Genomic DNA, 68,301 nt, shown 5'->3' with positions numbered 1-68,301 from the left:
GAGGAGAGGCTGAGGGAACTGGGATTGTTTAGTCTGCAGAAGAGAAGAGTGAGGGGGGATTTGATAGTAGCCTTCAACTACTTTTAGGGGTCTCCAAAGAGGATGGATCTAGACTGTTCTCAGTGGTGGCAGATGACAGAACAAGGAGCAATGGTCTCAAGTTGCAGTGGGGGAGGTTTAGGTTGGATATTAGGAAACGCTATTTCACTAGGAGGGGGTGAAGCACTGGAATGGGTTACCTGGGGAGGTGGTGGAATCGCCTTCCTTAGAGGTTTTTAAAGCCTGGCTTGACAAAGCCCCACCTGGAGGGTGGCTCAAGCTTTTTTGCCACCCCAAGCACGGCAATCAGGCAGCCTTTGGCGGTGTGCCTGTGGGAGGTCCGCCAGTCCCACGGCTTTGGCGTACCCGCCACCAAATTCCACCGAATCCACAGGACCAGCGGACCTTCTGCAGGCAAGCTGCCGAAGGCTGCCTGACTGCCGCCCTCCCAGGGACGCGCTTGGAGTGCTGGTGCCTGGAGCCACCACTGCTGGCTGGGATGATTTAGTTTGGTTTGGTCCTGCTTTGAGCAGGGGGTTGGACTAGATACCTCCTGAGGTCCCTTCCAACCCCGATATTCTATGATTCTATGACTCTTTTTCATCACACTGGCTAACAAGAAGTCATAAAAGCAGTTTCCTCAGACATTCCCGTCCTTGTATTACCACCAAAACCACTAGACTTAAGAGATGAGCGGTTCTTTAAAACCAGTCTCCAAATAAAAGGTTCTTCTGATCCCAAAGGACCAGCCGCATCCCCAGGTCAATATACAACTCAGATCTTACCAAAAAATCACACTGTTGCCAATCCTAAAATCTAATGGTTTATTTGAAAGAAAGAAAGAAAGAAAGAAAGAAAAAATTTGTTAAAGGAATCAAATATATACAATAAATGCAAAGTTCTTGGTTCAGGCTGTGATGTTACAGCCCATAATTCTTTATGGAAATATGCTTACGAATGTATATGTGACATAACTGGCATATGTTTTATATGTTTACATATCTCTGCAAAGGTTATGATCTACTGGATATATTTATCCTCTTTGAATGCACGTACCATTTTTGTATTCGAAGCTGTGAATATTGGCTGGGTACTTGTTTGATTCTAAGTAGGCTGTGGTGAAGCAGTTGGTCGGGTTCCTGTGAAAGGACTATTCTCCGTAAGTGCCCAGTCAAGAAACACTGAAGCCAACAATGAACTTGGGGATGCCAATCCACATCTGGGCTTTCCCAGGAATGTGGCCTGGCTGGTAAGGAGCTCAGTCATGATCGTCCAGAGGTGTGAGCAGGAAAGAGGCTGGAGCAGGATAGAGGCACAGTGCAGATGTTTCCAGCACCTTTTAGAGCTTCTGCCATGAAGTAATTAGCCACATCTTGGAGGGACTGTTCAAACTGAGTGGCCCATCGAAAGGCCACAACTCACAATGGACCATGGGAGACGCCCCATCTACACTGAGTGGACTGTCCTGTGGACGTGCTGTCGGGAGTGTAGGTAATGGCTTCCTGCAATGACTGAGGGAAATTGGGCATGGACAGGTGACTTGCCCATGTGACTCCAAACCCCGCCTTTCACCTGTGATTTTCCACTCGCTGTGCTGAGGACTTCGTTTGAAAGGATTTAAGTGGTTCCACATCTTGTACAAGATTTGTTTCAAATATATAACAGTGGTTGCAACAATGATCTATATGGTCATATTTTAATCAGATAACATCAAATGGACGTCTTGTGCCAGCGCATGGCCCAGCCCTGCCCGGGCCCCAGGCAGCAGCTGTTTCCTGTAGCGAACCCTGGCTGCCGGGCACGGCTCACTCACAGGTGGGGGGACCCTGGCAGACCAGGTGCCAGCTCTTGCCAAGGCTTTAGGCCTCAGCTGAGCACTGACAAAGTCATTGCTGGAAACCAGCCTGTGAGTTAGCCTGGTTCTGTGGGCATGGGCCGTCTAACAATGTGTTTAGTGGTTATGAAATGCTTGTAGGTGGCTGCCGGCGTCAATCTCCCGGAGAATAGCTGTACCACAGGCTGTAAGGGGAGAGTGAAGGTTTGTTTTATGACTGTCATTGATATTTGCTTTGAAACTGTGAACCCAGCCGGGAGGGGTCGTCTCCTGCTCAAAGCTCAATGGGCCGTTGTGGGACAGCAGGAGGGAACAACCTGTAACCCCCACGGAGATGACCGAGATTCCTGGGCTCTGTCTGCTGGCAGCTCAGGGAGCGGGAGCCAAGGCAAACTCAGAGTCTGCCCGGCAACCAACAGGGAGCTCAGGAAAGGAGAGAAGCCATTTTGGAGTCAGTCTGGAGCCAGCCAGGGCCAGGGCAGGACTGGCTGTGTGGGGAGCTGGGGAGTCCCAGGCCTGCAGGCAGGGTCCCCCTTATAATTGGCCTCTAAGAACCGGACTGCAGATCCCTCAGCTGGATTTTTCCCTCTCCAGTGATGGTTCCCAGTTTGTAGAGTTTTGCTGGGAAACTTCCCCAGCCAGGCTGGGTTCACCCCCAGCTCCCTAGGTGAGACCCGTCCCAACCTGGTCAGCTCTGCTCTGGCTGCTGGTCCTGGGCTGCTGCCTGCTGGGGCTGTGTCTGGAGGCTGGGCTAGGAGGCGACAGTTTGGAGTTTAGTGTAGTTGTGTAACCTGCACCGTGAGCCCTGCGCCCCTTGGTGGGGAGGGGAAATCCTGGGACCGACGCAGCCTGATTCCTGCCTGAGGAGGATCCCGGCCAGCAGAGACCAGCCCCTCTGCAGTGACCGAGGGTCCAGAGTCAGCTCTGACCCTGAGGATCGTCCATGGAGTTTGTGAGGGCACCATCCTTTAGTTAGTCAGTCAGGGAATTTGTCTGGAGAACCCCCTGCTCCCTGAACGGTGTCCTCAAGCCGGGGAGTGAGGGTCTGGGGATCTTAGAACTGGCTGCATATTAAAGCTGTGGAGGGTCTCACCACCTCCTCCCACTTCTGAGTCCTTTGGGCTGTACTGAACCCAGCCAGCCACACGGCTAAGCCGCTGCAGAGACGATATCGTGGCCACGGGTCATCAGCGGCCCCAACAAAGTACGGTACCGACGGGAACTGATCTTACATTTCATACATCAGGGCACGTGACTGGGGAAAGTCATGAGTATTACCAGCGGGGGCACCAGTGACCCTAACAATAGTGTTTTACCCTGTTGTGTTGTATTTGTCTCCTGTTTAATATAATGATTGTGTGGAATACGTTGTATGTGTTTGTGTTATTTCTTGGGAGTCTCCAACGATCTGCAAGTAAGTGGGGGTTCCCTTGTGGTAAGAATTTTCCACCCAAGCTGCCAGGAAGGAGCGAGGGGGGTGGAGGCACCGCTGAATGAATTCATAGGGAAACATAGAAGATTCACTCTGCTGTGGGGGTGGCGGGATCCAGAAGAACCCAGCCCTGCCCATCAACCCCTGTCAGCAGATTGGCATTAAAGAAGGTGGAGTGGGGGCGGTGCACACCCTTGATGAGGCTGCACGAAAAGGCTCCTCCCACAGCTTGAATCCTGGAGGAAGGGGGAGGATTTGGCCCGAGCCCAGAGGAAGCAGAAGGTCTGGTACGACCGCACGGCGCGGGCCCGCGCCTTTGCCACCGGGGATCAAGTGATGGTTCTCATCCCCGTGAGAAAGAACAAACTCCCGGCTGCCTGGGAAGGGCCCTTCAAGGTTGTCAAGCAACTAAATGAGGTAAACTATGTAGTGGAGCTGTCGAACCGGGCGCACCACCGCCGGGTCTACCATGTGAATATGATGAAGCCATACTGTGACCGGGGGAATATGGTGTTGGCCGTGTGTGGGCACTGGGAAGAGCCGGGGGATGACCCTTTAGTGGATCTATTCCCAGGGACAAAGGCTGGTTCCCCCCTGGAGGTGATTCCCCTCTCTGATCAGCTGACCCCGGCCCAGCACACTGAGATCAGAGGGGTGCTGCATCTGTACCGACAGCTGTTTTCCAACCAGCCTGGACGCACTAATTTGACTGTCCACCGGGTGAAAACCGGGTCACACACCCCTATACGATGCTCCCCTTTTTGGGTCACCGGGAAAATTGCCCAGGACCTGGAAAGAGAGGTCAGGGACATGCTGGCTTTGGGGGTGATCCAGCCGTCCGCCAGCCCTTGGGCCTCGCCGGTGGTGCTGGTTCCCAAGACGGACGGGTCGATCCGGTTCTGTGTGGACTATCGAAAGCTCAATGCCATCACTGTATCTGATGCCTACCCCATGCCCAGGCCTGACGAGCTCCTAGACAAGCTGGGAGGCGCTCGGTACCTCACCACCATGGATCTTACCAAGGGCTACTGGCAAGTGCCGCTGGACGCAGATGCCAGGCTGAAATCGGCCTTTATCACCCCTCTGGGGCTCTACGAGTTTCTGACCCTGCCCTTCAGCCTCAAGGGAGCGCCGGCCACCTTCCAGCGCCTGGTGGATCAGCTACTGAGGGGGATGGAGAGTTTTGCTGTGGCGTATATTGACGACATCTGCGTCTTCAGCCAGACCTGGGAGGACCACATGTCCCAGGTTAGACAAGTGCTGGACCGACTCCGGGAGGCTGGACTGACCGTAAAGGCTGAGAAGTGCAAGGTGGGGATGGCTGAAGTATCTTACCTGGGCCATCGGGTGGGGAGTGGCTGCCTAAAGCCGGAACCAGCCACGGTGGAGGTGATCAGAGACTGGCCCGCTCCCCAGACCAAAAAGCAGGTCCAGGCCTTTATCGGGATGGCGGGGTACTATCCTGGGGCACCACCAGGAGCCTGACACCCCTCCACACCCCGGGCAGGGGCTGCTCTCCCGATGCGGGGGGGGGCAGGGGGATCTCTCCCACAGAGCTGGAGCCGGCTGCCCCGGGGTGGAGCGTGGGGCAGGGACCGGGCAGGGAGCTGCTGGCTCTGGGTGGGAGCGGCTGCAGCAGCAGGCTGCCTGTACATGGGGCAGGGCCCTGATGGGCACTGGGGCATCGGCCTCCCCCTCGCCCCGTGCTCTGTGGGTGAATGGATCACACACACCCCGGTGCCAGTAGCAAAGCTAGTGGGGTGCAGGGGAAGCAGCTGCTTCCCCTCGGCACATTTTCCAAAAAGCGGCGCCTTAGGTGGGGTTACCATGGCGCCAGGAGCGGGGCCCACGCTCCGCTCTGAAGCTGGGCCTGCCCGGCTTCCCCCAGCCTGCTGCACACCCCGCCCCTGCCGACCAGCTGTGTCTCCCAGCCAGGGGGGAGACAGCTGATCCCGCGGCAGGGAGGGGAGGGGAGGGGAGGAGAAGAACTGAGCTCCAGCAAGCTGGGCTCCTGCAGGCAGGCTCTGCCGGCTTCCCCTAGTGTGCTGCATAAACCCTGCCCCCAGGGCCGGTGCAACCATTTAGGCGACCTAGGCGGTCGCCGAGGGCACTGGGATTTGGGGGGCGCCATTTTCTTCGGCAGCGACCATGGCAGCCGGATCTTCGGCCGCCCTAGTCGCCGCCGGCATTTAGGCGGAGGGAGCTGGGGCAGGGGAGCGCGGGGAGGGCCGCCTGCAGCAAGTAAGGGGGCAGGGTGGCACGCAGGGGAACTCCCCGCCCCAGCTCACCCCTGCCCCACCCCCTCCCCGAGCACGCCGTGGCTGCTTCACTTCTCCCGCCTCCCAGGCTTGTGGTGCCTAAGGTGATTGGCTCCGCAAGCCTGGGAGGCAGGAGAAGTGAAGCAGCGACGGCGGTTCGGGGAGGAGGTGGAGCAGGGGTGAGCTGGGGTGAAGGGGGGGGGGCTCAGGTTGGGGGGTGGGGAGCTGCAGCAAAGGGAGCACCTCAGGGTGGGGGCGGCGGGGAGGGCACAAGGTGGAAGTTTCACCTAGGGCATGAAACATCCTTGCACCAGCCCTGCCTGCCCCCTCCCTGCGTCGCGGATGAGCTGTCTCCCAGCAGGAGCGGGACAGACAGCTCAGTGAGGGGAGGGGGAAGCACTGAGCTCCAGCAAGCCGGGCTCCTGGGGAGGAGGAGAGGCTGGGGCCTTGGGGAAGAAGGGGGTCAGTTGGGGCATGCCCCTATGGGGAGCAGGGGCACCCACCCACCCACCAGTCAACTGTTTATGGGGCCCGTGGGCAGTGATGAGCTGCCAAAATCATAACAACCGGTTCCCTCCTCACCCCAGGAGGGGTCATGGCCCCCCCCAAAACTCCTGCCCCATCCAACCCCCCGCGTTCCTTGATGCTCGACCAACCCCAGGGACTCCTGCCCCATCCACCCCCCTTCCCTGTACCCTGACTGCCTCCCCCCACCCCAGCCAACCCCTGATCCTTTCTGACTGCCCCACCAGGACCCTTGCCCCTATTCAATCCCCCAGTTCCCTGCCCTCTGACCCCCCCAACCCCTATCCACTCCCCACCCCCGAACTCCGCTACCCTCTCTCCAACACCCCCTCCCTGCCCCCTTACTGCGCTGCCTGGACGTGGCTGGCAGCACTACAGTCCGGCCACTGCTGGAGCTGGGTGCCCGAGGACGCGGGGCCGGGGCAGGAGTCGCGCGGCCGGAGCTGGAGGATGTGGCGGGAGCCGGGAGGCCGGAGCCAGGGAGGGCCGTGGCCAGAGCCATGCAGCCAGAGCTGGAGCCGAGCAGCCGGGGCCGCCGCCATGCCCGGACCCGCGCTGCCGGAGCCCGGCCGTGTGGCAAAACTGCAGGAGCCGGGCGGCTGGAGCCACGGGGCCAGGCTGGGCCGGAGGTGGCGGGCCGTGTCCGGGCCGGGCATCCGGGTAGGTGAGGTCACGGCCGCCGCGTGCCGGACCCGCACTACCGGAGCCGGGCGGCAGGGGATGCGGGGCTGGGTCAGGTCGCGGCCGGGGCCGGGCGGGGCTGGGGAGGGTCACGGCCGGGGCCGGCCGGGGCAGGTGCTTTCTCAGGCTCTGCAGCAGCAGCTCCTACCCTCTCACCCACCTGAAGGCAGCCAGTAGCAGCAACTGGTAAGTGTATTTCCAAGGGGGTCTTTCCTGTGGTGAGGGTGGCTTGGGGGGGACTGGAACCCCCCCAGGTGGCTGTGAGAGCCAGCACCTGGCTGCTGGTGGGACGGCCGTCTGCATGGTGGGGAGCATGGTCTGCTCAGCCAGAGGCATCTCCAAAAACATCCCCTGCACCGGGCAGCTGGACCAGGACAGGCATGGGGGGGGGGGAGGCGCATCTCCTGGTCTCCTGTGGGGTGGGGTGTCCCTGCTTCCCCTCCCTGCCCAGGCAGAGACGCCTCCTCACCTCTCAGAGCCAGTGACCATGTAGTGCGCTTGGTTCCCCCTCCCTGGCATCTGGGTGACTGCCTCTTGGGGGGTGAGGGGGGGAAGGGAAGAGGCAGTGGGGAAGGGACAGGGGTGGGGGTAGGAGAGGAAAACTGAGACTATCAGGGAAATCTTCCTAGCAGGACAATCTCTGCCTTGGGGTGTGGATGGAATTGTCTCCCCAGGGAAGGCTGGAACGAACTAGCTGCTGTTGTAGTGTTTAGTTTCGTCCTGTGCTCTGGCAAACACAAGTCCAGGCACCATGTTGAGGGCAGGGAGAGGCAGTGGTGAACTGCAGCCGGTTCGCACCGGTTTGCGGGAACCGGTTGTTAAATTTAGAAGCCCTTTTAGAACTGGTTGTTCCCCCTGGGACAAACTGGTTCTAAAAGGGCATTTAAATTTAACAAACGCTCCCTCCCTGCTGCGGCCCAGCTCACCTCAGCTCTGCCTCCACCTCCTGCCACGAACGCTCCTCTGGCTTCTCCTCCCCCTGCCTCCCGCGAATCAGCTCTTCGCGCGGGAAGCCTGGGAGGGCCGAGAAGCAAGCGGGCTTCCTGCTCAGGCCCAGGAAGATGACACTGAGGTAGGGCACGAGGGGGGCCGTGTGCCCCGGCCGGTCTCCAGCCACGGCCCGTCCCCGGCCGCCTGGCCCCGCGTCCCCGACCCTCCCCGGCCCCGCATCCCCGGCCCTGCGTCCCTGACTATCCCCTGCCACCTGGCTCCGGCCGCGTCCCCCCCAGGCCCCGCGTCCCCGGCCGCCCGGCCCCACGTCTCCAACCCTCCCCAGCCACATGGCCCACGCCCCGACCCTCCCCAGCCCTGCGTTCCCGGCCGTGACCCTCCCGGCCCCGCCCCTCCCCAGCCCCGTGTCCCCGACCCTCCCCGGCCCCGCATCCCCAGCCGCCCGGCCCTGCGTCCCCGACCCTCCCCGGCCCCGCGTCCCCGGCCGCTTGGCTCCGGCTAGTGCGGGTCCGGGCACGGCAGTGGCCGCAACCCCACCTACCCGGATGCCCGGCTCTGGACACAGCCCCCCAGCTCCGGCCCGGCCTGGCCCCGTGGCTCCAGCCGCCCGGCTCCGGCGGTTTTGCCACGGGGCCGGGCTCTGGCAGCGCGGGTCTGGGCGTGGAGGCGGCCCCGGCTGCCTGGTTCCAGCTCTGGCTGCGGCCCTCCCTGGCTCCGCCCGGCCAGCCGCCTGGCTCTGGCCACGCGACTCCTGTCCCGGCCCCGCGTCCCCGGGCTCACGGCTCCAGCAGCGGCCGGACCGTAGCGCCGCCAGCCACGTCCAGGCAGCGCGGTAAGGGGGCAGGGAGGGGGTGTTGGAGAGAGGGTAGGGGAGTTTGGGGGTGGGGGGTCAGAGGGCTGGGAACAGGGGTATTGACCGGGGGCCTGGGTCCTGATGGGGCTGTCAGTACGGATCTGGGTTGGGTTGGGGCGGTGGGAGGCAGTCAGGGGCAGGGGTTCCAGGGGCAGTCAGGGGACAGAGAGAACGGGGTTGGATGGGGCAGGGGTCCTGGGGGCCATCAGGAATGAGAGGAGGTTGGATGGGGCGGTGGGGGCACTCAGGGTACAGGGAAGGGGTGGATGGGGCAGGGGTCCCTGGGGTGGGGGGGCATCAAGGAACGCGGGGGGTTGGATGGGGCAGGAGTCCCGGGGGGGGGGCATGATCCCTCCTGGGGTGAGGAGGGAACCAGTTGTTATGATTTTGGCAGCTCATCACTGGGGAGAGGTAGCCTGATTTTCCCTCTCCTATCAGGGGAAACCTGAATTGTCTCCTAAGGGAAGGGCTTGTGATCATGTTGGGAAGAGGCATTGCATTAAGTTACTAATTGTCATTCACTTGCTGCACACAATGGCTGGTGATGGTTGTTTAACATCCACCCAGCCATTTGGTCAATGCCTTGTTTGTTGGGAGTTGCCTTCTGTAACTTCTCTAATTTCATCCCACTCTCCTGTGAGTACAAATTCTGGTTCTAAAGACCCGGTGCCTGGATCCCATATTGCCTTGCACTGGGATTGGGAATCAGTGCCCTGACGTGCAACTCCTCCTATTGTGCCAGTGCAGATCCTGCTGTTAGTACAGCTCTTTGCAGGTGCCCTTGTGTTTAGCTGAAACGTTGGACTTAGTTTAGTGGGGATGGACTCAGAGGCTGAGAGCTAAACTGACCCTACTATCCTGCTGTGTGGATCCCAGTGCGCTTGTACTGTGCATTTTTGACGTGCACATGTGGCTGTATGTATCTCATTGAGCCAATAGTGCTACTTCCTTGGTGTGATGATGACATTATGCTAAGATGAATCATGAAAATAGTGTCCTGATGTGATGGTCACTCTGTGCTGTTCATGTGAATCCTGCATTTTTGTAGGCTGGGTTGGTGTAGCCCTGTTGTTCCCAGGAAATTAGAGCCACAAGGTGGGTGAGGTAATAGCTTTTATTGGAGCAACTTTTGTTGGGGAGAGAGAGAGAGAGAGAGAGACACACACACACACACACACACACACACACACACACACACACACACACACACACACACACACACACACACACACACACACACACACACACACACACACACACACACACACACACACACACACACACACACACACACACACTTTGGAGCTTTCATGGAGTTCTTTCTTCTTCCTGAAGACGAGTTCTGTGAAAGCTCAAAGCTTGTCTCACCAACAGAAGCTGGTCCAATTAAATATATTACCTCACCCACCTTGATATATATTACCCCTCCCCCCCCCCCCCATATTACCTCACCCAGCTTTCCAGGGGTGAGTTTTCATGATGACATGGGAAGTGCTCTGACTGGTCCTGACTTCTCTGTATCAGCCCCTCTGGCTTGCACTGCAGCCCAGTACCGGGGGGCTGGGGGCCTGCAGCCTGAGACTCTGCAAGATCAGGGACTCACAGACCCAGCTGGGAGGGGATGGACACTCCTCCCTCGGCCTCCCTCTCTTGCTGCCTCCTTTTCCCGAGTGCCTCATGATGCACAGAGCCAGCGTGGCCAGGTGCTGCATTGGGGAGTCTCCCAGCGCAGCCCCCCACCCCCTCTCCCCTGCGCGACCCCCCAACAGACCCTGCCCACCTCTGTCCAATTGTCTCTCTCATGCAGGGGACTGTGCCCTCCCCCCCAGCTCCTGTGTGCTGCCTGCTTCCAGGGGCCAGATCGCAGAGCAGCCCCCTCAGGAGAGACGAGGGGCTGTCCCACCGGGTGCGTGCGCAGCCCCCCGGAGCGTTATAGCCGAATTCGTGTTCGATCGGGTCGCGTTAGATCGAGGTCGAGGGGTAATTTGATATGGCAGCGGGTGGCGCCTTTTTTAATGTGTTCGCTCCCCCGATGTTAGAACCTGGCTAGGCCACTGCCCGGTGCCGTCGGGGCGCTGCCCTCACGGCCACCCAGCTCCGCGGCAGGACACCACGCGGCGCGCCCGGCTCGGGTCTACTTGTGCCTCTTTATTACGGAGAAGTTTGTACACTTATAAAACGGGAACTCACGTCTCTGACATTCAGCAGAACAATGGGGTGACTGCGCCCCTCCCCCGGGACATCGCCCCTCGCGGCTCCAGGGTCGTGTGCGTCTGTCTGTCCATCCCCCCCAGGGACCATGTGTGCGTCTGTCTATGCATCCTCCTCAGACCTCATGGCGACATGTGTCTGTCAGTCCATCTCCCCCAGGGACTGTATGGCCATGCATGTGTGTCTGCCTGTTCCCCAGGGACTGCGTGGCCGTGCGCACACTGGGGCTGTCCCAGGGGGGTGCTCACTCCTCCCCGTGTGCCGGCTTGTTGTTTCCATGGGGGGGGGTCTGTCCCCTGCACCCAGACACCCCCTTGCCAGGCCTGTGCCCAGCTCAGCTCTGACACAGCCAAACGTGAGAGCGCTGGGTGCAGCCAGGCGCACAACTCAGGCAGCCTGTGGCTGCGGGTCCCTGGGGCGTGGGCCGGCCGGGTGCCCACTCGGGCGTGTGGCTGTGGCTGAGTGCGCACCCCCCCCCCATGGGCGCGCCTGTGAGGCCGTTCCCAGGGCGCCCTGGGGCACATTCCCTGAGCCCTGGGACTGCGCCGTGTGCAGGTTCATGGCACCGTGGGCCCACGAATCCAGGCCTCGTGCAGGTCTGTCAGCGCGGCCCTCGCACAGCCGGGTGCACAGCGCTGTGTGCGCGTCCCGGGGTGCCCGTCGCCCTGTGTCTGTGCAGCTCCACAAGGAGAGCATGGCCGTGTGTGTCTGTCTGTCCAGCCCCCCCCCCACACACAGGGAGCACGTGGCCATGTGTGTCTCTCTGTCCATCCCCCCGGGGGGGCACGTGGCCGTGTGTGTCTGCCTGTCCAGCCCCCCACACACACACACAGGGAGCACGTGGCCGTGTGCGTCTGTCTGTCCAGCCCCCCCGGGGAGCACATGGCCGTGTGTGTCTGTCTGTCCAGCCCTCCCCACACAGGGAGCACATGGCCGTGTGCGTCTCTCTGTCCAGCCCCCCGGGGGGCACGTGGCCGTGTCTGTCTGTCTGTCCAGCCCCCCCACACACCCACACAGGGAGCACGGGGCCGTGTGCGTCTCTCTGTCCAGCCCCCCGGGGGGCACGTGGCCGTGTGTGTCTGCCTGTCCAGCCCCCCCCCCACACACACAGGGAGCACGTGGCCGTGTGTGTCTGTCTGTCCAGCCCCCCGGGGAGCACCTGGCCGTGCAGACGCCAGGACGCGGCCTGGGGGCTCGGGACGCTCCCAGGAGCTCAGTCTGTGCCCAGCCCGTGGGCTGCTCTGAGCTCTGCGCTCACGGGGGGGCAGGAGTCTGCTCGGGGGGGCCCTTCCCCCATCACCGCCCCACTCCCTGCAGCTGGGGGTGGGGGAGGGAACACAGGCTGGGCCCAGGGCTGAACACGAAGGGGCCGGAGGGCTAAGAGCCCCTGCAGGGTAGGGAGAGGGCGTCCCTCCCTTGCCCGATGCTCACACAGGGACACCCCCCACCCCCCACCCCCGTCCTGCTGCCGGCCCGTTACCCCGGGAGCAGAGGCTGTAGCTACAGCCCAAGGTGCTGTGTCTCTGCCCCCCCGGCCAGGACCCTGCTGCCGTGGTGACCCCTCGTGGCTGGGTGCTGCCCCCCCACACCAGGTGCCCCAAGGGGCTGTGCCCCGCCCCACCCCACCCACCCAGCAGCACCCCAGGGCCCCGCCCGGCCGGCGCAGGCAGTGGGAGCTCCCTGGGGTGAGGGGGGGTTTGTCGGGTGGCACAGGCAGCGGCTGGCAGTGCGGAGACCTGAGCTCAGGCCCTGCAGTCTGGGATCTCCCGCCTCCGGTCGCTGCGCGGGAGGGAGGGAGGGAGGGGGGACACGCCAGGCTCGGGGCACAAACACACAGTGTGAGGTGGGGGCAGCGGGCGCTCAGCACCCAGGGATGGGGCGGGGGGGAGCTCGGGCGGGGCTGCACCAGGGTGGGGAGCTCTGGGGGGGGCTGCACTGGGGTGGGGGGGTGCAGGACGGTGCATGCGTGGGGGTAGTTTGGGGCGGGGGGGCCTATGCAGTCGGCTGGTGCAGCCGGGGCAGGCGGCGCTTGCTGGGGGTGAGGCTCTAGGGCGGCGCGAGGCTGTTCTGGGTGAGGCCCCTTCCCTGCTGGGTGGGAGCGACTGGGCTGCAGTTCCCCCCCCCCCCGGGGGTGTGTGTGGTTGGGGGGGGGGGGGTTCACCCACACTGGGGGGGGTTCGCCTCCACAGCCGAATGCAGCATTCACACAGGGTCCCTGCCCCCCAGTCCCCGGGCTGTTCTCCGGCCGGTGCCGCGTCTGTCCAGGCTGCGGCTCGGCTCTGCGCCGTGTGCTTCGTGCTGGGCGTGGGGCTGCCGGGCTGGGCCGGTCCTGGGGCCGGGCGTGGCTGACGGGCTGAGGGGGCGGCTGGGGAGGGGAGGGGCCTGGTGCCCCCCGTGCTCTCCCTGCAGCGCGTGGGGCCCGCGGTGCAGAGCCCGGCCTAGCAGGCGAAGTCCTCGAAGACGCCCTGGTGGCCGTAGCGGTGGCGGTGGTTGGGCAGGATGCTGGTGCTGTAGGCGCCCTCAGCGTGTCGGCCCAGCGTCCCGCAGGGGCTCTGCAGGGGGAGGCAAAGTCACTGCGGCAGCCAGGCCCCCCCCCGCCCCCCAGGGAGCCAGGCCTGGTGCCCCCTCACCCCCCGCGAGACCCCTCCCCGCCCACGAGGCCCATGGGCCGGCCCTGCTGGGCTGTACGGTTCCCCTGCCCCAGCCGACACCCGCCACCCCAGGGAGCCAGGCCTGGTGCCGCCCCCAGCCCCCCGCGAGACCCCTCCCCGCCCGCTCCGGCCTAGCGCCGCTAACGCACCCCAAACGCAGCTGTGGGGCCGACGCCGTGGGCCTGTCTCGGGGCCACAGGGCCCCCTTGTGACGAGCAGAGACCTCGGCCAGCACTACCGGGCCCCTGGCCAGACAGCCGGGCGATGGCAGCGGCACAGGGCGGCCGGTGGAGCCCCCACCCGGGAGGGTCTGAGGAAGGGTTGGGCCAAGCCCCTGCCGGGGACAGGCTGGGGTTACTTGGGCCCGGCCCGGTGCCGGGGCAGGACTAGCTGGGCCCTTCCAGCCCGAAACCACTGTGGTCTGAGACAGGGTGAAACCCGGCGTGTCTGGGGAGCAGGAGGCGCTGAACCACCTGCCAGGCCCAGCCTGACGGGGCCCCGGGGGGGTGCAGGGGCCATGCCCAGCCTGACGGGCCCCCAGGGGGGGTATGCACCCAGCCTGACGGAGGGGGCCAGGGGCCGTGCCCAGTCTGACGGGCCCCGGGTGGGGTGCACCCAGCCTGACGGGGGCCTGGGGCAGTGCCCAGCCTGACAGGTCCCTGGGGGGGGGGGCACCCAGCCTGGTGGGGGGCCAGGGGCCGTGCCCAGCCTGACAGGTCCCTGGGGGGGGGGGTGCACCCAGCCTGACGGGGGGGGTGCAGGGGCCGGGCCCAGCCTGACGGGCCCCCGGGGGGGGTGTGCACCCAGCCTGACGGGGGGCGGGGCCTGGGGCCGTGCCCAGCCTGGCAAGGAGCCTTCTCCGTGCAGGGACCCAGCAGCGCTGATCTCAGCCCCGCGGTGCAGGGACGAGGGTGAGACCCGTCAGCGCCGCACTAACAAAATCCCCCCCTTGTGCTTAGACCCCCACCCCCGCCCCAGGCGTCTCACTGGCCAAGCCCCTTCTCTGCCCCCCCAGGACCCCCCTGCCTCACCCACCCTCCTCCCACCCAGGCGTCGCCGGCCGGGCCCGGTTCACCACGCCCAGGGGCCGAGTACCTGATCCTTGAGCTCCTCCAGCCCCAGCGTGGCGATGCTGCCCGACGGCTTCCTCAGGGGCGGCTTGGCACGGCCCAGAGCCCGGCTCGCCTTGTCCCGGATCACCTGGGCAGGCGAGCGTGTGAGGGGGGGCTGCTCAGAGCACACGTGTACACACGCCCAGACACACGTGTACAGACACGCCCAGACACACGTGTACCCGCGCCCAGACACACGTGTGCACACACCGAGACACACGTGTACACACGCCCAGACACACGTGTACACACGCCGACACACGTGTACAGACACGCCCAGACACACGTGTACCCGCGCCCAGACACACGTGTGCACACACCGAGACACACATGTACACACGCCCAGACACGCGTGTGCACACACCCAGACACCCGTGTACACACGCCCAGACACCTGTGTGCACACGCCCAGACACCCGTGTGCACACGCCCAGACACACGTGTACACACGCCCAGACACACGTGTGCACACACCGAGACACACGTGTACCCGCGCCCAGACACACGTGTACAGACACGCCCAGACACACGTGTACCCGCGCCCAGACACACGTGTGCACACACCGAGACACACGTGTACACACGCCCAGACACACGTGTGCACACACCCAGACACACGTGTACAGACACGCCCAGACACACGTGTACACACGCCCAGACACACGTGTGCACACACCGAGACACACGTGTACACACGCCCAGACACACGTGTGCACACACCCAGACACCCGTGTACACACGCCCAGACACCCGTGTGCACACGCCCAGACACACGTGTGCACACGCCCAGACACACGTGTACACACGCCGAGACACACGTGTGCACACGCCCAGACACACGTGTACACGCGCCCAGACACACGTGTACACACACCCAGACACACACTCACACAGACTTACTCAGGGTGGCGGGTGGGCCCCTCCTCTGCCCATCTCGGAGCTCACGCACCCCCCACTCCACCCTCGCAGGGCGTGACGGGGCGGGGGGGAGGTGAGCCCTGGGGAGATCAGGCCACCCCCACCCCGGCTGGCAGAACGCCAGGGGCCTGCAGGGGGCGGCGTGGAGCCGACACGCCAGGCCAAGCCGTCTGGCCCCCCGGTGCCCAGCGCGGACACTCAGCCCCGAACCGCAATGGGGGGCGAGAGACGGGTGCCCAGGCTCTGTGTGCCCCCCCCGCCCCACACACAGGCCTGGGAGCAGCCCGCGCTGGCGCTCACCTCATAGACGTAGTCCAGGATCTCCAGGATGGTCAGGACACTGGCGCCAATGAACAGCCCCATCTGCCCCCCGATGTCCCCTGGCAGCAGAGAGGGACCTGGTCACGGGGGATTGGGGGGCACAGGGGGAAGGGGCTGCCGGAGCCAGCCTGGCTCAGCCCTCTGCGCCCATTGGCCTGGACAGGGAGTGCCCGGGGGTGCAAGGGGATGGGGCAGGGGCACCCCGGGTGGGTGGGGTGGCGCAGGGGGTGCCCAGGGGTGGGAGGAGGATGGGGATGGGACGGGGCACCGGATGGGCGGGGTGGCGCAGGGGTGCCCAGGGACAGGGGTACAAGGGGCGGGGAATGGGGCAGGCACCCCAGATGGGCGGGGGCGCAGGGGTGTCCAGGGGCGGGGGCGAGGATGGGGATGGGACAGGCACCCCGGATGGGTGGGGTGGCGCAGGGGTGTCCAGGGGCAGGGGCGAGGGATGGGGAATGGGGCGGGGCACCCCGGATGGGCGGGGTGGTGCTGGGGGTGTCCTGGGGCTGGGGGGGATGGGACAGGGGCACCCCGGATGGGCGGGGTGGTGCAGGGGTGTCCAGGGGCAGGGGCGAGGATGGGGAATGGGGCGGGGCACGCCGGATGGGCGGGGTGGTGCAGGGGTGTCCAGGGGTGGGGCGAGGATGGGGATGGGGCAGGGTCACCCCGGATGGGCGGGTGGCGCAGGGGTGCCCAGGGACAGGGGGTACAAGGGGCGGGGAATGGGGCAGGGGCACCCCAGATGGGCGGGTGGCGCAGGGGTTCCCGGGCGGGAGCGAGGGCTCCAGCGACTCACCCAGCAGCCCCGCCAGCTCGTAGGCCTTCTTCTGCTCGATGGCCTCGTAGTTCAGCGCCTCGAAGAAAATGTCCAGCACCAGGAAGTTCTCTCTGTGGGCGGGACACACGGGAACAGGGGCTCGGCGCGGGCACAGCGGTGGGGGCTCGGCGTGGGCACAGCGAGGGGGCTCGGCATGGGCACAGCGCTGGGGGCAGTGGGAACTGGAGGCAGGGGCAGGAGGTGCCGGGGGCCAGGAAAGGGGGCTGGGGTAGGGGCACTGTGGGGCAGGGAAAGAGGAGCAGGGGCACTGGGAGGGGGTGGGCGCTCACCAGATGTAGGTCTCGTTGCGGTGGTACTTGCTGGCGAGGAAGCAGGGGCAGTGGCAGGGGCGCTGTGGGGCAGGGGATGCTGTGGAGCACAGGGGCGCCGGGGGCACTCACCGGATGTAGGTCTCGTTGCAGTGGTACTTGCGGGCGAGGAAGCGGGGGGCAGTGGCAGGGGGATGCTGTGGGGCAGGGGCAGGGGATGCTGTGGAGCACAGGGGCGCCGGGGGCACTCACTGGATGTAGGTCTCGTTGCGGTGGTACTTGCGGGTGAGGAAGCAGGGGCAGTGGCAGGGGCAGGGGATGCTGTGGGGCAGGGGCTGGGGCGCTGTGGGGCAGGGGATGCTGTGGAGCACAGGGGCGCTGGGTGCTCACCGGATGTAGGTCTCATTGCGGTGGTACTTGTGGGCGAGGTAGCGGGGGCAGTGGCAGGGGATGCTGTGGGGCAGGGGGCGCTGTGGGGCAGGGGGATGCTGGGGGGCAGGGGCAGGGGCTCTGTGGGGCAGGGGGATGCTGGGGGGCACAGGGGGGTGCCAGGGGCACTCACCGGATGTAGGTCTCGTTGTGGTGGTACTTGCGGGCGAGGTAGCGGGGGCAGTGGCAGGGGCAGGGGCGCTGTGGGGCAGGGGATGCTGTGGGGCACAGAGGGGTGCTGGGGGGCGCTCACCGGATGTAGGTCTCGTTGCGGTGGTACTTGCGGGCGAGGAAGCGGGGGGCAGTGGCAGGGGATGCTGGGGGGCAGGGGGGCACTCACCGGATGTAGGTCTCGTTGCGGTGGTACTTGCGGGCGAGGTAGCGGGGGGCAGTGGCAGGGGGATGCTGTGGGGCAGAGGCGCAGGGGGCGCTGTGGGGCAGGGGGATGCTGTGGGGCACCGGGGGCGCTCACCGGATGTAGGTCTCGTTGCGGTGGTACTTGCGGGCGAGGTAGCGGGGGGGCAGTGGCAGGGGGATGCTGTGGGGCAGGGGCAAAGTGGGGCAGGGGATGCTGGGGGCAGGGGCAGGGGATGCTGTGGGGCAGGGGATGCTGGGGGGCAGGGGGCGCTCACCGGATGTAGGTCTCGTTGCGGTGGTACTTGCGGGCGAGGAGGCGGGGGGCAGTGGCAGGGGGATGCTGTGGGGCAGGGGCACAGTGGGGCAGGGGGATGCTGGGGGGCAGGGGGGCAGGGGGATGCTGTGGGGCAGGGGGATGCTGGGGGGCACCGGGGGCGCTCACCGGATGTAGGTCTCGTTGCGGTGGTACTTGCGGGCGAGGTAGCGGGCCGAGCCCTTGCTGGGGATGCGCACCATGGAGATCTCCTTGCTGTAGCGCGTCAGGTTGCAGGGTGTGGGGCAGCTGCAGCGCTCCTGGGAGTCCTCCACCGCCGCGTCTGCCCGGCACACGGCAGGGAATGGGCCTCGGGCCCCAATCCCTGCCCCGGCCCCACTGCAGGGCACACGGGGGGGCCTAGCCGCCCCCTCCTGCAGCCCCAAAGCGCCCAGCACGCCTGGCAGAGTGGGCCCCATAGCCCCGCGCGGGGGGTGTTCTCCCCACCAGCCCCTCCCCCTCCCCACGGTGCCAGCCGCCCCTCCCCCCCCCACGGTGCCAGCCCCCCCCCCCTCCCGGCGGTGCCTGTCCCCCTCCCCCCGCCGTTCCCTGCTGACCCTGGTGGTCCCTGGGGGGCACGATGCCCGGCGGCACCTACCGAGCGTCCGGTCGGCGCATTCGATGTAGACGTTGGGCGAGCAGATGGACTCGTTCCCTGGGAGGAGGAACCCGGTTAGAGATGCTCGCGGATCCCTGCCAGCCCCGGTCTGTCCCAGAGCCGCTGCCAACCGCGGGTGCCTGGCTGCCCCCCCTACAGGGCACCCGTCTTGGCCCCCCAGGGCACCTGTTGGCCCCACAGCATCCCCTCCCCCCAGGCTGCCTCCCTTGGGCCCACGGTGCCCCCTCCCCCTGGGGTGCCCTGCTCAGCCTTGGGGTGCCCCCTCCTGCGAGGGCAAAAACCCCTCTTCCCCCCAGCACCCTCCATCATCTCACTTCCGTGGGACGTGGCTGTCACGGACCCCCAGGATCGGGGCCACGGCCCCAGCGTGGGGCCAGGCTCTGGGAGGCCCTGTCAGTGGGCCAGGCCCCCGAGGGGTCTCGCTCTCCCTCCAGGGGAAGCCACGCGGCTTCATCACCTCCTGGGGCTGGACCCCTGGGCCTGCAGCCCCCCTGCCCCCCCCCCGTGAGCCCCAGGCAGCGAGTCCCCCGGAGACAGACCCCGAGGGAGACTTGTACCATCTTGGGGAGCAGCGCCCCCTACACCAGCGTCTGCAGGGACCCGCAGCCAGCGCGGGCGGGCAGCAGCGGGAGGCTGAACGCAGCAGCAGCATTTCACAGTATGTGACACGCAGCAGCAGGACGAGGGGAGTGACAGGAAACAGCGAGAAAACGGGGCGAAGCCGCCGCCCGGAGCAGGACTCGCAGCCCTGGGCCCGGAGGGGGGATACGCGTGGGGAAGCTCAACGAGGCGCATCTCACTGTGACGGGGGGGGGGGGGGGGGTTCTTAGTGTTTTCCATGAATCCTGTGTGTGCCTCAGTTTCCCTGTGTGCTGCATGTGTAACAAGGGGTGCGAGGATCAGGTGTGACCTCGCCCAGCAGCCTGGCCCCGGGTAACAGCCTGGAGCTGGGGGACCCGGTGACTGGTGTCCAGGGGGCCCAGCCCAGCTTGGCAGCCAGCAGGTTCTGGCCAGTGGGAGGCCAATGGGCTGGGGAGAGAGGGGCCCGGTTCCAGCCAGGGGTGGGAACAAAGGAGGGGAGAGAGGGGCCCGGTGACCTGACCAGCCGGGTCCAGCCGGGGAGGGAAGAGAGGAGCCCAGGTGACCTGTTCACCTGGGGCTGCAGACAATGGACAGGGGAGGAGCCGTAGGGGGAGATGATTTCGGGTGATCGGCTGCAGGAGGGGGCGGCTGGACTGGGGAGGGAGCTGCCAGAGCCCCCTGGATGCAGCAGAGACCTGTGTGAGCAGGGTCAGGCTGAGCTCTGCCCTGACACCTGGCGGTGAATGGTGGCGAGTGTGGAAAAGAACTTCAGGGGCTGATCTTGCCATCAACTAAGCAGCACTCGCTAGACAAGGGACATGGCTCCAAAACCCAGTGAACGGAGAGAGGTTGGGGATGGGTATTTGTATCTCACAGTGGGGGTGGGTGTCTGTCCCTGTCCCTGTCCCTTTTGAGGGATTGAAACACCAGCCACACCTTTTCCTTCCTTCCTTCCGTCACTGTGCAATATCAGAGCTCGTTTTAATTCTCTTAGGAGTCTAAGTACAGGCTGCTGGGCTGACTTTGCTTTAGGCCAGTGGTGCCCCAGCAGTGAGGCTCCCCTCCTGAGTGCTGCGTTAACTATGGGGGAGCCTGAAGATCTATTGCTAAGCGGCTGGCAGAGCGGAGCAGTTTGTGGGATGGTCGGAGCGGCCCATGGGACGGGGAGCGGAGCGGAGAGGAGCTGAGCAGTTTGCGGGACGGTGAGTGGAGTGAAGCGGTGCAGAGCGGAGCAGTTTGTGGGATGGTCGGAGCGGCCCATGGGACGGGGAGCGGAGTGGAGCGGAGCAGTTTGCGGGACGGTGAGTGGAGTGAAGCGGTGCAGAGCGGAGCAGTTTGTGGGGCGGCTGGTGGAGTGGAGCGGTGCAGAGCGGAGCAGTTTGTGGGAGGGTTGGAGCGGCCCATGGGACGGGGAGTGGAGTGGAGAGGAGCTGAGCAGTTTGCGGGACGGTGAGTGGAGTGAAGCGGTGCAGAGCAGAGCAGTTTGTGGGATGGTTGGAGCGGCCCATGGGACGGGGAGTGGAGCGGAGAGGAGCTGAGCAGTTTGCGGGACGGTGAGTGGAGTGAAGCGGTGCAGAGCGGAGCAGTTTGTGGGATGGTCGGAGCGGCCCATGGGACGGGGAGCGGAGTGGAGCGGAGCAGTTTGCGGGACGGTGAGTGGAGTGAAGCGGTGCAGAGCGGAGCAGTTTGTGGGGCGGCTGGTGGAGTGGAGCGGTGCAGAGCGGAGCAGTTTGTGGGAGGGTTGGAGCGGCCCATGGGACGGGGAGTGGAGCGGAGCAGTTTATGGACGGTGAGTGGAGTGAAGCGGTGCAGAGCGGAGCAGTTTGTGGGCGGCTGGTGGAGTGCAGCGGTGCAGAGCGGAGCAGTTTGTGGGAGGGTTGGAGCGGCCCATGGGACGGGGAGTGGAGTGGAGAGGAGCTGAGCAGTTTGCGGGGACGGTGAGTGGAGTGAAGCGGTGCAGAGCAGAGCAGTTTGTGGGATGGTTGGAGCGGCCCATGGGACGGGGAGTGGAGCGGAGAGGAGCTGAGCAGTTTGCGGGACGGTGAGTGGAGTGAAGCGGTGCAGAGCGGAGCAGTTTGTGGGATGGACGGAGCGGCCCATCGGACGGGGAGCGGAGTGGAGCGGAGCAGTTTGCGGGACGGTGAGTGGAGTGAAGCGGTGCAGAGCGGAGCAGTTTGTGGGGCGGCTGGTGGAGTGGAGCGGTGCAGAGCGGAGCAGTTTGTGGGAGGGTTGGAGCGGCCCATGGGACGGGGAGTGGAGCGGAGCAGTTTGCGGGACGGTGAGTGGAGTGAAGCGGTGCAGAGCGGAGCAGTTTGTGGGGCGGCTGGTGGAGTGGAGCGGTGCAGAGCGGAGCAGTTTGTGGGAGGGTTGGAGCGGCCCATGGGACGGGGAGCGGAGTGGAGCGGAGCAGTTTGCGGGACGGTGAGTGGAGTGAAGCGGTGCAGAGCGGAGCAGTTTGTGGGGCGGCTGGTGGAGTGGAGCGGTGCAGAGCGGAGCAGTTTGTGGGAGGGTCGGAGCGGCCCATGGGACGGGGAGCGGAGTGGAGCTGAGCAGTTTGCGGGACGGTGAGTGGAGTGAAGCGGTGCAGAGCGGAGCAGTTTGTGGGGCGGCTGGTGGAGTGGAGCGGTGCAGAGCGGAGCAGTTTGTGGGATGGTCGGAGCGGCCCATGGGACGGGGAGTGGAGCGGAGCAGTTTGCGGGACGGTGAGTGGAGTGAAGCGGTGCAGAGCGGAGCAGTTTGTGGGGCGGCTGGTGGAGTGGAGCGGTGCAGAGCGGAGCAGTTTGTGGGATGGTTGGAGCGGCCCATGGGACGGGGAGCAGAGCAGTGCGGAGCGGAGCAGTTTGCGGGACGGTGAGTGGAGTGGAGCGGTGCAGAGCGGAGCAGTTTGTGGGGCGGCTGGTGGAGTGAAGCGGTGCAGAGCGGAGCAGTTTGTGGGAGGGTTGGAGCGGCCCATGGGACGGGGAGCGGAGTGGAGCTGAGCAGTTTGCGGGACGGTGAGTGGAGTGAAGCGGTGCAGAGCGGAGCAGTTTGTGGGGCGGCTGGTGGAGTGGAGCGGCTCGTGGTGAAGGCTGCAGTAGAGCCCCATGGAGAGGTGGGGGAGTTGGCCTCGGACCACATAAGGTGCCCCCTTAACACGCCGCGGGCCCCTTTCCCCCCACATTTCCGCTCAGGCTGGGGAGGGGGTAGAACTCTGCAGATAAACTTCTGAACTCTGGGGCTGCACTGACCAGGGACAGAGACCTTTGGGTTGTTGGACTGTTGGGGGGGTTGGGGGTTGCGGGACTCAAGAGACTTTTGGGGTGTTGGACTTCTGGGGCTTTGGCGTGATCTTTTGGGTGGTTGGATTTAAGACCCCGAAGGGGAAAGGACACTGCCAGACTTACTTGGGGGTGGGTCTTTTGCTCCTGGTTTGTGTTAGGAATCCTGTTTGTGGTGTTTCCCTAACATAACGCCACAGATCTTGCTATACTCAGACTCTGTGCTTGCGAGAGGGGAAGTGTTGCCTCCTAGAGGCGCCCGGGGGATGGTGTGTAATTGTCCCAGGAGAGTTTCCTGTGCTGGGTTCAACGCTCAATAAACCCTCCTGTGTTACGCTGGCTGAGAGTCGCTCCGGGCTAGAGAACGGGGGTGGGGGGAGAGGGCATTATTCCCTCGGGGGGTGGAGGCCCCAGGGGCCCAGGGCGAGGGGACTCCCTGAGGGCCCCACGGCACAGACAGACGTGCTGAGGCTCAGAGAGGTGCAGCTCCAGGAGGTGGAGGGGCCTGACCCCGAGAGAGAGGGGACCCCCGAGAAGGGCTGTCGCACTGAAGGGGGCTCCCCCCAGGGACCGTATGGAGCCAAGTGAGAGCACGAGTCCTGTGAGTCCGTGACACCAGGGCCCTTCTGTCCTGCTCCCCTGTCTCTCTTCTCGCTTGAGCCTCCGAGCCCAGACAGCAGCAGCACCAAGCTGGGGTGAAGGCAGGACAGCCAGAGAGACAGGCCCTGATCCTGGCTGGCCAGAGCAGTCCTAGGTCATTGTGGCGTCCCAGCCTATGTCCTAGGACTGGTGCAAGAGCCTCCCCTTCCCGTGCTCTTTTACACTGGAACCGGAGACACCCCCCCCACCCACCGAACAGCCTTCTGCGTCCCCAAGCCCACCCTTCTGCCTTGCAACGTCCTAACCAGAAACGCCACTGCAATGAAGCAGGAATTGGCTGTAATAGTTTCATGAAGCCTATGCGCGCCTCAGTTTCCCCTATGTGCTGCAGTTACCTGGGGGATAGAAAGGCCTGTCGCTCTCTGGGCAGGCTAACACAGGGGTGACGGTGTGAGGAAGTGGGAATGTTCGGGCTGGTCTGTGGATGCGGAGTGGGGAGCGTTGGCCTGGGAAGGCGGCAGGGGAGTTGTGCTGGGACTGGCTGCATTGGGGAAGGGAGGAGACCTGAGACCCCAGGAGCGGGGTTAAAGGCCAGGTAACACCTCTGCCCGGGACACTGAACAAAGGACACTGGGGGAGGAGCCGGGGGGAGGCTGAGTGAGAGGCTGGGGGGAGTTTCAGTTTGAAGCTGGCTGGGAAATGGAGGGAGCCCCAATGGGGCTTGGGCTTCCCAATGGGGCTGTGGCCTCCCTGGGGGCCCCAGATGGACCTAACTAAAGGGGGTCCGGTTCTCTGTACCTACAAGCTCTGGTTTAGACCGTGTTCCTGTCGTCTAATAAACCTCTGTGTTACTGGCTGGCTGAGAGTCACGTCTGACTGCGCAGTGGGGGGGCAGGACCCTGTGGCCCCCCCAGGACCCCGCTGGGGGGACTCGCTGGGGGAAGCGCACGGAGGGCAGGGGATGCTGAATGCTCCAAGGAGAGACCCAGGAGGTGAAGCCGTGGGAGCTTCTTGCCCTGCAGACAGGCTGCTCCGAGGGAGAGGAGGCTCCCCAGGGTCCTGCCTGGCTTTGGGGGAGCAGCTCCAGAGCAGCGCCCGGGGACCCCGTGACAGATGGGCTCCCAGCTGTCTGGGCCTTAGCTCCCATATCAGTGGAGCTCTGAGAAGACAGTGGCAAATCCCACTGCCCAGACACGGATGCCCAGCAACCAGCGCCCCAGAGAGATCTGCACCCCCACCCCTGGGCTCGGGAACAAAGGGCTGGGAGCAGGGGGGGGGGGCGGGGGAAGTTAAGTGCTGGCTGCCGAGGACTCTGGGTTAACCTGCCTTGGGGCAAAGGGAGGTCAGAGGGACGGGGCTCTGGGCTGACCAGGATGGTCTCGCTGTAACTTTCTGTTCTCTGGGCTCCCGGGGCTGGTCCAGGTGACTCATCACCCGCCTGTCAGCCTGCGCTGGCTGCGTGTCCCTGCAGACGCTGGTGGAGGGGGCGCTGCCCCCCAAGATGGTACAAGTCTCCATTGGGGTTTGTCTCAGGGGGACTCGCTGCCCGGGGCTCATGGGGGAGGCAGGGGGGCTGCAGGCCCAGAGGTCCAGCCCCAGGAGGCGATGAAGCCACGTGGCTTCCCCTGGAGGGAGAGCGAGACCCCTCGGGGGCCTGGCCCACTGACGGGCCCCCCCAGAGCCTGTCCCCACGCTGGGGCCGAGGCCCCGATCCTGGGGCTCTGGGACACCGAGCTCACCCAGACTGCCAGGAAACAGGGCACTGGGCACAGAGGTGAGTGCGACAGGCAAATGCCCAGGGGTAGAGACTCACCTGGCACAGGATGGTGGGGTGGGGGGGGTCTCAGCTGGCACAGGACAGGGATGGGGGTCTCACCTGGCACAGGATGGGGATGGGGTGGGGGTCTCAGCTGGCACAGGGCGGGGGTCTCACCTGGCACAGGATGGGGATGGGGTGGGGGTCTCAGCTGGCACAGGACGGGGGGCAGGGGGGTCTCACCTGGCATGTGCACCATGCGGCACTGGCAGCTGCTCACCACGGCCTCCTTCTCGCACTGCAGGCGGCAGGCGGCGATGCTGTACCCCTCGTAGCCCGGCAGGATCTGCTCCCCGGGCAGGCTGGCCCGGCAGTTCCCCCAGGGCTGGGGCAGGTAGGTGAGCTGCAGGCAGGAGGGGGCGGTGAGGGCAGGGGCAGTGAGCAGGCAGCCCCCCCGGGAGAGCACCCGCACGGGGCTGGGCGCAGGGACGCCCCTGGTGCCGCCTTCGCCCCAGGACGGGGCCGCGCCAGGCTGGATGGACCAGGGCCCATCGCCCGACGCAGCCGGGCTCGTGCCAGGAGCGCCAGAGCCGCGGGGGGGGGAGGGGAACCGCCTGCCGGCTTGGCCCCCCACAGCCTCGGAGCTACCTGGGCCCCACCTCGCCCCTCAGCCAGCTCCGCCCCCATTACACCTCACCTACCCCCACCTGGCCAGCTCCGCCCCCTCAGCCAGCTCTGCCCCCATTACACCTCACCTACCCCCACCCGGCCAGCTCCGCCCCCTCAGCCAGCTCCACCCCCACTACACCTCACCTACCCTCACCCGGCCAGCTCCGCCCCCTCAGCCAGCTCCGCCCCCTCTACGCCTCACTTACCTCCACCTGGCCAGCTCCGCCCCCTCGGCCAGCTCCGCCCCCTCTACGCCTCACCTACCCCCACCTGGCCAGCTCCGCCCCTCAGCCAGCTCTGCCCCATTACACCTCACCTACCCCACCTGGCCAGCTCCGCCCCTCAGCCAGCTCCGCCCCACTACACCTCACCTACCCCACCTGGCCAGCTCCGCCCCTCAGCCAGCTCCACCCCATTACACCTCACCTACCCCACCTGGCCAGCTCCGCCTCAGCCAGCTCCGCCCCACTGCACCTCACCTACCCCACCCGGCCAGCTCCGCCTCAGCCAGCTCCGCCCCATTACACCTCACCTACCCCACCTGGCCAGCTCCGCCCCTCAGCCAGCTCCGCCCCACTGCACCTCACCTACCCCACCCGGCCAGCTCCGCCCCTCAGCCAGCTCCGCCCCACTCGCCTCACCTACCCCACCCGGCCAGCTCCGCCCCTTGTCCAGCTCCGCCCCACTCGCCTCACCTACCCCACCCGTCCAGCTCCTCCTCAGCCAGCTCCGCCCCACTACACCTCACCTACCCCACCCGGCCAGCTCCGCCCCTGAGCCAGCTCCGCCCCATTACACCTCACCTACCCCACCCGGCCAGCTCCGCCCCCTTGTCCAGCTCCGCCCCCATTACACCTCACCTACCCCCACCCGGCCAGCTCCGCCCCCTTGTCCAGCTCCGCCCCCATTACACCTCACCTACCCCCACCCGGCCAGCTCCGCCTCAGCCAGCTGCACCCCACTGCTCCTCACCTACCCCCACCCGGCCAGCTCCGCCCCTGAGCCAGCTCCGCCCCACTACACCTCACCTACCCCACCTGGCCAGCTCCGCCCCAGCCAGCTCCACCCCATTACACCTCACCTACCCCCACCTGGCCAGCTCCGCCCCCTCAGCCAGCTCCGCCCCATAACACCTCACCTACCCCCACCTGGCCAGCTCCACCCCCCAGAGCTCTGCCCTCCTCGACCCCCCAGCGCCCCGACGCCCCGGCCCAGCCTCACCCTCTGCTCCTGGCAGGACACGAAGGTCTGGAAGCCGGGGGAGACCCCGAAGCCCAGCTGGTGGATGTAGGGCGGCTCGTCCTGGCTGTGGATCTGCACCCGGATCCCGGCCTCGAACGACGTCTCGTCTGCAGGAGGCAGGGAGAGGCCAGAGGGTCAGTGCTGCAGATGCGCCCCCGGCTCCTCGCCCCCTGCCTGGGACAGGCCCCCCCGGCTCCTCGCCCCCCAGCCCGGGACAGGCCCCCGCCCAGCTCCTCGCCCCCTGCCTGGGATGAGCCCCACTCCCGGCTTTTCTCCCGTGCCCAGGACAGGCCCCTCCCGGTTTCGCCCCGGTTCCCCCAGGTATTCCGCCCCGTCCCCCTCCCCGCTCACTGGTCTCTCTCCAGATGGGCAGATATTCCTCCTGCTGGACGTCCAGCATCAGCTCCAGCCCGTTGCCCATCCCGCCCTGGCGGGTGACGCGCGGGCGCCTCCGGTCGGCGTTGAACGTGTAGCACTTCCCGTAGCGGGTGTAGACCTGGGCAGGAGGCGGGGGAGGGGTTAGTGCCGCCGGGGGGAGCTCAGCCTGCGGCCCTGGGGCTGGGCTGTTACCCCGCCCCACGCTCGGGACCGGGGAGACGTGGGGCTTTACAGCCACTTTGCGCCCCCCCTGTCTGAGGCTGGGCCCGGCCCGACCCGACCCTCTGTCTGCTAGAGCAGCCTTGGGACTGCACTGACCTACGCTCTGCCCCATGGGCCTGAATCTGTCCCCCTATGGGCCCTGGGCGACAGAGAATAGCCACAGCGCAGAGCACCTGACCATGCCCCTGAACCGCCCCCATGGGCCCTGGGGGTAGAGAATAGCGACTTCAGAACCCCTCACTCCCGACCCGCAGCCCCCTGCCAGCCCTGGGCTCCCCACGACACACAGCTCTGCCGGGGCCCATCACTCCCGACCCGCAGCCCCTCCTAGCCCAGCCCTGAGCTCCCCCCGAGCTCTGCCGGTGCCCCTCACTCCTGACCCGCAGCCCCTCCTAGCCCAGCCCTGAGCTCCCCCCAACACACAACTGCTGGGGCCCCTCACGCCTGACCTGGATGCACCCCAAGGCACCAGGCTGCAGCCAGGATCCTGCCTCCAACGGCTGATGCCAACGTGTCTAGGGACGTGTCCCTAGGGACCTGCTGGATCTGCTAGGGGGTGTGGGAGGGTCACCCCAGGACCCACTGTAGGGCGGCACCCCCCTGAGGCTGTCGCTTCTGTCTGCCCTGCACCAGGCAGGCTGGTTAAGGTCTGGTCCAGCTGCCGCCTCCCTGCATCACAACACAGCACTCCCGCCCACACGTGACCCTGCACCCCAGCCACACGGCCCCTCCCCAGCCCCCCAGCCTTCAGCACACGCCCCCCCCAGCCACACGGCCCCTCCCCACCAGCAAAGTAACACACGGCCCCTCCCTGGCATTTGGATGTGGCATCTCTGAGACGGGGGGAGGATTGGAGGGGTTGGGGAGCGACCCCAAGGCAGCAATGTCCCAGGGGTCCCACCTGACTGTGGGGCAGAGCAGGGCAGGGATCTGGGAGGGGGCTCCTGTCCCTCCCATTCTCTACAGCCCCCATCAGCACCATGTGTGAGCCGCCCAAATGCCTGCAGAGTCACCCCCCCCAGAGCCCCCAGTACCGTGTGCGCCCTCCCCACCCCGCTCCCCACATGCAGAGCCAGTGATCTGCCTCGGACCCCGGCCAGCCCCAGAGCCCCAGTACCGTGTGTGCCCTCCCACCCCGTCCCCACACGCAGAGCCAGCGACCTGCCTCGGGCCCCGGCCAGCCCCCGCCCCCCCAGCCCCGCGTGTGCCAGCCTCCGGCGGGGGACTCACGGGCGTGAAGTGCGGGGGGCCGCAGGGCTCCCCCCGGAAGCGGCAGGCCAGCAGCATGTCCTCGAGCCGGTGGCCCAGGCGGTGGAAGAGGCTCTGCATGGTGCGCTCGGAGCGGCGCGGCGGCAGGAAGCGCGAGTAGTTGGCGAGGCGGCTGAGCCAGCGGCGCTGGGCGTCGGGCAGCCCCTCCAGCAGCCCCGGCAGCAGGGAGCGGTTCTCCCCGGCCAGGCCCAGCCACTGCCCGGCCGAGTACAGGTCGGGCTTGGTGAGCTGCGGGAAGCGCACGGGGTTGTTGTTGCAGAGGGTGACGGCCGGGAAGCGCAGCCGCCTGGCCCACTCCATGCGCACCCGGCTGTGCACGGGGCAGGACAGCAGGTAGCGGACGCGGTTGCTGGACCAGGTGCCCAGGAGGCCGAGCGAGAGCAGGAAGGCCAGGCCCCAGAGCAGACACCGCGGGCGCGACTGCCGGCGGGAGCCCAGGTGGTGCAGGCCGTGGAGCTTGGTGACGCGCAGGAACCGGGCGGTGATCTGGGCGAAGGAGCCGCCCGGGGCTGGGGCCAGGGGCGCCCCCGTGGGGCAGCAGGAATGGGGCCGGGGCATCGCCACCGGCTGGGCGTGGTGTCCTCAGGCTTCAGCCAGGGGTCGGTTTGCCCTGGGAGGCGCCCGGCCCCACGGCCTGCCCTGGAGCTGCCCTGGGAGGCGCCTGGCCCCACGGCTTGCCCTGGAGCTGCCCAGAGGCGCCCGGCCCCACGGCCTGCCCTGGATCTGCCCTGGGAGGCGCCCGGCCCCACAGCCTGCCCTGGATCTGTCCTGGCTCTGCCCTGGGAGGCGCCTGGCCCTGTCGCCTGTCCTAGTTTCCCTCCAGGGAGGTTCCTCTCTCCGGAGCCTGTTGTGCAGCTCCCGGCATCCAGCACCTTGCATGAGCCGAGCGTGGCAGGTGCCTCCTGAGCTGCTCCAGTGACGGGCGAGGTGAGGGGCGGGGGCTGGTGCAGACAGACACCCTCCCCCCAAGCTCCAGGCAGGAACGGAAAATTCCTAGAGCTCCCCTGGCGCCGGGCTGGGCGGGGGCAGCGTGCGGGCCCTGGCGCCGGGCGGGGCGGGGGGCGTCGTGCTGGCCCTGGCGCCGGGCTGGGCGGGGGGCGTCGTGCGGCCCTGGCGCCGGGCTGGGCGGGGCGTCGTGCCGGCCCTGGCCCGGGCTGGGCGGGGGGCGTCGTGCGGCCCTGGCACCAGCTGGGGGGGGCGTCGTGCTGGCCCTGGCGCCGGGCTGGGCGGGGGGCGTCGTGCCGGCCCTGGCTCCGGGCTGGGCGGGGGGGCGTCGTGCCGGCCCTGGCACCAGCTGGGCGGGGGGCGTCGTGCTGGCCCTGGCACTGGGGCGAGGGAGGCCTGGCAGGATCTGGGTGCCCAGTGGGGGCAGAGATCCCAGGGGGTCCATGTCCCAGCCCTCATGAGCCTACGGCAGCTGGTGGCTCCGGTGCCGTGTCCCGGCAGGGCTGTGTGGTCACTTCTGCCGGGACCCCTGCCCCGGGAACCCCGGCTTCTGCCCATCCTCGGCCCCATCACCCCACTCCCCAGACGCAGGGTCCTGCCCCGGAGCGTCTGTGCCCCTCAGACAGTGCCTGGCCCTGCCCCCAGTCGGGGGGCTCCCTCGGGGGGTTCCCAGCGCGGCCGCACAAATTGGGGAGCGACAGGAGGGGCAGAGCTGGGGCAGGGGCTGCCAGGCTGGGGGAGGCTCCCCCACCCAGGCTGAGCCGTTCACAGGCAGCAGCAACCCATCCCTCTGCCTGCCAGCGTTGCTCTGAATGGCCCATCCTGGCATTGCCCCCCCAGCCCCAGGCCGGCAGCCGGGGTCCCACCACGCCGGGGCTGGGCCGGGGGCGCCCGATCCTGCCATGCTGACGCGGGCGCCGGTCGGCTCTTTGAAGCGGCAGGCGAGACGGTGATCAGAGCGCGGGGCCCAGTGCGGTGGGGGGGGGGCTGCGCTCCCCCCGTCGGCTCCTCAAAGGGAGACGCTGTCGGCGCGGCTCCGACACCCAGACAGCTCGTCAGGGCGGCTTCAAAGCCGCGTCTCCATGTTCTCGGTGCCGCCTGGCAGCCTCTGATCAGCCCGGCAGCCCCTCCCCCGGCCCCGTGCGGCGACAGCTGGCAGCAGAGGGGCAGCCGGGGGGGAGGTGCCCGGGCTGCAGACCCCACGATGCCCCCCCATGGCGCTTGGCCACGCGGCTCCCGCAGGGCAGCATCGGGGCCTGGGACCTGGCGTCTCCACGGGCTGCCCCTTCCTAAGAGCCGAGGGGCTGCCCCGGGCCCCCCTTGGAACGGTCGGTGCCCCTCTGCCACCCGGGGGCAGGGCGTGGGCAGCCCTGGGCATGGCCCAGCCCACAGAAGCAGCCAGCAGCAGCCACATCCCAGGAGCCTGGGATCCCAAGATGGGGTGACGAGGGGGGGTCCCCGGTGCTGGGACCCAGCACCCACCCCGGTACCTGCCTCCGACGGGGCAGCACAAAGCCTGACCGTCTCCTGTCCTTCGACACCAGAGCATCCTCCCGCCCCCGGCACCGCAGCCCCTGCCCCCTCTGCCGCCATGCACCAGCCTGCTCCCCTGTGCTCTCCCCCCCCGTACTCTGTTCTGCCCCACTCCCCCAGGGACAGCACTGTGCTCCCCCCAGCTCCCCCCTCCCGCCCCCGGCACCGCAGCCCCTGCACGCTCTGTCCCCATGCACCAGCCCACTCCCCTGTGCTCTCCCACCCCATACTCTGTTCTGCCCCACTCCCCCTAGGGACAGCACCGTGCTCCCCCCAGCTCCCCGCTCCCGCCATGCCCCCTGCAGAGACCGGGCAGCAGGGAGGGTGCCAGCTCCTTAGCTGTCCCTGAGCAGGGGCAGGCCGGCCGGCTCCCAGCGCTTGGCACGGGGTGGGGAGAGGTGCCTGGCGCAGCCGTGGACCCCCAGAGCCAGTGCAGCCCTTCCCCCCCCACACGCCGGCACCGGGAGCCAGCCTGGCGGGGCAGCAGGGGTAGGGACATGGGGTGCCAGGCTCCAGCTTTCACCACCTCGCCCGGGCATGGCTCCTGCCTGCTGCCCCTCAGTGTCCTGCCAGGGCGGGACTGCCCCAGTGTGCACACGTCTCTAGTGGTGTCTGCGTGCCTCACGCACGGCTGGGCCAGCGTGTGCCCGTACTGGTCTGCATGCTGTGTGTGCGCGTGTGCATGCTGTGTGTGTGCGTGTGCTGTGTGCATGCTGTGTGTGTGTGTGTGTGCGTGTGCGTGCGCATGCTGTGTGTGTGCGTGTGCGTGTGCATGCTGTGTGTGTGTGTGTGTGCGTGTGCATGCTGTGTGTGTGAGTGTTCAGGCTGTGTGTGTGTGTGTGTTCGTCTGCATGGGCATGCTGTGTGTGTGTGCAGCATACAGTGCGTGCATGCTGTGTGTGTGCGTATGCACATGCTGTGTGTGTGTGTGTGCATATGCTGTGTGTGTGCGTGTGCGTGCGCATGCTGTGTGTGTGCGTGTGCTGTGTGCATGCTGTGTGTGTGTGTGTGCGTGTGCATGCTGTGTGTGTGTGTGTGCGTGTGCATACAGTGTGTGTGCATGTGCTGTGTGTGTGCGTGTGCTGTGTGCATGCTGTGTGTGTGTGTGTGCGTGTGCATGCAGTGTGTGTGCATGCTGTGAGTGTGTGTGTGTGTGTGTGTGCCCCTGTGCCAGTGTTTGCATGACGTGCGCACGCACTGTGTGTGTGTCTCTCTGAGCGCTGTGTATTGTGCGGCTGTGCCTGTGTGCACATGGTGTGTGTACGGGTGGGTGCAGGGCCATCCTTAGGCATAGGGAGGGCACCCGAAAATTTGGGGCACTCCTGGGTCTTAGTGTCCATCCCTCCGGCTCGTCCTGTCCCTGTTCTGACCCTTCCTGCCGGCTCCCAGCCGGTGACTTACTCTGGAGGGGATCTAGGACTGAGCAGTGACAAAGCCTCCAGCCGCCAGACCTGTCAGCACAACAGTGAAACGTCAAAGAGCCGTTGGAGGGGTAGTGAAGCCATTTCACAGGCACTCGCCAACGCCCCGGATCTACTCGCAGGTTCTGAATTTACTGACAGAACCAGCTGGGCGTCGCTGGCCTGGTGTCTCAGAACACGTCAGGCTACAGGAGCCTGCGTTTAAAATTTGCTTTACAAATATTTCATTAGAGAGTTGGTGAAAATTATAAAATCACATTGTCACGGCGTGTGGGGGCGTCCGGCCCTGCACCCCCCTGCCTGGGACTCCCAGTGACTCTCAGCCAGCCAGTAACACAGAAGGTTTATTGGACACAGGAGCACAGGCTACAGCAGAGCTTGTAAGGCCAGCAGACCCCTCAATCTGGCCTTTCTGGGGGGGTCAGGCTAGTCCCCAGCCAGGGATTCCTGAAATCCACACACACCCAGCCCTAACCAGAAACTAACTAACTCACCCTCCTCCGGCCCCCCTCTCCCCCCCTCCCAGGGCAAGGGGGTGAAGGTGCCCCCTGCCTGGCCCTGCCTGGCTCAGGTTCACCTGTCCTCTCCCTAAGTCCCTCGTTCTTTCTTCCCCCCACACACAGTCCAGCACTGCACACATCTCTAAAAAACCCTCGCATCGATTTTTAGATGCACAATCATCTTAGCCTTAAATGCTGGGATCTTCAGACAGAGTTTTTAAAATAAATCCTTCAAAACACCCCGCCCCCCCCCCCTTACCTAAAATACACACCTGAGCCCGGGCTGCCGTGGGGCATAGGGGCACCAGTTTAATAACACTGCACAGGGCCCCATAAAGCCCAAGGAGGGCCCTGTGGGAGTGCGCCTGTGTGTGTGTGCTGTGTGCTCTGTGTGTGTGTGCAGTGTGCAGTGTGTGTGTGCAGTGTGCAGTGTGTGTGTATGTGCAGGCGCACTGACAGTTGCGAATACGCTGCCTGCTCCGGGGACTCCTGCCAGGCTGGGAGGGGCTGGCTCTGAGCTCCCTGGCAGAGGCTGCCCCGGGGGGTGCTGGCTGGGGGCAGAGCGGGGGGGGGCAGGGTCACCAGGCAGGGGGGCTCTGTGATCGCACGGGGAGCCGATGTTGACGACAATTCGCGTTTTGCTCTCTGGTTGGGGGGGGGATCCCCGCTCGCTCTCTCTGCTCCGTCGTTCCCCAGGTTGCTGCACTCGGGGCTCCCCACTCATCTCGGGTCGTTCCCTTCCTGCCCTGCCCCCGAGCTGGGCCCTGCCCCATGCCCCTGCCCCGCTCTGTGCCTTGTGTCAGCCCAGGCGCGGCGCCAAGCACGGAAGAGGGAGAAGCTGCCACCGAAAGGGTTTGGGACTATTTAGAAAAGCTGGACGAGCACAAGTCCCTGGGGCCGGATGCTGCATCCGAGGGTGCTAGAGGTGTTGGTGGATGTGATTGCAGAGCCATTGGCCATTATCTTTGAAAACTCCTGGCGATCGGGGGAGGCCCCGGATGACTGGAAAAGGCTAATGTAGAGCCCAGCTTTAAAAGAGGGAAGAAGGAGGATCCGGGGACCCGCCTGCCATGCGCCCGCTTCCCCCCCCCCCGACCCGCCCGCGATGCGCCTGCCTCAGCGAACAGGCCAGTGTCCCCGGGAACAGAACCGCGCTCAGCGCTACGCCGCCGACAGCCACTTAGCACCAGCCAGTCGGTGCCCCCAGGCCCAGCTCGGCACCTGCCTGTGGAGGTCGGAGCCCGGCGGTGGCGCTGGGCCACGTTACGGGGTGCTGAGGGCCGGCTAACGACACTAACCCTGCTGCTCAAACCCACGGTGACAAGGGGCGATTCCCGCTCACGCCACACGGCTCAGCACAGCTCCGGGGCTCCCCAGAACCATGAAATACTCAGCTTTGTTCTGGCAGCACCGGCCAACGTGCTGCGCCCCTCGTTCCCGCGCCGATGGAAACGGGGCCCTGTGTATCGGAACAGCGTCTGGGCCATTACCGAGCTCGTCTGTGCATGACGCCGAGACACCACCTCAGCGCCCCGGACTCGCCTGCTGCGGCTCACAGGCCCGAGGCCATGCAAGAAAAGTGCCGCGCACGGCTCATTGCGTTCAGCCACCGGCTCCTAAAGCGTCTCAAGCTAAAGCCCTGGGCAGTGGTGGGACGACTCGCTCTAAACTGCCCTGCGTGTCCTGCATTGATGCAGACGTGAAGACTTTCCTTGGGACCAACGGCAGAGTCGCTCTGGGGTTGCTGCATTCAGCCGCATCGCTCTTTCCGAACAGCGGCCAAGTAACCCCTTCGTCTGGTCAGCACAGGGGACAGAAGTGCCCCAGACGGTCTGGATGAGCCCATGCAGCCTGGACACACGTGACCGAGTGGGAATTTGTCATAATATTTTGGATGAATAATGTGTGTGTGCCTCAGTTTCCCCTAGGTGGTGCATGGGTAACTAGGGTGTTTGCTCTATGCAGAGACCCAGAGACACAAGACACTTTCCTACCCAGGCGACAATGGCCACTCCAATGGCCCGGACATTTGGCACCTAGCAACAAATGCCCATGGATGCCCCCCCCCCCATAGGAAGCCAGAGGGTGCAACCAGCCGGGGGACAAAGGGCTGAGGAGGGGCCAGGTGGGGTTGTGGAGTGGGAGAGATACTGGATTCCCTTCTCTGGATGCTGCGTCCAGACGCCTAGGAACCCCCTGCTGTTACTCCGGTTTAAGGAAGCTGGGGGTGCACACGGCTCCCTCAGGTGGACTCACAGAGGGGAGCTCACGGCGTGACCCGGGGGTGCTGCGGGCTTGGTGGGTCGGTCCCAGGAGGCGGGGAAGCCCAGTGACAGTGTGAGCCCAAGGGGGGCTGACCCACTGAGCCGTGCGAGAGCACCGGGCTGGTGGCTCCGTGACAGCACAGTAGGGACACAGCCCCAGTGCCGTCCCAGACATGGGTGCAGGGACTGGGAGCCTGTCTCCTGTCTCCAGGGCTTCCCCAGAACGTCCTGCCCCTCTCCAGGCTTGAAACGATCCCAGCAACGGGGGGCAGAGACTGGGCCTGGCCCAGCCCGGGCTAAACCGGCTGCTGGAGGTGCCCCTGGGATTCCCGCTCGTTCTCCTGCGGTGCCTCGGCCGCGTGCTCAGGTCGCACCCGCTCGGCCTCGGCTGCTGCTCTCGCTGGACGCGCCTTAGAAGACTCAACCCGCAGCCTCACTGTCCTGGCTGGCTGCAGCGAGCGGCTCCGTGCTGGCCCTGGACAAGGCCCGAAGCAATGCCGGGCCCGTCTCTGGCGCGGCGCGGGCAGTTCGGCACTGCCAGCCCTCAGACAGCCGGGCCAGTGAGGAGCTTCTGGCTGAATCAGGCTGATCTGGGCCCATTGCCGGACTGGCTGTGAACTCGGCAGTGCACATTCCTCAGCCGACGCTGACGGTCAGTGCCAAGCTCAGCCCCCTGCAAACCCTGCCCCATCACTGCCACCCGCCCCGGCCGGGAGCCAGGACACGCCAAGTAGCAGCCTTGGTGTAGCCGTCTGGGCCGTGACAAAGCCGGGGGAGGGGGTGTCGTAATATTTTCTGTGAACTGTAATGTTTTCCATGACCACTGGGCGGGCACAGGCTGGGCTGACACGTCCGTGCAAACGCTGTCGCCGCGCTGGGCGTGTGCAGCCTGGGCTGACACGTCCGTGCAAACGCTGTTGCCGTGCTGGACGGGCACAGGCTGGGCTGATACATCCGTGCAAACGCTCTCACCATGCTGGGCGTGTGCAGGCCGGGCTGTCACGTCCGTGCAAACGCTGTTGCAGCGCTGGGCGGGCACAGGCTGGGCTGACACGCCCGTGCAAACGCTGTCGCCGCGCTGGGTATGTGCAGCCTGGGCTGACACGTCCGTGCAAACGCTGTCGCCGCGCTGGGCGTGTGCAGGCCGGGCTGTCACGTCCGTGCAAACGCTGTCACCGCGCTGGGCGGGCACAGGCTGGGCTGACACGTCCGTGCAAACGCTCTCACCGCGCTGGTCATGCAGCAGTGAGGCTGGGGTGGCTGAAGAGCAGGGACCCCACATAGCGCCGCCGTCTCCAGCTGGGTGGCACCTGCAGCGGCCTCCGTGCAAGAGCCGCCCCAGTGAGCTGGTCTCACCCAGCAATGCCCGGTCTGCCCAGCAGGTGGCAGCAGACGCACACAGACGGGCTCCGGCTTCTGTCACCCAGGGCAGGCGCTGAGCCGGGACCCCCCCCCCCCCCCCGGCGCCCCCTGCGCCCAGCTCGGTGCAGCCTGGGGCTCCCCCCGTGCACACCCGGCCTAGGGTCACCGGACAGGCCCTGGGTTACCGGAGATGCGGGTATTTGACCAGCCTGGCCGGGTTTCATGGATTTGCCAGTGACCAGAAAGATAATGAAATCTGCCGGGCTGTTTTACGGGGCTCGACCAATTTGCACCATCACAGGACACAGCGATGGAGTGAAAAGTTTCTGTGCCCAGCTCCAGATGGTGCCACAGGGTGTCAGGGAGTCCCCGGGCGCTGCTCTGGAGCTGCTCCCCACCAAGCCAGGCAGGACCCTGGGGAGCCTCCTCTCCCTCGGAGCAGCCTGTCTGCAGGGCAAGAAGCTCCCACGGCTTCACCTCCTGGGTCTCTCCTTGGAGCATTCAGCATCCTCTGCCCCTCCGTGCGCTTCCCCCAGCGAGTCCGCCCAGGCGGGGTCCTGGGGGGGCCACAGGGTCCTGCCCCCCCACTGCGCAGTCAGACGTGACTCTCAGCCAGCCAGTAACACAGAGGTTTATTCGATGACAGGAACAGGGTCTGAAACAGAGCTTGTAGGTACAGAGAACCGGACCCCTCGGCCGGGTCCATTCTGGGGGGCAGTGAGCCAGACCCCCACGTCTGCCCTCACTCCTCGTCCCCAGCCAGCTCCAGACTAACCCCCCCCCCCTCCAGCCCCTCCTCTGCTCAGCCCCTTTCCCGGGCCAGGAGGTCACCTGATCCCTTTGTCTCCAACACCTTCAGCTGGCACCTTTGCAGGGGAGGGGGGGGGCCCAGACCATCAGTTGCTAGGAGACAGAGTGCCAGGCATTTAGGTGCACTGGCCCCTTCCTCTGCAGCAACCACACCCCCTGATCCCCCCACCTGGATATTAAGAACTGCAGAGGGGACACTGAGGCACCAACACCGTATTCAGAGCAAACATTAGGAACGTTCCCAGGTCGTCCCATCGGGTCAGACAGACACTGATGTTCTCACTCTTACGGCTCTGCCCTCTCTCTGACATGGTGCGTGGGGGGTGCAGGGAAGAGGTTGTGGAGTTGGGGGGGGTGTTAGGTTTTTTGCATTTCAAAGGCGGTGACCCGAGTGCAGCCAGACCCAGAGCCCCACACACCGGCTGCAGCTGCCCCCTGCAGGGCCCAGCCACTGACCCCCAGAGCCCCCTGCGCAGCCCCATTGCAGGGCCTGGTCACAGCATCCCCCTGGGGCAGTAACCGGAGTGGGGGCAGGGCCCATCCTGCAGGCAGGGCCCCGGGGCAGCTTTCAGGGCTGTACGCTCAGGGCCCAGCAGTCCCTGGGGGCTCAGGGGCCAGGTTTCCACAGGTGCAGGTGTCCTCCTGGGCAGGTGGGGGTGCAGGGTGGGAGGTGGATGGGGAGGGTGCAGTGTCTGCCTGGGAGGTGGGTGGGAGGGTGCAGGGTGTCCCCGGGGAGGTGGGTGGGGAGGGGTGCAGGGTGCCCCCAGGAGGTGGGTGGGGAGGGTGCAGGGTGCCCCCAGGGAGGTGGATGGGGGAGGGTGCAGTGTCCCCTGGGAGGTGGGTGGGGAGGGGTGCAGGGTGCCCCCGGGAGTGGGTGGGGAGGGTGCAGTGTCCCCTGGGAGATGGGTGGGGAGGGTGCAGGGGTGCTGGTGGATGGGGAGGGTGCAATGTCCCCTGGGGAGGTGGGTGGGGAGGGGTGCAGGGTGCCCCTGGGAGGTGGGTGGGGGAGGTGCAGGGAGGTGGATGGGGAGGGTGCAGTGTCCCCGGGGAGGTGGGTGGGGAGGGGTGCAGGGTGGGTGGGGAGGGGTGCAGTGTCCCCTGGGAGGTGGATGGGGAGGGTGCAGTGTCCCCTGGGAGGTGGATGGGGAGGGTGCAGGGTGCCCCCCCAGGGGAGGTGGGTGGGGGAGGGGTGCATGGTGAACCTGGCATAGGTAGGATAGCAGCGGCTGGGCCGGGCCAGGCAGGACAGGGGTGACTCTCCCAGGTCTGGCCCAGTGGCAGCCAGAAGCCCCCACTGAATGGCACAGCCCCCGCGCTGCCCTGGTGCCCCCCATCCTCGTGCTGCCCTGGTGCCCCCCCACCCCCATGCTGCCCTGGTGCCCCCGCGCTGCCCCTGTGCCCCCCCCCCCCCGCGCTGCCCTGGTGCCCCCCCACCCCTGCGCTGCCCTGGTGCCCCCCTTGGCCACGTGTGCCCTGTAGCAGCAATGGCCGCGAGCCCGGCGGTGCCACCTCCCAGCACTGGCCTGTCCCGTGTGCAGTCGCGGCCCCGCAGCCCCTCACTGGCGCCGGGGGGAGGGGGGGCTCTGAGCCGCAGGCCGGTGGCGGCTGGCGAGGCTGTGGCGGTGCCTGATACCATCAGCCCCTTTCACACAAGGGCTTTCGATTCGCTTCCTTTCAGCAGCGGCTGCCGGGCGACGGGAAACGGCCTTTCAGAAACCTCAGGGCAGCGCTGATTGCAATCAGCTGGGGGGGGGGCAGCCCCCCCAGCCACTCGCTGCCCGCACCAGGCACCACAGCCCCCCAGGGCCAGCCACAGTGGGGGGGGGAGACCACGGAGACCTGGAAGGGGTCACATATAACCCCTCCCCCCGCTAGGCCCCCCCGCCCTGGGAACCCAGGGGCCCAGGCTGGCAGAGCGGGGGCTGGCGAGGGCAGCGGTGACGGGGGGGGACAGTGACGGGGGGGGCAGTGGGTTGCCTGCAGGCTCCTATCCCATCCCACAACACCCGTCCCTGAGCGCGTGGGGCCCTGAGCCCTTCCCCTTGGAGCTGGCAGGACAGAGCCAAGAGACCCAGCGCAGAGGGCAGCCGGCCGGGGCGGCGCAGAGGGGACCCGTTGAGGGGACCAGGCGGGCGCGGCAGAGGGGGCGGGCAGAGGAGCCGGCCCCGGGGTCCCGGGGGCGGCGCAGAGGGGAGCCGTTGAGGGGGACCAGGCGGGCGGGGCAGAGGGGAGCCGGCCCGGGGGCGCGGGAGGAGCCGGCCGGGGGCGCAGAGGGGAGCCGTTGAGGGGACCAGGCGGGCGGTGCAGAGGGGAGCGGCCCGGGGTCCCGGGCGGCGCAGAGGAGCCGGCCCGGGGTCCCAGGCGGCGCAGAGGGGAGCCGGCCGGGGGCGCAGAGGGGAGGCAGCCGGCCGAGGCGGCGCAGAGGGGAGCCGGCCCAGGGGTCCCAGGGGCGGCGCAGCGGGGAGCCGGCCGGGGGTCCCAGGCGGCGCAGAGGAGCCGGCCGGGGCGGCGCAGAGGAGCCGTTGAGGGGACTGGCCGGGCCGGCGCAGCGCCGAGGGCCCGGGGAGCCCGGCCGGCCGAGCGGAGCACAGACCAGGCCTGAAGGGCTCTGCCTTTCCAGCCCGCCAAACCCAATTAGCGACAAGCGGCTCCGGGGGGGCTGCCTGTGCCGGGAACGTGATTTCCTCCCAGCAGCTGACCCAGAAATGAGCCTGGCAGGGCCGGGCTCCAGCCGGGCTCCTGGCAGCTCCCATCTGTCCTGTCAGCCGGGATCGCGCAGCGGGGAGAGACGGCAGGGCCGGGGGTGTGGGGGGGGGGGGACAGGCTCCCATGTGAGCACAGCCAGGCCCCCGTTCTGCCCCCTCCCCGGTGCTGGTGGGAAGCAGGAGTCCCCCCCGTGCGGGCCTGGCGCTCCCTGCCCGGCGCTCTGGCTCGGCCCTGCCCGCGGCTGGGATCCCGGCGCTGCGCTCACGCCGGGGACACCCCCATTAGGCAGGTGATTTCCTGCCATGACTCCTCATTTCCCTGGCGCGGAGACGCTCTGACCTTGACGGAGTCGTCGCCGCTCGGCTCCCACATGAATTTGCCTCCGCAGCACCAGGGCCTCGCTCCTGCCACGCCGGGGGCGGGGGGGGGATCAGACCCAGCTCTGCGGCCCCGGGGCTCGGACGACAGACTTGGGGTGCTGGGAACCCCGCCCTGGGCCCAGTGGGGCTTGGAGCTCGGCCGGCCCCATGTGAGCGGTGTGATGGAGTGGGGGGTTTCTGTGTTTTCCAGGGTTGCAGGCGGGGGGGGGGCTCAGTGTCCCCGGGTGTCACTGGTGTAACGAGGGGAGGGGAGAGGGAGTTTGTGGGGACACGGGACCGGAGAGGGACTCGGGACCCGGCCCGGCCTGGAGGATGGAGACCCCAGCGACTGGTGACCTGGGGACCCGGAGACCCGGCTCAGGAGTCGCAGCCGGTTCTGGCCATTGGGGGACAATGGGGCTGCGGGGAGAGGACCCTGGTGACCTGCCCAGCCGGTTCCAGCCAGAGGGGCCAGAGGGGGGCGGAGAGGAGAGGAGACCCAGGCCTGCCTATTTACGACCCTGTTTCCCTGGAGAGAAGCCAATGGACAGAGGGGGCTTGGGGCCGGGGGTATCGGAGCCCAGCTGGGAGCAGGGGGGCTCGGGGCTGGAGAGGGGGAGCAGGCAGAGCCCACCTGGCTGCAGGGGGACTGGGATGTGCTGGGCTGGGGGAGGCCAGGCCTGAGGCCCTGAGAGTTTCCTGTGCTGGGTTCAACCCTCAGTAAACCCTCCTGTGTTACGCTGGGGGAGAGTCGCTCCGGGCTAGAGAACAGGGTGGGGGGGGCATTATTCCCTCGGGGTGAGGAGGCCCCGGGAGCCCAGAGCGAGGGGACTCCCTGGGGGGGGCCCACGGCATAGACAGACGTGCTGAGGCTCAGAGAGGTGCGGCTCCAGGTGGTGGAGGATGCGCCAGGCAGGGGCTGGGGTGGGGGTGGGGCTGGGAGCTGTGCCGGGGCTGGGGGCTGCACCAGGCGGGGAGCTGGGGGCTGTGCCGGGGGCTGCTGGGTGGGCCGGGGAATGCGCCAGGCGGAGTGCTGGGGTGCAGGGGGCTGGGGCTGCACCAGGCGGGGGGCTGGGAGCTGTGCCGGGGGGGCCGGGGGATGTGCCGGAGGAGGAAGCGACTCGGCAGTTGCAAGCTGCATCCTAAGTGAGAGCCTGGCCCGGGAGTCACACACGCCCGTTGCCAGGGGAGACGCCCGGCGTGGCACAGCCGAGCTAAGTGGCGCAGGCAGAGCCAGGGCACGGCCTGGCAGGCGCGGGCAGAGCTGGGGGAGGGACCCGTCACCCCTGCCCAGACCCCCCCACGGCCCATCCCCCCAGGGCTCATCACCCCCTGCCCTCGGGGGGTCCCTGCAGCAGTCACACCCCCGGTCCCACCACCTAGATACTGGAGTAGCCCACAGGGAAACCGAGGCACGCGCCATTCAGAGAAAACATGAAGAACATTCCCACTTCGTCACAGGTCAGGGCTGCCCCGAGCCGCTGGCCTCTCTGTGCTCCCCTCCCCCTCCCATGAGAACAGACTATCTGCAGGGGGGGCGGCTGGGCAGGGCAGAGCAGCCAATCAGAGGGTTTTCCCCCCACACTGGCCTTCACAGGGACCCTGCTCCAGCCTGGGGACCCCAGCTGAGAGCCAGGGCTGCTGCTGTGGGACAGACCCTCCAGCCCACCTGAGCCACCCCCACTCCCCGCCAGCTCTGTCGGTGCCCCTCACTCCCGACCTGCAGCTCCCATTTTCCCAGCGCGCAGTCACTGACATTCACCGCCTGGGTGCCCAGGAGGGAGGCAGCAGAGCTGACGCCAGCATTGCAACCGCCTGGGATATTAGATCTGTTTGGATTCAGCAATTTCGACTCATTTCAAGCCTGATTCCGCAGTAATTTTCTGACCCAGTGGAATGTTTTTGCTCTTGACAATACCCCCCCCTCCCCCCAGCTCTGGAGTCACAGCCCGGCTTGGCCTGGGAACTTAGCTCCTGCTTTGACACGAGTTCCCACCTGCACCTGCAAACCAGCATGCAGCCCCCCCCACACACACACACACAGGCCCTGGCAGGACGAGCCCTGGCAGAGGAGAGCGAGCAGGGGCGAGCAGGGAGCCGTGCCCCTGGCTGGGCTGCAGAGGGGAGCAAGCAGGGAGGCCGTGCCCCTGGCGGGGGCTGCCGAGGGGGGCGAGCAGGGAGGCCGTGCCCCTGGCGGGGGCTGCAGAGGGGAGCGAGCGGGGAGCCGTGCCCCTGGCGGGGGCTGCCGAGGGGGGCGAGCGGGGAGCCGTGCCCCTGGCGGGGGCTGCAGAGGAGAAGGCTCTCGCAAGCAGGGCTGCCCCCTCAGTACAGACGGAGCCGCCCCAGGGCACGTCTGCGTTACTGGGAATGGCCGAGCTCTGCCATGGGGCTAGTGACCAAACCTGCCGTGTAGGTAAAGCGAGAGCCGGCCCCTCGGCCGGGTCCATCTTGGGGGGGGAGCCCAGACCCCGGTTCTGGGCCTCCCTCCATGTCCCCAGCCAGCCCCCAACTGACAGTGTCCAGCCCCTCCTCTGCCTTCGTCCCTGATCGCTGTGTCTCCAGCACCTTCAGCTGGCACCTTGCCGGGGAGGGGCCCAGGCCGTCACTTGCCAGCAGACAGGGAGTCGCCAGTCTCTGTGCAGACACCGTCACACCTGCCCCCTAGGGCTCTGCACCAATCACCCCCCCATCCCACCACCTAGATACCTGAGAAAGGCAGAGGGGAAACTGAGGCACCCACCGTATTCGGAGAAAACGTTAAGAACATTCCCACTTTGTCACACAGGCACCCGGCTCCACCCAGCCCCTCGGACACACCACCCCGAACCAAAGCCCTGCACACACGTCTCCTCTGGGGAGAGGCCGACTCCCGGGGGCAGGGATCAGCCATGGCACTTAATGGCCGGTGGGGCAGTGCCCGGTGCTGCAGTGAGGAGTGCGGGAAAGGATCCTCCACAGAACAGAGTGGAGGAGACTAGAGGGGCCCCGTGGGACACCCCCAGAGGGGACACTGCAGGGACTGACACTGGTACCACGGAAAGATTCCCGGCCTCCCTCGTCCCGGCTGTGCCGTGGGGACAGAGTGGGTGGAGGGCTCCCCCGTCCTGGGGGACCAGCCCACTGCGTTTCCAATGGGTCCCGTGGGTCTGCCTGTGACAACAGGGAGGGGAGGGTCATTGAGAGGCCGGGTGGGGGGAAGCACGGGTCCAGGACACCCCAGATGTGGTCACACCCCAGAGCTACGTCACCCAGCCGGCGCTGGGCTGTGGCACGGCTCTCCTGCCGGATACAGTAACGGCTCTGGGTGAGTCACCAAGTTAGGGGCTGCGTGTGGGAGAGGCCAGGACAGCTCCGAGCGCGCCCACGAGGGAATCGCCGCAGTGTGAGGGGACCCAAGAGCCACACGCCAGCAGCTCCCAGCAGCGACCGGTCCAGCCGGCCGGGCTGGGCTATCGCGGTGCGGGAAGCACGGACACTCATTGATCCACCAGTGACCGTCACCCAGCATCCCCTGCGCACAGCTGGAGCGGCGGCCGCGACGCTCGGGAGGTAGCAGAAATCCACGATGCAGGACACGCAGCCCCGTGAGCCACGGCAGTGACAATAGGAGTCTATGTAAGAAAAAGCCCCAAACATCGGGACTGTCCCGATAAAGTCGGGACATCGGGTCCCCCTAGGGGCGGGCCAGCCCCAGGCAGGACACGCAGCCGGCAACCACGGCACAGGGGGTCCCAAACAGGCCGGAAATGAACTGCCCAGCCTGGAAAGCAGCCGCTGGGCACGGAGCCCAGCTGCCGTCTGTCCCACCAGAACCAGAGCAGTGGCGGGGCCGGCACCCCCAGCGCGACGGTCAAAGACACCAGCCTGGGCTGCACAGTCAAACATCCCAGGTGGGGAAACTGAGTCATGGATCTGTCTGAGGTTACAGAGACTCAGAGGCCAAGGCAGAGTGAGACTCTGGACTCCCGACTCCCAGCCCCTGCTCGTTCGTGCTGCCGCCCGGTCAGCCGCGGGCGGGGCTGGGGCAGTGCCCTGGGAAGGGCTCGGCAGAGGCCGTCGCGTCAGAGCCCAGCTCCCGTGGCTGCTGCTTGCTGGGGCACGTTGGGGGCTGAGCCACTGACTGGCCCCACGTAGCCAGGGCTGCACAGGGGCTTGGGGGCCTGGGGCGAAATCTGAGCCCAAGTCCCTGGAGATGAAAGAGTTTGTGTGGGGGGGCGGGGGGGGGACATACACCCTTATCGCTCCGGTGCCTCTTCCAGCTGGACGCCCCATCGTGGGGGGCTTTGCCTCCCGCCCTTCTGGTGGGCGCTTCACCTGCCGCGGCCAGTCCCAGCTGGGCCCTTCTCGTCGGCCCCCCAGGCCCTGCGGCTCGGCCTCCGCGCAGCCAGGTGTGTCGGCGTGTGGGGGAGTCAGGGCCCTGCACCTTCCTCCTGCGATTCACCGGGACTCTCCGCCGGCCAGTAACACGGAAGGTTTATTGGACAATAGGGACGCAGCCTACAGCAGAGCTTGTGGGCACAACCAGGACCCCTCAATCTGGTCCTTCTGGGGTGCAGGGAGCTTAGACCCCAGCTTGGGATTCCCTGCACTGCACCACCCAGCCCAAACTGAAACTAAAACCCCCCCAGCAGCTCTCTGCCCCCTCCCCTCTGGTCTTCCTGTCCTTTGTTCAGGCTCCCAGGCAGAAGGTGTCACTTCACCCAACCCCCCTCCTGGCTCAGGTTACAGCTCAGGGAGCTTCCTTCCCATCCCCAGTGTAACTCCCCGGCCACCTTCCCAGGTCAAATCCGCCCTGCTCCCTGCTCCCTGCTCCGTCACACCAGGCCTCTTCTGGGGCCAGCTCCCAACCCTCTGGGCTTCTTCCCCAGCCGGACCCCCAGACCCTGGCTCGGGGCTCCCCCACTCCAGGGGCCCCACCAGCGTCAGCCCTGCTCCTGCAGCTCTGTACCCCGGCCACACGTGGCCCCCAAACCCTGCCCCTGGGCCTCCCCGCAGCCTGGCCCCTGCCCCCTGACCGAGCCCTGTGCCCCCCCAAGGCCGGTGCCCCCCAGGCCGGTGCCCCCCGAGCCCTGTGCCCCCAGGCCAGTCCCCCCCCCAAGGCCTGTGCCCCCAGGCCGGTGCCCCCCGAGCCCTGTGCCCCCAGGCCGGTGCCCCCCCCACGGCCTGTGCCCCCAGGCCGGCGCCCCCCCAGCCCTGTGCCCCCCGGGCCCAGTGCCCCCAGGCCGGTGCCCCCGAGCCCTGTGCCCCAGGCCGGCGCCCCCGAGCCCTGTGCCCCCAAGGCCTGTGCCCCCAGGCCGGCGCCCCGAGCCCTGTGCCCCCAGGCCGGCGCCCCCCGAGCCCTGTGCCCCCAGGCCGGTGCCCCCGAGCCCTGTGCCCCCAGGCCGGTGCCCCCGAGCCCTGTGCCCCCAGGCCGGCTGTCCCATAGTGTAGACACCTGCGGGGATGAGGCTGGGCTGCATTTCCAGGCTTGGCTTTGTCCCGGAACGTTCTTAGGGTGCTGTCTGACCCCTCCCCCCAGCACCCCATTCCTGACCCCAGAGCAATGGGGGGGGCAGCGCTTGGCCCATCGGCTCCCCTGGGAGCAGAGCTCAGTGATGTGGCGTGTGGGGCCATTCGGCGTGTGACACACACATATCCCAGTCCCGGAACAGAGGCGCTCGCAAACGGCGCAGGCAGGTGACGTGGGTTCTGAAAGCGGTTCCTGGCCCACTGATCCGAGCCCTTTGCCGCGCGATCCCACCTCTGGGTGCTGCTGGTGAGTGTAGCCGTCTGCCCGGCGCTTGTCCTGGGCCCACACCAGAGACGCTAACAACAGCAAATGCCCACGGCACACAGCACGGGCTGAGCCAGCCGCCCCGGAGCTGTGCCCCACAAGCTCCCCACACGCCCCTGCCCAGGTCCCCGGCCTGCCCTCAGGGTGCCGCAGGCACCTGCTGGGAGGCAGCTGCTGTGCCAAGGGCTCGTGCTCCCACTACGCAGATTCCCCTTGTCTCTCGCTCCTCTGGCCCTGGGAGCAGCGTGCCAGGCACCCGCATCTGTCATGTGTGTTACATGATTGCAACACGCCTGAGCCAGCGGCACACCCAGCCCTGCGCTGCTCTGCCCGATTGATTCAGTATCTCAGCACGCGAGCCGGGAACGGGCCCGGGCTCTCCGACGGGTCAGCACCGCCCGCCCGCCGGCCGAGGGGCAGACTCCGGCCAAGCTCTCCCTGGATCCAGCACCGGCCCAGAGACCCGCAGCAGAGGGCAGGGCCAACGGGGCAGGTTCCCTCCCAGCCCAGGAGCTCCAGGCAGGGCAGGCGGGTGTCAATATACATTAATGGGGGTGGGGCGGAGGGCCCAGCCGGGGAGGGGAGGCCGGGACATGTGGCCTGAGGCCTTTTCCTTTAGTAGCAGCAGCAGCCCTAAGAAACCGAGTCACATCCTCACATTCCCTCTAAAGGACACGGACCAGTGTAATACGGGCCGGGCCGGCGGCTCCTGTCCTAACAGTGCCCCCCCCAGAGAAACGCAGCCGAAGAGGTTTACAGAAAACGCTGACGATTGTGTCTGGCAAGGAACCACTTAGCACCAGTGTGATGTGAAATCTCTACTGGGCTTGTTCTGCCTTTCCCACCCCCGCTTCTCGGGCGTGCGGCTGGGGGGCCCGGCCGGGTCTGCGATTGTTTCGGGCTGTGGCGTAACTAATTCTGCAAGACGTAAATCAGCGAAGGCGGCGGGGGGCTGTGACGGGGTGAGGATCGTTTCAGGCGCTTCGGCTCGGGCACAGGATTGTTCTGCAAGACTCAGTGACGTGCCCGGTTCTGGGCCAGCGAAGCAGGACCCACGGTTCACTCTCTAACCTGGGCCCCAAAAGGAAGTTCTTTGGGAACCAGCTCCAGGACACAACCCGAGATCAGAGCTGCCAGAGCTCTGCCCAGCTGCCAATGACACCGGGCAGAAACTGGAGCCCCCGACGGACGAGCGGATCCTGACGGGCCAGCAGGAAAAGCTGCTCTGCCTTACTGGGAGCGGTGAGCACCGTGTGCTCAGCGTGGGTCTGTGCGCCGGACGGTTAATAACTCGAGGTTAAGGATTTGCTGCATAAGGCTCCTTCCCTGAGGAAAGCCCCACAAACCCGCAGAAGGTCACGCCCGGAGCCCTAGGAACCGGGGAAGGGTGAAGGTTCCCAGATTAAGCGGGTTACGCCTGGAGCCCATGGCCGGGTAAAGGTGGGTGCCCAGGAGGGGCAGAGAGCGGCTGTGCTACCCTAGGGGAGGTGACTGAGGGCCCCACACACACGCTGGAAGGCTAATGGAGGGCTCTTGGCTAGCTCCCCCGCAGCGCACAGCCTGCGGAACTCACTGCCACAAGATTTCACTATCCCAAGGGCTCGGCGGGACTCGGGGGGGGGGGGGGGTGTCGTGTTCCCATGGCGAACAAGGCTGTCCCGATTGTGTCACAGGCTGGCTCGGCTCGGGGGTGAGCACGGAGCCTGTCACCTCAGGGGCACCATCTGGCAGGGACGGGACGTCATTCCCATCTGACGTGGCTGGTGAAAGGGGCCAGGCCCCCCCTGCCACCCTCACCCTCCTGGGCCCGCCGCAGGGAAACGGGGGCAGCCGCAGGCCGGGGGGCGGCACGGCCCTGCCTGGCTGGCGTGGGGGCGGCTGTGGGGGCAGAGCTGCCCCCGCACATGGGGGGTGCGAGTGGCTGTTCCTGGCAGGCAGCGGCTTGGGGAGGGCTCTGGCGCCCGGCCCGGAGGAGCCTGCGCTCATCCCCAAAGGGTTAACAAACAATTTCCTCTGCTGACAGCTCTGAGAAGGTCCCTGCCGGGGATGGCGGGAGAAGCAGCGAGATAAAAAGGCAGCAGAACTGGCACCGCCTGCTTAATCCCAGGCCTTTAATCTGCCGGGGCAGCGCCGGCGCCTTATCTCGCCGTCCTTCTGCTGCATCCATCTCATTACCGCTCCCGGCCCCGCGCGGGCAGCTCTGCCGGAACGGCCCCACCGAGCCAGCCAGCGCCGGGGGCAGCTGTGCCCGCCAGGGCCCCGCTCGCCTGGCACACGCAGCGCAGCGCTCAGCCCCCCCAGCAGGGGGCAACGCGCACACACACACACACACAGACACACACACACACACACACACACACACACACGCAGCGCAGCGCTCAGCCCCCCCAGCAGGGGGCAACGCGCGCACACACACACACAAACGCACACGCAGGGCAGGGCTCGGCCCCTCCAGCTGGTGGCGACACACACACACAGCGCAGCGCTCAGCCCCGCCAGCAGGGGGCAACACACACACACACACACACACACACACACACACACAGAGGCCCGTCCCAGTCCCAGTGCCAGTGCCGTGCCGGCCGGGCGACGCTGGGCTCCGTGCGCAGCCAGCCCGACCCTGGGCAGGGAGTGGCTGGCGGCCGGGCTGCTCTTGGGACAGGGACCCATTGCGGCCGGGCCGCACTCACCGCCTGCATCCCCCCAGCCGGGCCGTGTGTCATGGGCCCTGCGCCGCCCCGGAGCGGTGCTGCCTGGCAGAGCCGGAGCCGCCAGGGCCCAGCCGCCGTTCGTGGCACCCCCCCCCCCGGACCATCCCCTCGCGGAGCTAATCGGTAACGGTCAATGTGCCAGCAGCCCCGGCCCCCAGGGCCCCTGGGCTCCCCGCACGCCAGGGGCTGCACCGCCCAGATGGGGCCGTTCCCTGTGACCCAGCGGTGTCAGCGCCAGGGCAAGGCGGCTCCCTGGCTGCGAGGGGCAGAGCAGGGGGTGGGAGGTGGGGGGCAGAAGGGGGCAGAGCGGGTGGGTGGGGGTGGGGGGGAGGAGGGGACAGAAGGAGGATGGGTGGCCGCGGCGGGCGGCAGGCGGGGTGGGCGGGGGAGAAGGGGGCAGAGGGGGACAGGTGGGGGCAGGGCAGGGGGGCAGGAGGTGGGCAGTGGTGGGGGCAGAGGGGGACAGGTGGGGGCAGGGCGGGGCGGGGGCAGGGCGGGGGGGGCGGCGGGAAGTGCTGCGCTGGCACCAGGAGCAGCCGCGTGTGGCCCCGGCAGCCCCCCCGGGCCGTGGGCAGCGGGTGGCGCCGGCTCCCATCTGCGCTGGGAGAGATTCGCTGACGGTGCGTTGGCAGCTCGGCTCCCGTCACAGCCGGGCGGGTTTATGGGGCGCCCCACGGGGAGGGGCCTGCGCTGAGAGCGGCTCCACGCCGGGACTTGGGGGGCAGGGCGGGGAGCTCAGCCTCAGGGCCCCCTGCCATGCCCCTTCCCTGCTGGGACACGGGGGCAGGGGGTGACCCCACAGCCCCAGAGACGTCAGCACGGGGCAGCCGGGAGCGGAGCCAGCCCCCGTCTGAGGGCGGGATGGGGGCAGGGATCCCCTGAGGGCAGGACCCAGGGAGGGGCAATGTGCTGCCAGCACAGGGATCAGCCGAGGGACCCCCCCGACTAACCCCTCCCCCCCCGCCAGCAGCCCCTGGCAAAGCCACGGAGGCGACTCCTGTGAAGGGCCCCACTCGAGCCAGGCTCCCCAATGCCAGGAACCTGTGACTGACCCCGTGGGGGGGCCTCCCCACTGCACTGGGGCTCCGGGGGGCAGGGGGAGGTGAAGACACCAGAGGGGAAGGTATGGACCCCAAACAGCGCCTGTGCATGGCCCTGCCCTGCCCCACACGCTGCCGGAGCCCAGGGGTCACCCGAGCATGGGGGGTAGGGGGTTGGGGGCAGCATGGGGGAGGTAGGGGGCAGGGGGGCAGTGTGGGGGGTAGGGCGCTGTCGGTACCGCCCCCCATTCTCCCCGGCTGTTGGTACCGCCCCGATACCCCCCCAGCTCTCCGTACCACCCCCATGCCCCCGTATCTCCCAGCTCCGCGCTGCCCAGCCGGTCTCTGTGGCAGGTTTCTCCCGGAGCCGGGCTCGGCGCGTTATCAGGCTGGGGAGTTAATTAAGGCCGTGTCAGGCGATAAGGAACCGATGTCGGGGAGCGGCGCGGCGGGCGGGGGTCTGTGCAGAGCATCTCGCGAAGCAGAGGACGCCCCACACCCCAGAGCCCGTTGTGCCACCAGCCTGGGCCCTGCCACGTCTCCGACCCACCTTCGCCCAGGACCCGCCAGGCGGCAATGGGCCCAGACGGGCCAGGCCGGATCAGCCGATAACCCCCCACCCCCGCGGCACGGCATGGGGGGGGTGTCGCTGCGAGAACAATCAGGCTTGCGAGACAAAGGCTCCCGCTCGTAATTAGCGCGTCTCGTCGTGGCTGATCTCTGATTAACAGAGAGGGACCCGAGATCAGCCGCTGGCTGGTCCAGCCCGAGATCCGGCATCTCCCTCCCGCCCAGCGCCGGCTCCAGGGTTTTTGCCGCCCCAAGCAGCAAAAACCAAAACAAAGCCGCGATTGCGACCTGCAGCTCCACTGCCGCTGCTTCAGCCTTCGGTGGCAAGTCGGCGGCTGGTCCTTCGCCCCCAGAGGGAGTGAGGGACCCGCAGCCAAATTGCCGCTGACGAGCTGGACGTGCTGCCCCTTCCCCGTGGCCGCCCCAAGCAGCTGCTTGCTGGGCTGGTGCCTGGAGGTGGCCCCGTCCCCGCCAGCTCCTGCAGCCCGGCCACTCGCCGGCCCGGCGCCGGGCCCAGCAGGAACGGGCAGCCTGGCCGGGGCAGCGTGGCCAGGGGGGCCGGGGCAGCGTGGCTGGGGGGGGCAGTAGGGCGGGGGGAGGCGGGGGAGCGGCTGCAGGAACAGAGGCGCTTTGCCCCAAGGACCCATCCCCTCCCCCCTGGGAGCAGCAGCCACAGGCGTTCCAGGGTTAGGGATCCCTTCCCATCCACAGCAGCCCTGGCTGGACTGGCAGGGGCCAGAGCCCCCAAGCGACCCACGAGCTGCCTGCATGTCCAGGCCCTTCCCTGAGGCAGCGACAGACGCCGGAGCCAACCCTGGGCTAGCAGGGGCTGCGGGTCGGGACTGAGGGGCTCCGGCAGAGCTGTGGGGGGAGAGCCCAGGGCTGGGCTAGCAGGGGGCTGCGGGTCGGGAGTGAGGGGCACCGGCAGAGCCCAGGGCTGGGCTAGCAGGGGGCTGTGGGTCGGGGCTGGGAGATGGTTGGGGTGAGTCCCGGGCTGGCCCAGTGGGACTGCCTGGCCGTGGCTTGGATCCCTCACTCGAAGAGGTGTCACATCCCCACGGCCCTGGCAGGCCCGACGGCGGCACCGATGGTGCCGTGGGGGGGGGCTGTCACAGGGATGCTCTGAACCCTGGTGTGTGTGTGTGTGGGGAGCTGTGCCAGGTCGCTGGCCGGTGCCCGCTGGGGAGACACTCGCTAGAGACGCCTGGGCAGTGGAGCGCGGCTCTGTCACCGTGCTGACAGCAGCGCTGGCTCCGTGACACCGCTCCTGTGGCGGGAGGGAACCTACCGGAGCAGGGACTGGAAACCGTCCCCCCTCGGCAGGGCTCCTGGCCCCTGTTCCAGGGCACGGGCCAGCCCTGAGCCCCCCGGGGGGGGCAGCTGCTGTCAGCGCGCAGGGCATCCTGCCCCTTATGCTGCAGCCGGCTCTGCCTGGTCCAGGCTGGCCGCCTCCCCCGCCGCCCTCACAGGCCCCCCGTCTCCCCGCTGCCCCCGCTGCCCCCATCTCCCAGCGCCCCTGCTGCCCCCCATCTCCCCGCTGCCCCCCATCTCCCCACAGCCCCTGCATCATCCTCAACCCACATGCCGACATGGCTCAGTGACTGACACACGCCCCTGCGTGTGGAGCTGGGGCAGCGAGGCCCAGGCAGTGCAGAGCCTGGCAGTTGAGCTGTCACAGAGTCCCCGGGCGATGCCCTGGAACTGCTCCCCACCAAGCCAGGCAGGACCCTGGGGAGCCTCCTCTCCCTCGGAGCAGCCTGTCTGCAGGGCAAGAAGCTCCCACGGCTTCACCTCCTGGGTCTCTCCTTGGAGCATTCAGCCTCCCCTGCCCCTCCGTGTGCTTCCCCCAGCGAGTCCCCCCAGCGGGGTCCTGGGGGGGCCACAGGGTCCTGCCCCCCCACTTCGCAGGCAGACGTGACTCTCAGCCAGCCAGGGACACAGAGGTTTATTTGATGACAGGAACAGGGGCTAACACAGAGCTTGTAGGTACAGAGAACAGGACCCCTCGGCCGGGTCCATTCTGGGGGGCAGTGAGCCAGACCCCCACGTCTGCCCTCACTCCCCGTCCCCAGCCAGCTCCAGACTGACCCCCCTCCAGCCCCTCCTCTGCTCAGCCCCTTTTCCGGGCCAGGAGGTCACCTGATCCCTTTGTTCACCTTTAGCATCCCCTGGCAGGGGGGAAGGGCCCCAGCCATGTGTTGCTAGGAGACAGCGTTGGCCATTTATGGGCACTGGAGACATAAGAAATGCACAGGGGAAACTGAGGCACCCACGGAGTATTCAGAGGAAACATTAAGAACAGCCCCACTTCGTCACCCGAGCGTTATCCCCGAGCAGTGAGATGCAGGGAACACGGCGCATCTGTCCCGGGCGCAACCCCGCCCTGCGGTCCGACCCAGCGCGTTCACACTGGGCTCTCCAGACGTGGGGCACGCAGAGGGAGGGGGGCGTATGGCCCCACACAGAGACAGACGCCAAAGAGACCGGCCCACGGCTAAGCTGGATCCAGCCCGCCCCCCCCAGCTCCCTGTGACAAGCCTGCCCCGGCTCTCAGTGCCCTGCCCGTGGGGATTTCCAGCCCAAGGCGGGTGGGCGCGGTGGATCCAGGCCGTCTCTGGGCATTGCCAGCAGGCAGAGGTGCCGCCCTGGGAGAGGCCGGCTCTGCCCAGGAGCCGGTTAGACAGGCCACCTGCCCGTCACCGCGCCTGTGGGGAAGGCCACTCAGCCCCAGGCCACCCTGGCCCCTGGACAGGAAGCACACAGGTCACCGCTCAGCCTGCACGGTTCTGCGCTCGCCAGCCACACACCACACCTGCCAGCTGCCCCAGGCAGCACCAGCGGGTCCCAGCCGTGCCCACGGCGCAGCCCCCTGGCAGCCTGGCAGGGTGGGCTTAGAACAGCCCTGCTCGTGCAGAGCCGGCCGCCAGGCATGCCAGCGAGCGGGGCAGAGCGTGCACCCACCCCGAGCCTCTGGCTGGAGCGCCCCGTCCCAAACACCCTGACATTTCACACACGAGCCCTGCCAGGGCCAGATGCCCCCTGCCTCCCCCAGCACCATCCCCAGGGCTGCCCCCAGGACTCACCATGCTACCCAGGGCTGCCCCCAGGACTCCCCATGCTCCCCAGGGCTGCTCCCCAGGGCTGCCCCCATGACTCCCCAGGGTGCCCCCAGGGCTGCCCCATGCTCCCCAGGGCTGCCCCCAGCACCATCCCCAGGGCTGCCCCCGGACTCCCCAGGGCTGCCCCCAGGACTCCCCCATGCCCCCCAGGGCTGCTCCCCCAGGGCTGCCCCCATGCTCCATGCCCCCCCCAGTTCCCCGTTCAGGCTGTTGTCCCTGGCTGCGGCTGATTACTGCTCCCCAGATGAGACGCACTGAGCTCAATCAGCTGCCCTCAGCGAGTGGCGCCGCGAATTAAAGTGCTAATGATCCGCGGGCTGGAGGGCCGGGGAGGCTGGTGATTAATCAGGGGCCTGGCTCTGACAGGCCTCGCGCCGGGTGCTTCCCTCCCCAAGTCCCAGGCAGTCCCCGGGGTGCGCTGGGATCTGTCTCACCGCCCAGGGGAGCAGCCTCTGTGACAGATGGGCCCAGACACTGTGACAAGGTGGGGGAATTTCGTGGTTTTCCAGGGTTTGCAGGCGGGGGAGGGGGGGCTCAGTGTCCCCGGGTGTCACTGGTGTAACGAGGGGAGGGGAGAGGGAGTTTGTTGGGACACGGGACCGGAGAGGGACTCGGGACCCCGGCCCGGCCTGGAGGATGGAGACCCCAGCGACTGGGGACCCGGAGACCCGGCTCAGGAGTCGCAGCTGGTTCTGGCCAGTGGGGGACAATGGGCTGCGGGGGGAGGACCCCGGTGACCTGACCAGCCGGCTCCAGCCTGAGGGGCCAGAGGACAGGAGAGGGGAGAGGGGGCCCAGGCGACCCTGTTTCCCTGGAGAGAAGCCCATGGACAGAGGGGGCCTGGGGCCGGGGATCTCAGATGCCCAGCTGGGAAGCAGGGGGGGCTCGGGGCTGGAGGGGGGAGCAGGCAGGGCCCCCCTGGCTGCAGGGGGACTGGGATGTGCTGGGCTGAGGGAGGCCAGGCCTGAGGCCAGGAGAGTTTCCTGTGCTGTGTTCAACTCTCAATAAACCTCCTGTGTTACGCTGGCTGAGAGTCGCTCCGGGCTAGAGAACGGGGGGCCGGGGGGTATAATCCCCTTCGGGGTGAGGAGGCCCCGGGGGCCCAGAGCGAGGGGCTCCCTGAGGGGCCCACGGCGCAGACAGACGTGCTGAGGCTCAGAGAGATGCGGCTCCAGGAGGTGGCGGGGCCGGACCCCGGGAGAGAGTGGCCCCCGAGAAGGGCTGTCGCACTGAAGGGGGCTCCCCCAGGGGCCGTACATGATCTGTGCGTCCGTGACAGACACCAACAATCCAATGTTCAGGTTTCTCCCCGTCCCACTTCCCCCGCCAGCAGCATCCCAGGTGTGTGCGCACAGGGAGCCCTGGGAGCCGCGCCCGGGGGTTGCTGCGGCAGGAACCCAGCGAGCGATTTGCCAGGTGGAAGCAGGTAAATGGCCCCAGCTGAGCTCCAGCCGGTTCCAGAGGTGACAGATGCTGCTGGGACACACCAGCTAACCCAGGCCAAGCCGCCGGGTGTCCCTGGCTTATGCTCAGGGATCCCAGCCCCTCAGCTCAGCAGCCGAAAGCTGCGGGACCCGGGCGTTGGCCGAACAGTAACGCACCAGCTCTGAGCCAGGCCCCGCGGGGTCAGCACGTGCCTGGCCGGAGCCGGCGCCTGGCGCACCCCGATCTGTCGGGCGCCTGCGGGCCGGCCCAGGGACACGCCGAGCCCCAGCAGAGCCGGCGGGTGACAGGATAACGGATGAGGATGCTTCGTTCGAACCAGCAGGTACAAGACATGAGGCTGGTAACTAACACCGGGAACGTGACACACAACTTGTTTGTGTCAGAGTCTAAATGGAGAAGTCGTGGGGGGCGTCTTGGCCAAGGCCAGCGTCCTGGTGCCGACTGAGCCGGCCCCTTGTCACGGGCACTCGTGTGTTTGTGTCCCTGTGACCCATGGGACAGGGCGCCAGGCCGGGGCTTTGCTGACCGTCACCTGGCCAAGCGCCTTCGCGCCCCTCCCGCTGCTAGTGCAGCCGCTTCCGGAGTGTCCAGACCAGCCGCACCCACAGCAACACCAACACCCGCAGCAACACCAACACCCGCAGCAACACTCACACCCGCAGCAACACTCACACCAACACCCGCAGCAACACCAACACCCGCAGCAACACCCGCAGCAACACCAACACCCGCAGCAACACTCACACCAGCACCTGCAGCAACACCCACAGCAACACCAACACCCGCAGCAACACTCACACCCGCAGCAACACCAACACCTGCAGCAACACTCACACCAGCACCTGCAGCAACACCCGCAGCAACACCAACACCCGCAGCAACACCAACACCTGCAGCAACACTCACACCAGCACCTGCAGCAAAACCCGCAGCAACACCAACACCCGCAGCAACACCAACACCTGCAGCAACACCTGCAGCACAGGCACCACGTCCTGCTGGGGACTCGTGGTCCCTCCCCCGAGCTCGCGCTGCTGGGCCCAGTGCTGCACCTGCTCCCGCCGGAGTCCCCGAGGATCAAGAGAAACACGTCACAGAACCTGTGCGGGAAACCCGGGCCTGCAGCGGGGCGGCCCCTCCCACAGGGGAGTGATGGGTGACGCGGCTGGGTCACGTGCTCACCGGGAGACGTGCCAGGCACCCATCCTGTCGCCCCCAGTGGCCTCTGCTCTTAACACCCCTGGGTGAGCGGCCCTCAGGCATTGCTGCTGCCAGCACAAACCCACCCCCAGGTGCCACGTAACACGCAGGCGTGCAGCGGGCGCGACCGTGCAGCCAGAGAGACTGGCGCAGCCCTGCCAATGCCCCTCACTCCCGACCCGCAGCCTCCGGCTGTCCCAGCCCTGAACACCCCCCTCTGCTCCGCTCATGCCCCCAGCCCAATCTGGCTCCTCCAGCCTGGCCCAAGGCCGCTCGTGTGCTGCCTGCGCCCGGCGGCTCTCACCCCGGGCGACTCGTCTCGGCAGTGGGAAAGGGGGAAATCCGGCTTCAAACAATTATTGTTTTTTCCACCTGACTGGCTGCAAACTTGTTAATTTTTTTTTAATGGGTGAGAAGTGTAGACGGCAGCTGCCTGGGAAATGAGTCGCTGAGCGAAGCGCGGGTCCCTGGCTGGCTTTCAGCTCTCCCGCGGCTCCCTCGCACACGCTGCCGTCTATAAATAACGCCCCGTCTCCGCAATGGCAGAACAGCAGCGCTGGGTACGGGCGTCGGACATAAAACCGTCCCTCTTTATGGCTCCAAACTATTCACGTCATTTAGTGCAGCTCCGTAAACCTTCTGTTCTCCGCACGCCCCCGTGGTGAGAACAGCTCCCGCCGGCACGTGCCCAGGGACCCTGGCACCGAGCGACGGCTTCCCTGCCCCACCCCCTGCCGAGTGACTGACGCTCCCCCCGCTCCCTCCGAGCAGCATCGGCCCGGCTGCGCCCGGCACACCCCCATGGTGATACCAGCTCCCGCCGGCACGTGCCCAGGGACCCTGGCACCGAGCGACGGCTTCCCTGCCCCCCCCCCCGCCGAGTGACTGACGCTCCCTCCGAGCAGCATCGGCCCGGCTGCGCCCGGCACACCCCCATGGTGATACCAGCTCCCGCCGGCACGTGCCCAGGGACCCCGGCACCGAGCGACGGCTTCCCTGCCCCGCACCCCAGTGACTGACGCTCCCTCCGAGCAGCATCGGCCCGGCTGCGCCCGGCACACCCCGCCCCCCGGTGCCGGGATGCTCTGGCACGCAGCTCCTGCTCCCACCCCTCCCCAGTGCAGCACCCGGGATCCTGGCAGGGCGCAGGCAGACAGGCGGGTTTGTCCTTGGTTAGCAGAGAACGGGCACAGCCTAGTTCCCCAGAGCCCCAGCCCGGCGGGGCGACCCCCTGGTTCCCGCTCTGTCCCTCTGGCCTCTGTTCAACCCCCGGCTACTGGCCAGGCCCACCTGCCCCATCTCAGCCCTCTGCTCCGGGCTGGTCAGGCCTGGCTGGCTCCTTTCCAGGGACATTAAACATCCCGGTGATTGGCTCTGCCATAGTCTGCACAGACCCTCCACTGACTAGGCCCCCAAGCCCAAGACAGCTGGGTGCCATTCGCACCTGTGTCCGAGAGCAGCCAGTCTCCTCCCGCTGCCTCCTGAACCAGTAGCATGTGGGGAAACTGAGGCACGCACAGTATTCACACAAAATCTTTACAGAAAATTCCCACCCCATCACATAGCCACTGCTGCTCCAGGCCAGGGCAAGGCAGGGGCAGGGGGTGATGGAGCAGGGACTGTCTGTGTGGGAGATGGGGGAGCCGGGGAGGGACAGGACCTGAGCCTGTAACCTGAGCTAGGCAGGGGGGAGGGGAGGTCAACACCTCTGCCCGGGGAGCTGGACAAAGGCAGGGAGCCAGCTGGAGAGGGGGTGGGTCAGTGTCGGTTTGGGGCTGGGTGAGGGGAGTTCAGGGAATCCCAAGGGGGGAGGGAGAGCTCAGTGGTTTGAGCATTGGCCTGCTAAACCCAGCATTGTGAGTTCAATCCTTGAGGGGGCCACTTAGGGATCTGGGGCAAAAATTGGCCCTGCTAGTGAAGGCAGGGGCTGGACTCAATGACCTTTCAAGGTCCCTTCCAGTTCTAGGAGATTGGTATATCTCCAATTGTTACCGTACCTTTTAGCTGGGAACTAAGCTCCCTGCACCCCCAGAAAGCCTAGATTGAGGGGTCCTGGCTGTGCCCACAAGCTCTGCTGTAGCCTGCGTCCCTATTGTCCAATAAACCTTCCGTGTTACTGGCTGGCTGAGAGACACTGTGGGCCCCAGGGAGAGGGGTGCAGGGCCGGACTCCCCCCCACTCCGTGACACAGGGGTGGGGGGGTGAGGTGCAGGCAGGGGGCAGGACGGGGAGAGAGGTGGGGCAGGACAGGTGGCAAGGTGGGGCTGGGCCAGGGGTGGGGTGGGGCAGGGCTGGGCCAGGGGCGGGGTGGGGTGAGGAGGGCAGGGGACGAGGCCGTGGTGGGGGCAGGGGCGAGGTGGGGGCAGGGGTGAGGCCGTGGTGGGGGCAGGGGCGAGGTGGGGTGGAGGCGGGGCAGGGGTGGGGTGGGGCAGGGCTGAGCCAGGGGCGGGGTGGGGCAGGGGCGGGGTGGGGTTAGGGAGGGCAGGGGACGAGGCCGTGGTGGGGGCAGGGGTGAGGCCGTGGTGGGGCAGGGGTGAGGTGGGGCGGAGGCGGGGCAGGGGTGCGGGTGGGGCAGGGCTGAGCCAGGGGGCGGGGTGGGGCAGGGGGCGAGGGGGGGGCCGGGGGTCCGAGGTGGGCGGGGGCAGGGGCAGGGGCGGGGTCCGAGGTGGGGCGGGGGCAGGTGGGGGGCAGGGCAGGGGGCGGGGTGAGGGTGGGGCAGGGGGTGGGGCAGGAGGGGGGCAGTTTTAGCCCCTGGCTCAGGCTACTCCTGGTCTGGCCTCCGGCCTCCACCCCATTCACACCAAGCCCCGTCTCCCGCTGACCCCACCCCACGGGGACCCCAGAGGAGGGCAAAGGCAAAGCCCCACCCCCGCCCCACGGTGCAGCCAATCGCATTGTCCCATGGCAAACACTCCGCACCTCCCGCCCCCCTCCCCCGCAACCAATCACGTTATTCTGCAGCGAGACTCCCCTGCACTCTGGCCAATCAGAGCGCTCTGCAGTGGGCCACCCGCATGGAGTGCAGCCAATCACAGCCCCCCCATCTGCCAGCCCCACAGTGGGGTGAGGCATCTCCAGGCGTCATCCAGTGGGTCCGGCCTGGAGGGCAGGAACATGGGGCAGAATGGGGAGGCCAGGCCCCGGGGTCGCCGGTCGCCCCAGTGTGGCAGGGGGCGGAGCTAACCAAACAGGCCCCGCCCCCACGGCAAATGGGGCGAGCGAGAGGCACCAGCCGCCCCCCAGCGGCTGCCCCTGCCCAGGCCGGCTCAGTACGAGCCTGACGTGAAATGACCCAGATCAGCCCCGACCAGCTTTTAGAGTCAATTCATTACATGTCATGAGGACAGGAGTGTTCTGCTCCCGCCATCGGCTCTCGTCACCGCCAGCAGCTCCACCAGCCCCCCCGCTCCACTGCCCCCCGGCCTGGCCCTGGGCTCCCCCTGCCGGCTCTGCCGGTGCCCCCCACTCCCGACCTGCAGCCCCCACAGCCAGCCCTGGGCTCCCCCCGACACACGGCTCTGCCGGTGCCCCTCACTCCCGACCTGCAGCCCCCACAGCCAGCCCTGGCCCCCCTGGCTCTGCCGGTGCCCCCCACTCCCGACCTGCAGCCCCACAGCCAGCCCTGGCCCCTGGCTCTGCCGGTGCCCCCCACTCCCGACCTGCAGCCCCCACAGCCTGCCCTGGGCTCCCCCCGACACAGGGCTCTGCCGGTGCCCCCCACTCCCGACCTGCAGCCCCCACAGCCAGCCCTGGGCTCCCCCCGACACACAGCTCTGCTGTCGCCCCCCACTCCCGACCTGCAGCCCCCACAACCAGCCCTGGACTCCCCCCGACACACAGCTCTGCCAGTGCCCCTCACTCCCGACCTGCAGCCCCCACAGCCAGCCCTGGCCCCCCGGCACACAGCTCTGCCAGTGCCCCCCACTCCCGACCTGCAGCCCCCACAGCCAGCCCTGGGCTCCCCCCGACACACGGCTCTGCCGGTGCCCCCCACTCCCGACTCGCAGCCCCTCAGCCAGCCCTGGCCCCTGGCACACAGCTCTGCCGGTGCCCCTCACTCCCGACCTGCAGCCCCACAGCCAGCCCTGGCCCCTGGCACACAGCTCTGCCGGTGCCCCCCACTCCCAACCAGCAGACCCCCCAGCCAGCCCTGGCCCCGGCTCTGCCGGTGCCCCTCACTCCCGACCTGCAGCCCCACAGCCAGCCCTGCCCCCAGCTCTGCCGGCGCCCCACTCCCGACCTGCAGCCCCACAGCCAGCCCTGGGCTCCCCGACACACAGCTCTGCCGGTGCCCCCCACTCCCGACCCGCAGTCCCCACAGCCAGCCCTGGCCCCCCTGGCACATAGCTCTGCCGGTGCCCCTCACTCCCGACCCGCAGCCCCCTCAGCCAGCCCTGCCCCCCCCCGGCACACAGCTCTGCCGGTGCCCCTCACTCCCGACCTGCAGCCCCCACAGCCAGCCCTGGGCTCCCCGCAACACACAGCTCTGCCGGCGCCCCCCACTCCCGACCTGCAGCCCCCACAGCCAGCCCTGGGCTCCCCGCAACACACAGCTCTGCCGGGGCCCCTCACTCCCGACCCGCAGCCCCTGCCATCCCATCTTTAGCCTGTTCTAGAGATTTTTGAGCTGCAGCCAGTTGCTGCTCCTGTCCCAGCCCCGGTGCTGTGGGGCTCGTGTTGCTGGCACTGTGGCAGTTCCACGCTGCCCCCCGGCCTGATCCTGGTGCTCACTGCCTGGGCAGCCCTGCTGGGGCGGGAGGGAAGCAGGGCGCAGTGCGTGTGGGGCGGCAGGGGGCTGTGAGGGGCAGGGTGTGCTGGGATCCCGGCTGTGCCCAGCAGAGCCAGTCGGGCTCAGAACCGCACCCAGCGCCTGTGGCGAGGCCTCTCCAAGGAAGGATCCTTCCGCTCTCCGGCCTCCCCGCCGCTCCCGTCCTGAACAATCACAACCCGTCCGAGCCCGGGGGCTGCCCCCCTCTGCCAGCGCCGGCATCCGGGTCCCACCCTGATCAGCCCAGTGCCCCGCTCCCTGCGTGGCCAGCCAGGGGTTACGGGCGCCTGGCCCCACGACCCCGGAGCCCCAAGGGCTGCATGTGGGTCTCTGTCCCAGGGAGCTCTGCGTGGGGCGGGGATGGGAACGGGGTGGGGGGGCTGCGGTTTGAGTTGGGGGCTGGCAGCAGTGGGGGCTGGGCTGGAGGCAGGGGGGCTGGGAGAAGGGGCTGGGTTGGGGGTAAGTGGGGGCTGGGCTGGAGGCAGGTGGGGGGCTGTCCCGTCCTGCTGGGTCCTGCTGCTCCAGGATCTCGGCCCGTTTACTCAGGGGCAGCGCAGCTCAGCCCGGCTTTCCCCGCGGGCTTCCGGCTGGTGCAGGGTGCTGGGGGGAGCTGGGCTGGCCTGTGTGAGCGGCTGTGCCTGGGGAGTAACGACCAGCCGGCGCCCCCGGGGGGCAGCGCAGGGGGACTCGGGGACCCCCTCCCCCACTGCAGCTCAGGCCCTAGACTGCTCCGTGCCAGCCCAGGCCCGAGGGGAGACAGAGACCTGGCCCGGCCCCCCCAGAGCGGGCGCTCGGCCTGGGCCCCTCGGAGCCCCCGGCTATTCGAGACCAGCAGGGAGAGAACCCGGCTCCCTGGCGAGGGCTCACCAGGCAGCTCGGCCAGCCCAGCGAGGGGCAGCGCGGACCCGGCTTCGGGCTCCCCCAGGCTGGGCCGGGCCCCTCTGACCTGCAGGCCCCGGGGCCGAGCACAGGAGAAGGCCGGGCCCCGGGGCCTGCAGGTCGGCTGGGGGGCCCTATGGCCGGGGCCGGCTCTGCAGCCCACGCTCACCGTGCCGGTCGCTGAGTCCCTCAGCCCCCGAGAGCTGCAGCGAGCGGCTCGTCCCTGCTCCGGCCCCCGGCCCCTGCGTGGGGAGGGGAGCAGCCCAGCCACTTACCCAGAGTAAAAATAGCCGGGCACGGTGCCATTTGTGGCAGGCGGCTCTGGCGGAAAGGTCAGCGAGAGGCCCTGCCGCGAGGGCGCCGCTGATTAGCCACGGGAGTCACACGGTGCCTTTGTCAGAGCCAGGAACGAACACGCAGGAAATACGGGGAGGGGGAGGCCCCCAGCCCAGGGCCGAACCGGGCCCCTCCCTGCCCAGCCACCCCAGCAGCCCAGCCCCGGCAGCGGGGGGTCTCCAGGGGCTGCAGGCTGCTCGCAGGGCTGGTCAGAGCGTCAGCCCCAGGGATGGCAGCCGCCGAGCAGGGGGTTCCCGCCTGACCCACGCAGGGCGAGCGCGGGGCTCTGCCAGCTGGCTGGTGCTGCTGGCAGGTGGCACCTTCGCTCTCAGATCCGGCCGTCTCGCCACACCAGGGCGCTGCCCCTCGGCAGCACCCACAGCACAGGCGCGGGGTCACCCTGACCCAGCAGAGCAGGGACCCCACATCCCCACAGCACGTTCTGGACGTCCCCAGGGACCCCGAGTCCTGCCAGCTCCCCGCAGGCTCCCCACTGCACAGAGTGGGAGGGATTCACCCAGCGTCACACAGGGATGAACCTCAATCTCCCAGATTTGTGCCCGATGCCTCCATCCAACAGCGTCCTCGTACAGTGCTGCCGGTGCCCCACACTCCCGACCCGCAGCCCCCCAGCTCTGCCGGTGCCCCTCACTCCCGACCCGTAGCCCCCTCCTAGCCTCACAGCTCTGCCGGTGCCCCTCACTCCCGACCCGCAGCCCCCCAGCTCTGCCGGTGCCCCACACTCCCGACCCGCAGCCCCCCAGCTCTGCCGGTGCCCCTCACTCCCGACCCGTAGCCCCCTCCTAGCCTCACAGCTCTGCCGGTGCCCCTCACTCCTGACCCGCAGCCCCCGCTGTCCCCTGTATTTCCATAGGCCTGGCCCTGGCGCCTGGCTCTATCTGCTCAGTTTCTGCTCTAGCTGCCCGATCCCAGAGGCTTCGCCCCACACCCCGGCCGGCCAGAGCAGCGCAGACCCGCCGGGCCCCAGGAACTGCCCCGGCCCCGCGAAGGCCCCTGCCCGGAGAGGCTGGTCTGTGCCAGGCTGCGCGGATCCTGCCAGCTGCGGCGGAAGCGCTGCCAGGTCTCGGCAGCCTCCCCGGGGCCGGGTTCGCGGGGCCGGGGCCGAGACAAAAGGCTTTTGACAGGGATTTCGCTTTGCAGAACAGCCGCCAGACTGAGCGCGCAAGGAGCCAGCGATCGCCCCCGGCAGGCGCACGGGGTGACAGCAGCCGGGCTGGGGGCTCCTCCAGCCTCCCCCCACCTGCTCTGCCCCCGGCCCCCTGCCCAGGCTGCTCCGGCAGGCACCAGGTGCTGGGGGGCCATGAGCGGTGCCAGCCCCGGGGAAGGGCCCTGCCCCCCCCCCATCGGGCTCCGGCGCAGTGGGGGTGGGGAGCTGCCAAGGACAGGGAGAGATCGACAGACCCTCCCGCGCCTGCCCAGTGCCCGCTCACAGCCTGGCAGCGGGGGGGGGGGCAGAGCCCACATGGCAGCCTGGCTACCAGCCAGGGGCTAAACCGGCCCCTGCCAGCGTCCGGGAGCGACCCCTCCCCCCCCGTGTCCCCACCCTGGCTCTGTGCCGCGGGGCCTGGCCCGGCTGTGCCCGTCCCGGAGCAGCCCGTCCCGGGGGGGGGGGCGCTCAGGACACGCTGTGGCCGCTGCGTGGGGCTGGGGCAGGACCAGGCCGCACCCCGGGCTCAGGCCGGGGCAGCCCAGTAGCCCCCGCCCAGCCGCTGCCAAGGCCAAAGCCAGGAACCGGCCGGCTGGAGATTCCCAGCACCCCGGGCCCCCCGGAGACACGGGCCCCCCAGGAAGAGCCGCCGGGCAGGGCGGGGCGCAGCGCGGGCGGGGGAGGGGCCCGGGCCCCTGCGTCTCTCCCGCACCGGAGCGCAGGGGGACCCGCAGTCCAGCTGCAGGGATCCTGGCTGCGACTCTGCGCCCCCGCCGGCGGGAGATTTACAGCCCGGCCCGGCTTTACGACTCGGAAGCTGCTTACGCCGGGGATTTTCCCCCCGTGCCGGCCCATAAAGAACCAGGCTGGTGACGGGCCGGAGGCTGATTTCCAACTCGCTGCCTGCAGTAAAGGTCCTGCCGGTTATTTCGCATGCCCTGCCCCCCAGGAGAGCACACAGGGCCGGCCCCACAGCTCCTGGCCAGAGCCAGCCCCACAGCTCCTGGCCAGAGCCGGCCCCACAGCTCCTGGGCAGAGCCGGCCCCACAGCTCCTGGGCAGAGCCGGCCCCACAGCTCCTGGCCAGAGCCAGCCCCACAGCTCCTGGCCAGAGCCGGCCCCCCAGGAGAGCACACAGAGCCGGCCCCACAGCTCCTGGCCAGAGCCGGCCCCACAGCTCCTGGCCAGAGCCAGCCTCACAGCTCCTGGGCAGAGCCGGCCCCACAGCTCCTGGGCAGAGCCAGCCCCACAGCTCCTGGGCAGAGCCGGCCCCACAGCTCCTGGCCAGGGCACTGCTCCAGCCCACCTCCCCCAGGGTGAGAACCCAGGAGTCCTGCGCCCACCCCAGCACAAGCAGGGGGAGGGGAGCAGTGCCTGGCTCTGCCCCCCAGTACATCCCTCCCCACACCTCCAGTGGGCCCCACACAGCAACCTGCCACCCCACAGCGCCAGCAGCAGGGCCCCGGGCTTTGTCCCCAGGGAGTCGGGGCTCAGGCCCCAGCAGGACCCAGCGACCTGGCGCGTAGCCAAACCCTCCAGCGCCGGGCAGCCCCACAGCCAGCCCCTCCCCTCTGTGCTGGCCTCACTTCCAGCCCCCCACGCCAGCCCCTCCCGTCCCATCCTGGGCAGAGCCCCGGCCTTCGATCCCCCTCCGCAGGCTCAGCCCCGGTGCCTGGCCAGCAGCGCCCCCCAGGGACCCTGGAGGGGGCAGTGAGGAGCCAGCTGCCTGCGCCCCCCAGGCACGGAGGGGATCCCAGCCCCGTGCTGATGCCTCTGCCCAACAGTCACACCAGCCACGACCCCTCTGCCCCCCACAGGCACCCGGCAACACCCGACAGGGAGAGGGGCAGCATCCTGCCCTCCCCAGAGCCCCCCTCCTCTCCCCCACCTTCCCCGGGGGGCCCCTCACTCCACAGAGATGGCATCTCCCCTGGCCAGCTCTGGCCTCGTGCTGCTGGGGGAGACCCGCTGCCCTGCCCCCCGGTGCCTGCAGCCTCCCCTCCCCGGGCCGGCGCGGGCAGCGCTGCTCCAGGAGCGAGGAATCAGGCCGCGTGGCAGCCGCAGGAGGGAAGCGGCTCATTTCCAGAGTCATTACGGGCGGCAAAGGTCCCATCAGGTATCCGCCCGCTCAGCACGTTGATTTCCCCAAAGCACAGCGGGGACTTGGGACGTCAGGCGCCCGCGCTAGCCCGGCTGGGGCCTCGCTGCCTGGACCAGCACCGGGAGCAGCCCGGGCCCCGGCGTGGAAGGGGCCAGCCCAGGGCCGGGCAGGCTGCCAGGGGAGACAGAGGCACATTGGGAGCAGCAGCTGCTCGGGCGCTCCGAGCGCGTGTGACCCTGGCACCCCACGGGGTGTCTCTCCTCGTGGACCCCCTGCCACCCCAGTGCTGGGGGCTGCCCCCTGCTGCCCGGCGGGCTCAGCGCCACCCAGCCAGGCCGGCCAGAGAACCGCCAGGCCCTGAGAAGGGTCCCACAGGCCAGAGCAAGGCAACAAACGGCAACTTCCCAAAGCATCCAGCAACCCCTCGGCTCCCCCCGGCACCGGCCCGTCCGGGGGCCCGGAGCCCTGCCCCAGCACAGCTCAGCCCCTGCACAGAGCTCTGGGAAGGGCTCTCCCTCGGGGAACAGACAACGCTGGAGCGGCAGGGCCGGGACTCACCACGGTGAAGTTCCGGGAGGAGCACTTCTCGCCGCTGAAGTTGCAGCTCTGGAGCATGTCGTCGAGCTGGTGGCCGGTGCGGTTGAGGATGTCGGCCATGTCTGGGTCGGGGTAGAGCAGGTCGGCCGCCCGGTGCCCCTCGCGGTCCTTGGGGGGCAGCCCAGTCATGTTGGCCAGGTGGAAGATGTCGGCGTCGGAGAGCGCGGAGTGGCGGAAGCGGTTGATGTTGCAGATGGTGACGGCCGGGAAGAGCATCTCGCGGGCGGCCTCCTCGTCCAGCGCCGTGAGGTGCGGGCGCTCCAGGTAGAGCAGCGCCGAGCGGGCCGACTGCGACAGGAAGAAGGCCAGCGAGAGCAGGAAGGCGAACGCCCACAGGGTCTGCCGGACGCCCAGGCGCCCCGACCCGCAGATGTGGCCGAGGCCGTGCAGGGTGCTGCTGCCAGCGAAGGTGGCCAGGTCGTGGGCGCGCGGGCGGCCGGGCTCCTCGATCAGACTCTCCTTGTCCCCTTCCTCTTCCTCCTTCTGCTTCTCATCCTCCTCGGCAAATTTAATTTTACACACGATCTCAATCGGCATCTGCCCAGAGCGGCCGGCGCGCCCACCGTGCCCAGCCAGCGAGCTAGCCCCCGGCGCGGGGACCCGGCCAGAGCCGGGGACGGGCACGGGGGAGCTCCTCTGGGGCAGGACACCTCACCCGCCCAGGCAAGCGCAGCCCTTCTCCGGAGCTCCCAGCCGCTGCTTCCCGCTTGTCTCGCTAGTCGATCGTCTCCTTGTGCCTTCGCTTATCAGCACAAATACAGCTGTCAAATAACCCTGCCTCTGCCTCCGCTGAACGCTGCTAAGACCCGGCAGACACGGCAGCGGGTAGGCAGCATGTGCTAATACAATCCAGGGAATACTTAATCATTCAAGACATGTCACTGCTATTTCCCCGTGCAGCCCGGCGCGAGCGACCGGAGCCCCCGGGCAGGGGCGCCGCGCTGAACCGAGCCCCGGCAGGCTCTGAAGTGCAGCTCCAGCCACTTGTTAGAACAGCTCGGCCACGGCAAAGTGATGCCAAGGAGAGCGGAGAGCACTGCCAGCCTCGGCTCCGCTCACCCGCCGGGCCCTGGCACCCCTGCCCCAGAAGAGGAGCAGTCCCGTGGCAGGAGTGGGGACGGGGAGCGGAGGCAGCCTGCAGCCAGCCAGGAGAGCAGCCCCTCCTAATCCCCCGGCTGCGGATCCTCCTGGACGTTAACCGCCTCCCTGCCGCGGGCTCCTGCTCCCAAAGTTGGGAGGTGCAAATCCGCCAGCTGTGCCCTCGCCGCGGGCCACCCGCCTCCTCCCTCGCCGGCTGCGCGATCCGGGGCGGAAGCCGGCAGGAGGAGCTGCCCGATCGATGGCGCTCCCCGCGGAACAAGCAGCGGGAAAAGTGAAAAGGGTTATTGATCCGTGCGAAGCAGCAGCTGTCAGGGATTAGGGCTCCCTCCCCTTCCCGGGAATTAATGCCGCGCGGAGCGGAGCCCGAGCCGGCTGCAGCTCTGCATGCGCCAGCGGTTCCCTCGGCTCCGGGCTGGCCAGGCTCCTGGAATCGCTGCTGCCAAGTTCCTGCGCCCCCCAACGCCCGAAAGGGGCCAGGGAACCTCCGGCAAACGCCGCGGCCTGGAGAGAGGCCCCGGAGCAGCGCACCAGCCGGCTCGGGGCGGCTCGCCCAGCGTGCCCAGGGGCCAGGGGGCACGAGCAGCTCCAGCCGTCGGGCCAGTCCCAGGGGGGCGGCAGGCCCCAGCCCCTTTCATGGCCAGGGATGCCCAAGCAGAGCAGGGCCCCCCGACTCTGGGCATGGGGGCAGGGGCTGGGCACACCCCACCCGGGCTGCCAGCGGCCACCCACAGGCCGGGCCTCGCCCCGCCCGGCAAGCGCCACAGAAACCTGCGCCCGTCCTGACGGCCTGCAGAGCCCCCCGGCCAGCCCCACACCGCTCACCTGTCTGCTCTGCACCGACCCCCCCAGCCTGGCCAGCCCCACCCCGCTCACCTGTCTGCTCTGCACCGACCCCCACCACCGGCCAGCCCCACACCGCTCACCTGTCTGCTCTGCACCGACCCCCCCATCCCGGCCAGCCCCACACCGCTCACCTGTCTGCTCTGCACCGACCCCATCACCGGCCAGCCCCACACCGCTCACCGGTC

At 67.6% G+C, this 68,301-nt stretch overlaps 1 protein-coding gene across 1 annotated transcript; it reads right to left on the bottom strand.

Moving 5' to 3' along the window:
* Positions 1–12,920: 12,920 nt before the first annotated feature.
* ASIC4 (acid sensing ion channel subunit family member 4) lies at positions 12,921–67,381 on the bottom strand. Its single transcript, XM_039494897.1, has 10 exons — positions 66,134–67,381; positions 27,048–27,192; positions 26,676–26,803; positions 25,029–25,188; positions 18,570–18,626; positions 18,101–18,254; positions 16,583–16,674; positions 15,766–15,845; positions 14,531–14,635; positions 12,921–13,336 (listed from the first exon to the last, which is right to left on the bottom strand). Exons 1-10 carry the CDS (start codon positions 66,707–66,709, stop codon positions 13,223–13,225), a joined length of 1,611 nt encoding a protein of 536 aa, XP_039350831.1. The 5' UTR covers positions 66,710–67,381; the 3' UTR covers positions 12,921–13,222.
* Positions 67,382–68,301: the final 920 nt, after the last annotated feature.

The sequence above is a fragment of the Mauremys reevesii genome, linkage group 11 (genome assembly GCF_016161935.1).
Source record: "Mauremys reevesii isolate NIE-2019 linkage group 11, ASM1616193v1, whole genome shotgun sequence".
Taxonomy (NCBI): domain Eukaryota; kingdom Metazoa; phylum Chordata; order Testudines; family Geoemydidae; genus Mauremys; species Mauremys reevesii.
This window is presented reverse-complemented; position numbering and strand designations above follow the sequence as displayed.

What these genes read in the sequence shown, in the direction of transcription:
- ASIC4 (XM_039494897.1), bottom strand. Translation starts at nt 66,709, where the DNA reads ATGCCGATTGAGATCGTGTGTAAAATTAAATTTGCCGAGGAGGATGAG. An exon ending in CCGCATGGTGCACATGCCAG is followed by an intron (nt 18,627 to 25,028) that starts GTGAGACCCCCC and finishes TCCTCCTCCCAG; the next exon opens with GGAACGAGTCCATCTGCTCG. An exon ending in TCCTGGACTACGTCTATGAG is followed by an intron (nt 14,636 to 15,765) that starts GTGAGCGCCAGC and finishes TCGCCTGCCCAG; the next exon opens with GTGATCCGGGACAAGGCGAG.